The 71,745-nt window shown below is 41.5% G+C and overlaps 4 protein-coding genes across 4 annotated transcripts; 2 read left to right on the plus strand and 2 right to left on the minus strand.

The window, feature by feature from the left end:
- Positions 1–1,332: 1,332 nt before the first annotated feature.
- Positions 1,333–37,383, plus strand: LOC121487121 (pepsin B). The gene is made up of 11 exons (XM_041748563.1): positions 1,333–1,416; positions 5,600–5,815; positions 22,333–22,358; positions 27,754–27,910; positions 29,075–29,192; positions 29,694–29,812; positions 30,503–30,702; positions 32,070–32,192; positions 35,839–35,986; positions 36,891–36,989; positions 37,217–37,383. Exons 1-11 carry the CDS (start codon positions 1,333–1,335, stop codon positions 37,367–37,369), a joined length of 1,443 nt encoding a protein of 480 aa, XP_041604497.1. The 3' UTR covers positions 37,370–37,383.
- On the minus strand, positions 35,290–35,720 carry LOC121486379 (mitochondrial transcription rescue factor 1-like; the record flags this gene model as incomplete). The annotated part of the gene is given in 2 exon segments (XM_041747236.1): positions 35,290–35,319; positions 35,322–35,720. Coding segments are annotated over 2 exon segments (429 nt in total), but the record flags the coding sequence as incomplete, so codon positions are not given.
- A 9,440-nt stretch (positions 37,384–46,823) lies between the features above and the next one.
- On the plus strand, positions 46,824–47,330 carry LOC121488185 (60S ribosomal protein L21-like). Its single transcript, XM_041750549.1, has one exon. The coding sequence runs from the start codon at positions 46,848–46,850 to the stop codon at positions 47,328–47,330; it is 483 nt and encodes a 160-aa protein (XP_041606483.1). The 5' UTR covers positions 46,824–46,847.
- Positions 47,331–48,312: 982 nt separating this feature from the next.
- PIFO (primary cilia formation) lies at positions 48,313–57,438 on the minus strand. The gene is made up of 6 exons (XM_041748564.1): positions 57,315–57,438; positions 55,867–56,009; positions 55,151–55,249; positions 50,974–51,101; positions 49,377–49,494; positions 48,313–48,381 (listed from the first exon to the last, which is right to left on the minus strand). Exons 1-6 carry the CDS (start codon positions 57,436–57,438, stop codon positions 48,313–48,315), a joined length of 681 nt encoding a protein of 226 aa, XP_041604498.1.
- Positions 57,439–71,745: the final 14,307 nt, after the last annotated feature.

Below are 71,745 nucleotides of genomic sequence, written 5' to 3' on the forward strand. Positions count from 1 at the left end.
TGACAGAAGCATTTTGGACTAGTCTGACCCTTCTATACACTAGTCTTACTTCCTGCAACTAATAAATCAAGAATCTCCAAAAATCCTTACTGTTCCTTCCAAATGTCTTCTTTGTGTTCTGCTTATAGTAGTTTCTTCTAAATTGAAAGTTAGCAATAGCTCTTTGGGGGAATCTGTTAATTCACCAATGGGAAAGGACATGGAGCAAAGGTTTCTGAGTGAGGACGCACAGCACAGACATTAAGGACACAGTAGTACCTACATGAGGTACTCTCGTAGAGGTGACCAGTCCTCCCAGCACTGGCACTTCCAACACATTTTTCACTCCGTTCTTAGAAAAGAATGTGAAACAGAGTAGTCTCTAACTCAAGAATATTAAAGAAGAAAAAAGTAACCTTAGAGAATGTTTCAAACTGGCTCTCTGAGGAAACAGATCAGAAAATGGTAGTTTTTCTTGAAGGGAGTAGCACATTTTTAATGAATAGTTTCTGGTATTTTCACAGACCCCATTCCTCCCTGCTTAATACAGATGGTCTCAAGCTGTTCGCATATACAATTCACCCGCCTGGTCCTGAAAGTTTTTGAGTTTTGAAACCCAGTCTCATTTTACAGTATAAGAAGGAGAGGCACAGACCTGTTATCATACAGTTAGTGTTAAAATCAGATCCAAAACTGTGCATTAAACATTTTTTAATTCTGTTGTTATATAATAAACTCTGCTACATGTTAGCCATGGGGGCACACAATTACAAATGAGGCATGGCGTTGGCACACTAGGAATTTTCTAGCAAGTACAACATATTGCTTTTGAGCATGTTTCCTGTCTGAAGCAAGCCCAGTAGCTGACTCGCATTCCATAATAGGTTATGAACAATCATCTGCAGTGGTTTCTTCTAATGCAGTAATGCTGCCTTTATGGAGTTAAAAACTGGTATCGCTCTGGGGTTCAAACTTGTTTCAAGAAATGTAATTAGAAGGACATACCTGGAAAGAAAGATGCAAAGAATTCTCAACCCAGATGTGTGCGGGTGGTGGTGGTGGATGGAGGTATCCATTTTTCTACACTGTTGCATCATTCCCCTCCACCAACCCATAATGAAGTTGATCTTAAGGAGTTGGGTAATGCCTGCACTTTGACCATTCCTTTTTCTTTCCGTTGTGTTTCTTTTATGGGAGATATGGCCTTTTTTTGGTCAGAGAGAAGGGAGCTCAGTTCAGCCCCAATTCACCTGCATTCTCATCCCTGCCCTGTCAGCCACTGTTCCTGCCTCAGTATCACCTCTATTCATGCTCTGGTGGTTGGCCGCAACTATAGAGTGCAAAGATCTTGAGATGGAGATACGATTGCTAGAAACTCTCATGAGTAAGCTGAAATTCATCAGCAGGGACTGTCCTCATCCACTGGAGCAACATAAGGTATTGGTAAAGCCAAAGCTAGAAATTCTCCGCTCCTGGATTCTAGAAACTAGCAACCAAGAGCAGCTCTCCACAGCTTATGGTCTATTCCACCTTGTCTATCATTGTAGGATGGGGACAAGATTTATTAATACATGATTGTTTCCCACCTTCCCACTCTGTCCCCATCACACTAATAAAGATCTTGTCTGTCTGATTCCTGTTTCTTATGTTATATGTATACAGACTGAGGGACTGGAGAAGGAGAGAGAGAGAGAGAGAGAGAGAGAGAGAGAAAGAGAGAGGCCACTAGGTCAAAAAAGGTAAAAAGAAGGAGTAGTAAATGAGATTTTTAAAAAGCTGGAAGGGCACTTGATGGGGATGAGCACTGGGTGTTATTCTATATGTTGGCAAATTGAACACCAATAAAAAATAAATTTATAAAAAGCTGGAAGGCAACAGGGAAAAAAGAAGGAATAGAAATTATGGGTGGGGGAGATGAAAATAGAAACTTAGAATTTGGAATTTCTTGGGGGAGATGTTCCACACCAACATATCTGGGGGAGCATGTAGGAGGAAGATTTTGAGAAAAGTTGCATATACTTAAAAATTAGGATTTTTTAAAAAATCGAGAGATTGATTTAGAGGGCACGAGTAGAGGGAGGGATGAAGGGAGATGGAGAGAACTTCAGGCAGATTTTCCCCTGAGCACAGAGCCCATGAGGGGCTTATCCAAGACCCTGAGATCATGGCCTGAGCTAAAATTAAGAGTCAGATGGACACTCAACTGACTGAGCCACCCTAGACCCCACAGATTAGAGACTTTTTAATGTTCTGCAAGAGACAAAAAATATTGGAATTCCTTTTAAATTATTTTTGGCAGATATAATGTGGTTTTTAAATGTAATTCATGCAGAAAGTGGCCACATGGACCCTAGTTTATGTTTGGGTTATACTTGTAAAAGTATTCTAGAGCTTTTATTTCTTATGTCATCACTACTTATGAAATATCATTCATTTGCTCATAAAGTATTTGTTGAAATGTCTTTGTGTAAGTAAAATCTTCCCTGTGTCCTTGACATCGTTTTGCATCTCCTCTGCCTACCCTCTCAACAGCTAGGAGAGGTAACTACTGCTCCTTTCCTCCTCCCACAGCACTTTGTACCTCTGACATTGCACTACACAATGCACTGTATTTTACCCATTGCACATCTGTCTCCCCAACTCAATTATGATCTAGCGGAAAGAGACTTTATTATTCTAAGTCCCCAGATCTGACGTGTCTTCTGATAACAAGTGCTTAGCAATTATTTACCACCAAATTCATGATGATACAAGTGACACAAATGCTGTTACAGTGAATGGTGCCCGAGAGTGGCAGGAAAGAGGAAGGTATCACAAAGGAAAGCATGTTAGATTTCATCTTGAACTATATTCAGGAGGGACTCACTGAGTAGAAAAAGTTAGAAAAGGGATCTCATGCAGAAATCAGCATAAGAACAGCAAAGAGGCTGGAGAATTTGTGTAAACAGCGAGTGGCAGGATATCTCAACTGGCTGGACACAAGGTACCTGAGACGATAGCAGGAAATGAGGCATCCAAGGTGGGTTGTGGCCAGATGGGAAGGGTCTTGATAAATGTCTGGACTTGATTCTCCAGTCAAGGGGCCCCATAACGGGTTTTAGCAGAGGAGAGACCTACGATATTTGAGGTAGAGGGCTCTGCTGGCAGGGCTCCTCTGCTGTTGACCAGCGCTCCGCTGGGCTCCCCCAGAAACTCAACTCCAGATAGATGCATAGCCTTTGTTCCCTGTGGAGCATCTGCTCTAGAACTCTGGACATTTTCCTAGGCTCATAATCATAGCTGAAAGACCTAAATAGAAATGAAAGACCCCTGTGTATCTGACCCCTAAATCCAGAATTTAGAGCCAACCAACAGTAGGTGAGCTCTTGGCTTCCCCCTTTCTTAGCTTCACTCTGATTCTGCTCTTAGTATGCAAAATTCACCAGAAATCTCAAAATCTGCTCTTCACACCATCCTGGTAGAAGTTTTGATCAAGGCCTGCTTCTGTGTGCCATTCAAAGACATGTTCAGAAGAATATTATCTTGTTGAGAAGATTTGCTCTGTAATGAGTTCTCTGAACTTGGCTACAGCAGGTGAGGGCTCTGACAACAAAATAGGCTGTGTGGGGCAGGGCTCAGGAATGGACAAAAGTAGACCTGGAAGCAGGTCCTAGGCTGGTTTTCTGGTACTCTGCCTTCTGCAGCTGTTCCTTTTTCACAGAGATAATGAGGCCCATCTAGGCCCAGCCCTTATGTAGAGAGCCCTGGGCCCAGGCATTTGTGCTGAGCTGCAGCCATGATCGGGCATGCTGCTTTTAGCTGCTAAATCACACAGTCCCTAGCCCTTTTCCCTCTTTTCTATACCCATGGGGGTCCTCTCCAGCATGGAGCAGAGAGCAGGGATCCAGCCCCAGCTTCAAGAGGCTAAGGGCACTTGATGGGATGAGCACTGGGTGTTATACTATATGTTGGCAAATTGAATTTAAATTAAAGAGATGCAAAAAAAAAAAAAAAAAAAAAGAGGCTAAGGATTGGTTTGGAGTTTCCATGCCATTTCTCTCTTGTCCTGGCATGTACCCCATTAGGCTGCTACTTTTTCAGACTGTTGTGCTCTGCCTTTTCACATGCTATGATACTGGAATTCAAAGAGTGAGGTTCTCTGTGGGTTGCTAGAAAGTGCTAAAGGAACAAAATACAGGTTTTAAAGGCCCAGAGGTGTGTTCCAGGAATTCAGGCATTCCCTGAATATATCTACTCCAGTGCACTGCTTCTGTAGGTTCCACTCTGAGTTCCATTGCTTCTCTCTGCAGTATTTTAACTAATAAAAATGTTTTCACAACCCCGTGTTCCCTTTATCTCTTCCCTTTCTCATCACCCGTATCTTGCCCAATGTCAGCTGCTCTTGAGGAAGAACTAATGCTACTCTCTGTTCAGATCCACTACCTGACACCACACCATCCGGAACAGGCCTGAATAGCTGTGATTCACAAGCAGTGTGAGTTGCTGAGCAGCTGCCTTACAGGCAGCATTCTGAAGCCTCTGCAAGTAATGGTTGTTGCTCTCACTGGACATGTAGTAGATCATAGACAAAAATAGATGGACTGGAGCTTGACTTAAGGTAATTGGTGAGAGGTAAGTATGCAGTCATTTGGAGCCATAGTCACTACACCAGGTGTATGGGCCAATGGTTTAATTAAGAGACATTTATTTAGTTCTGAGTGTATGTCCCTTCAGTTACCTCACTACATCCTTGCAACAAATTTTGAAGTAGGTTTTACTCCTTCCATTTTCATCAGTAAGCAAATGGAAGTTGAAGACATGTGATAAAGTATCCAGCATCCTGCCCCTGGAATTGGAAGAACCACACTTCAGGTGTAATAATATCTTCCCCAGGCCCATACTCTTTCTAGTTCACCACTTACTAGGTGAGGGAGAATCCAGCACCAAGATCCCCTCCTCACCAGGGGTGGTTTAGGCGCAGGCTGTGCAGAGGAAAATCATTTGTGGGAATTCCTGGGAGCTGAATGGGCTAATGATAATGATAATTATCCAGCAGAGCCATGGGCTTACAGCTTCCCTGGGAAGCCCCCAGCTAAGTCATGGAATCATTGTTAGTATTTTTACAGGTCTGACTGTGTTGCTGCCGCTGTGGCTGAAATGTGTCATGAGGGTCTTTTTTTCTGATAAGGGTGTTTCCACCATCAGTTGACCTCAATATTTGAAAATCTGAGGAGTTTGCGTTGCCATCTTCCATCTCCCAAAGGACATTCAAAGTTATTCCAAAAAAAAAAAAAAAAAAAGAAGAAGAGAAAAAGAAAAAGAGAAAAGAAAGAAAGAAGGAAAGAAAGAAAAATGAGAAGGGGATGTGGAGAGAGAGAGAGAGAGAGAGAGAGAGAGAGAAACGGAGAGCGTCCTCTACTTCACTCTGCCATGGCCCTCACATCCTCATTCCTTTGAATAGGAGATGGGAGTGAGGTCTGCTGAGGATCAAAATGATCCTTGCCAGGGTGTAGGATTAAGGTAGCAATAGAATGGGCTAGTTTAGACAGGATTCATCATTAACTCTTCAGAAGTTAGAAATCTTCAGGGACTCCAGGGGCCACTTTTATCCTCTATTTATTTGTTCTCACTCCATTCCCAGGTCTTTGAGAAGAGGGTTTGGCTTATAGTCTTACCTCATCAAGCTGGCCCATCTTATGCCTTCCTCACATCTCTAGCCTTAAATCCAGAGCAAGAACTGGCATCCCCACAGTATTTCTGGGGGATCTTCCCCAAGAAGACCATGAAAGAGATCCAGGGCATGGAGATGCCAGGTTTCAAAGACTCCCGATTCCTCATCCCTGGTCTTCCCATCCAGGTGTAGCCATGAAGCTTGTGTGTTACTTTACCAGTTGGCCCCAGTACCACTCAGGTCCTGCCAAATACATGTCAGAGAATGTGGAACTCTGCCTGTATACGGATCTTATCTATGCCCTCACTGCTTGATCAAGCACAAGATCATGCCCTGTGAGTGGAATGGTGATGTTCTGTAGCCCAGTTCCAGGCCTTCAAACAGTGGTCAGTACTTTGTTCTCGCATATCTGAGAGAGTCATAGGCCAGACACTCTGGGTGAACTTGAAATCCAATTCAAAGGTAGTTTTGGGGACCATCTCCCCACCCAATATGGAAAGGGTAACTCTGGAGAAGAAGAAAGAAAATGTCAACTGTAAAATCAAAATGAGTTCCTTCTCTGCAGTAATTTTATCTTCTAGAAAAATTGGCTTCATTGGTCTAATCCTCTATTTCTTGTTCCCTACTTTTACTTCTAAACTGGAAGCCCCTGTCATAATCTGGTCTCTGTCCTTCTGAAACTTCTTAGCCAAGGGAAGTGAGCAAGAGAAAGTCAAGAATTGCCAGAGGGATTTAAAAGGAAAGTAGCTTTGGAAACTGAAATTCACCTCAGGGAACTTTCTAGAAGAATTACCTTCCTCCTGAGATCAGAATGGAAGAAGTCAACCCTATTTGGAAGATCCTATTTTCTGTTTTCAAATAGGTAGTGCAATGAACAATTTGAGGAGCCAGTGGGGGAGGTTTCAACCTACAGAGTCTCATGGGTGTCTTTGGGGAAATGTTCACCATTCCTTCCATGATAATGTCTCCAGTCATAAAGCAAAGTTCTCTACAAGATCCTACTTGCATATTGTGTAAGAGGAAGGCTTCCACTCAGTCTGGCCTCTGTCCTTCTTATCCAGAAAGAAAAAGGGTAGATCTTTGACCTGAAAACTTGTATAGGTGCTCTAATATGAACGGTTGGCATGAAGTTGATCCTTAGAGAGGCAGGAGGAGGATCCCAAGAGAAGAATTCTTCCAAGAGAAGAATTCCTGATCTTGGGAAGATGAGCTGAAACCAGTTTGAAGGTGAAGAAAAAGGTGATTGAAGGGGGCACGAAAGATCTGAGAGGTATATCTGCAGGAGATTTTCTAGGACAGGGAAAGAACTAGAATTGGGAAATGGGAAATTTATCTTAAAATAGGGACTAAGTGGAGTCCAGAGTTTTTATTCCTAGGATCATAGGTTGAGGAAAGGCTGAGAACTAGAGGTAGAGAACCAATATGAAGGGTTGCTCTATGGAAAGAATCTGTGACCTACACATGACCTATGCATAGTATATACTTGATATTTATTTGCAATGCTTCAGTTTATTTTAGTAACTATTTCTTGAGCATGTATTATGTGTTAAGTACTATGGCAGGCACTGAAAATATAAATCTGAGATATACAAGGATTAAGGAACTACAGAAAAGAAACTCTTAAGAATATAGTGTCTCCTCCCATTTCAATTAAAGCAAAGAATATGGATAGGGGGACATTGCCAGTTCAGGAAACTCATGAAGGATACTAGATATCATTGAGATACCTCAAGGATATTAAATATTTATTGAATTGCATAAGACACATTTTGAGACACTGAGAAAAATGAAAAGAAAAAGAAAAGATGAATAAGAGAGTCCCAGGAAGCTTCCTGTCTAGTGGAGAGACAAACATATACACACCCAACTGAATACTGTAATGGGTAAATGCCATGATAGAGCATGCATAATGTGATAAGAAATTGTGAGAAAATAATGGTAAATTCTGCCATTTTCTGGAAGGACATTGTAAGCGAAGGGACTTGCATGAACAAAGGTATAGAATGTGACAGTATAGTGTGTTTGGTCGAACTCTGAGGAATCAAGCAGCAGGAAAACTAGATCCTAAAAATAGGAAGAGAGAAAGAGGGAGGGAAGAATTAACGGACATTCTGCGAATGGAGAAATTGTCATTCATTTTTCCTTGCTGCTGATTTATGATGCTTTTCCTGAGGGGATTTGGGAGTTGAGGAGAGGAGAGTCACCTGGAATGTGACTGATGAATGTTGCAAGAAGACCCTAAAATAACAGGGTGGTTCATTTGCAAGCACTAAACACCAGTCTAGTTTTATTGCTCTCTAGGCTCTACTCCTGTAGATATGATATCAAACTATGGGGAGTAGAGGCTAGAGATGAAGGTAGAGTTAAGGACAGTGCTTTATGCGCTGCTCATAGTTCCTCTGATATTTCTTGGAGCTTGGAGAAAGAAGGAAGGGGAAAGGTGATGGCATCTGAGTGCCATCAAGGATCATGCCTTCCTCCTTTGATACATTTAGACCAGAGGAAGCAAAGGTAACACAAAGAAAGGCAAGATTGACCTGAGGCAGAAGGAGGGAGATTCTGAGTGTTTATACCCATTTTATTCATAAGGGAGGAGATGAAACCACAGCTGCCCAAGAAGAGGAACATTACTCCTTGTACTGCTGATAAGGGTAACAGAGATCTCAACCTTTTGCCATTGGAGGGTCATCGAGGGCATAGACTTTTAAGGAGGAGAAGGTAGAGCTAACCATAGTCAGTGGTAATAGTCCACTAACTTAGGTGTGTAAGGAGTGGGTAGCTTCACTCACTTAAAGCCTCACTCACCTTGGCAATTCTTCACTGGTAACCAAAAGGGGATCTGATGGTACCTATAGGCACACTTGCCTCTGAAATCCCAGCCTCAGGCCAAGTCTTCATGCTTATGGGAGGCAGCTGACCCCCCAACAGGAAAGAGTTCATTTTTGAAACTATGATAAATGTTCATTTCTATTCCATAGAAAGAAAGGGTCCCTGCGTGTTATTGATTACCTACAATGTGCTAGCTGTTTTACATAAGATACTCCATTTGATTCTTATAATAAGCCTAGAGACTGAATTAAATGAAGAATGCGTGTGGAATATATGTTCAACAAATGGCAGGTGCTGTTATTATGAAATATGTACTATAATTTCCATTTTCTAATGAGGAAAGTGATGCTAAGAGAGGTTGCTTTACTTTCTGAGGACACATAATTAGTAAGTGGCGTAGTAGGATTTGGCTTACAGGTTTTAATAATTCCAAAGCTTATGCTCTTTCAACCATACCTTATAGACACTCAGTTTCTAAGAATATTTGTCATTCCCAGAGTCCCTTATACAGGGTGGGCATGGTTTCCTCTTTTAGAAAACAATGTGGCTGTATATAGTGGAATTATATAAATATGTATGTGTACCCTTTAGCCTCCAATTCAAATTCCTGGGTGTTTATTGGAATGACAATATAATCGAAGTATTTATATGTAAAGGTGTTTCTTAAAGTCTTGCTTATAACTGCCAAATATTGAAACAATGAGGAAATAGTGTATTAAATTATAACCTATAAGCACAAAAAGATATTTTCAATCATTAAAAATAAGTACAAAAATTAAGCATTAATATGAGAAATCTTTATTTCCTATTTAAAGTGAAAATGAAAAAAAATCTAGGGTATAGATGGTTTTTGTACTGGGATAGTAGCCTTGTAAATGATGATGGGTGTGCAAAGACTGGAATTAACATGCCAAAATGATGAGTTGCTTTATGTTTGTGATTTTTTTGAAACTTTCTGATAATATTGCATCATGCTTCCGATAATTTTATAGTGTTTTAAAAGACTCACTGCTGCATTGATAAACTCTTACACCACAGGTGATAACTCTGAAAGCCAATGGGTTTGGTGGTGCTAGTGTTGGGCTCATGACTTGGATGGCTTCCTGGGAAACTTCTGCAGTAAGGGGTCATAACCTCTGACCTTTAAATTCAAATTTCTGCTGGTCCTGCAGACACCAGGTAATTGGAGAAACATATGTATACTTCAAACTATACTTTATTTTTTAAAAAGATTTACTTATTAGTTTATTCATGATAGGCAGAGAGAAAGAGAGAGAGAGAGAGAGACAGGCAGAGGGAGAAGCAGGCCCCGTGCCAGGAGCCTGACTTGGGACTTGGTCCTGGGACTCCAGGATTGCGCCCTGGGCCAAAGGCAGACTGCTAAGCCACCCAAGGATCCCTCAAACTATACTTTACATAGTTCAAGAAACTATAGTGTTGTGTCATGGATGCCCAAGGAACTGCTAAGCCACCCAAGGATCCCTCAAACTATACTTTACATAGTTCAAGAAACTATAGTGTTGTGTCATGGATGCCCAAGGAAGCAGAAGCACAAGACAGTATCTGGTCTGAGGATTTTAATTCATTTTTAGCAAAGAAAATTTTAAATTTTCTAAAAGGTGACATATAATTTACTTCTCAAACTGGAGTACTTACTTTTTAAATTTAAATTTTATTTGCCAACATATTATAACACCCAGTGCTCGTCCCATCAAGTGCCCTCCTCAGTGCCCATCATCCATTTACCCCATTCCCCCCACCAACCTCTCCTTCCACAACCCTATGCTTGTTTCCCAGTTAGGAGTTTCTCATGGTTTGTCTTACTCTCTAATTTTTCCCACTCAGTTTCCTTCCCTCCCTTATAATCCGTTTCACTATTTCTTATATTCCATGTATGAGTGAAACCATATGATGATTATCCTTCTCTGATTGACTTACTTCATTCAGCATAATAGCCTCCAGTTCCATCCATGTCAAAGCAAATGGTGGGTATTCATCCTTTCTAATGGATGAGTAATATACCACATCTTCTTTATCCATTCATCTGTCAAAGGACGTTGTGGCTCCTTCCAAGTTTGGCTATTGTGAACATTACTGCTATGAATATTGGTGTGCAGGTGTCCTAGCATTTCAGTACATCAGTATCTTTGGGGTATTTGTGCAATTGCTGGGCTGTAGGGTAGCTCTATTTTCAACTCTTTGAGGAACCTCCACACTGTTTTCCAGAGTGGCTGTACCAGTTTGCATCCCCACCAACAGTACAAGAGGGCTCCCCTTTCTCAACCTGGAGTACTTCTGAGTGGATAGTGTAACCTTGTACAGTTCACAGTAAATTGGAATGGACCGTCATCCTATGCCAGGACTCACAAAGCATTGCACCAAGCATGGGACGTAACGATTTAAATGATGTAACATGAGAGTCAACAACCTGAACATGAAGAAAATTGATGGCTTCTGATATTCAATAATTTCTCATTTGAAACTTGAGATGGGCTGTTAAGGCAAATTATTGAACAAAATCTTGGGAAACTGCATTTTCTAGAAACCTAGTAAATACAGTTTTCCATCTGACAATATGTTATACAAGATTACTGGCTTGCTGTGGTGAACTTGAGACTAACTCGTTTTGCCAATCAAGAAATAGCTATTGTCTAATTCTGCAAAGAAATGAAAAACTAATGTTTATGAGACTGGATATTTTTCCTGGTCTAGTGGGTGAAGTTAAACTAGTATTCTCTTCACTTCGAACAAAGCATCCCACAATAATCTTCAACTCTGCCCTAATCTTGGTGAATATGCCCCCCCTGCCCCATCTGGCTAGGTTTGAACTGATGAAGAAGAAAGGAATTTTCTAATCTCATGTGTAGATGTGTCTTCAAAGTTTTCATGGGCTGCCACTAGTGGTGTTCTATTGTTAAGTGTGTAGGCTGTGATGCTCCAGAGCCTCCTAAGTCCATACTTTTCAGCACATTCTGTGAAGGCAAAGCTGATGGGATTGGTGGGGACTGTAGGGATATACCCAGGTTTTCTGAGTGTACTAATGGCAACACTATGGCCAGAAGATGTCCAGATGGCCTTGTATTTGACCAAAGCCACTCATGCTGTAACAGGCCTTGAACAGAAGAATGAGGCTGAGGGGTGCCTGGCTGGCTCAGTTGGAAGAGTATGCGACTCTTGATCTTGGGGTACTGAGTTTGAACCCCATATTTGATGTAGTGATTGCTTAAATAAATAAAAACTTAAAAAAAAGAGGGGATGAAGCCTTTCTAGAGTTTATTTCAATTCAATAAATACGTGTAACATGATGTTGTTTTGCTAATCATTTCAATTATTCTCTTTCTTTTATCATTACCGTTTAGAAAGTCATTTTCATGTTGGATACTTTCATAATTTCATTTTCATGTTGGATACTTTTCATAATTTCATGTTGGATACTTTCATGGATGAAGAGAATTAAACAGACATGATCCCATTTGTTTTATAGATTTGCACCCTTAAAGAGAATGTGCTCATAGCTAGAAAATACATTTTATTTTATTTTTGTTAAGATTGTATTTATTTATTTGAGAGAGAGAGAGCATGAGCAGGGAGGAGGGGTAGAAGGAGAAGCATACTCCCACTTGCTAAACAGGAAGCCTTATGTGGGACTTGATCCCAGGACCTTGCGATCATGACATGAGCTGAAGGCAGACACTCAACTGACTGAGCCACTCAGGTGCCCTAGAAAATACATTTTAAACAAATATATTGACAACCCATTTACAATGAACTGAAGCCAAAAATAACTTTATTTTTATTTTACTCTATTTCTCAAACTGAACTCATTTGCTGCTGAATCAGTTCTCCTTCAAAACTTCTTAATGAACTCTTCTTCTCCCAGTCACTCATGACTGCTAGCTGATTGATTATATTCTCTACCTTTGCAGGAGGCCTTCCTGGACCCAACTTGACCATTTACAGAGATTAGGTAACTGACTTACTCTCAACCATTTTAATATTGGCTCTAGTCATTAACACTTTAATTTCCTCAATATTATTTCATAAATGCTTTCCTATGGCTTTTGCACACTCTCCAACTTCTCACTAGAGAACCAGGTAACAATAGAAAAATCTGTACATGTACAGAGGATGCAATGAACATTCTTTAAGTTACTTTATCCTCATATAAAGAGCCAGTATAGTGAGCTCCACTGCCTTCATCTCCAGGATTGTTGGAAACCCATTTCTCTTGCTACATCATGAATTCACATTAATTTGCCAGTCTTGAAAACTAGTTTCTGGAGTCTTTGTAAGATGAAAGATCTTTATTCTGAGTCTCCAAGAATAACTTTAAAAATTAACTCTTCCCATTATCTCACTAAATCCAGAGATCCTCTAGCCATGCATCTTAATAGTCATACTAGCTATTGGGCACTCTTTTTTTTTTGATTTTTATTCATTTATGATAGCCACACAGAGAGAGAGGCAGAGACACAGGCAGAGGGAGAAGCAGGCTCCCTGCACCGGGAGCCCGATGTGGGATTCGATCCCGGGTCTCCAGAATCACGCCCTGGGCCAAAGGCAGGCGCCAAACTGCTGCGCCACCCAGGGATCCCCACTCTTTTTTTTCTGTATGTAACTAACTGTACACAACTTTACATGTTAACACAGTTAATTTCCACAATAACCTTATACAAAAGGTATTACTATCTACATTTTATAAATGAAACTGAAGGTTGGAGAGATTAAGCCACTTGGCCAAGATCAAGTCTCTAGTACATGACAGAGAAGGTGTTCAAACAACTCTTTGATTTCATCTCTGCTACAAGGATTCACATTTTCTATTTAGGATTGGGCAGTACCCATGATTCCTGATTTCCAGGGTATTGCTTCTCTACTATTCTCATAAAGAACTTATTCCAGCTTTACCTAAATATGGAATGGTTGTGTTGTTTTCTTTCCACAGATTACCACTGTACACAGGTGATTCAAATCATAAGCAAACACTAGGAGGCGGGCAAGATGGTGGAGGAGTAGGATCCCCAAGTCACCTGTCCCCACCAACTTACCTAGATACCTTTCAAATCATCCTGAAAATCTAGGAATTCAGCCTGAGATTTAAAGAGAGAACAGCTGGAATGCTACAGTGAGAAGAGTTCGCACTTCTATCAAGTACAACTTGTTTTTAGCCACTCTGCACCAAGCAAAATGACTAGAAGGAAGAACTCACCACAAAAGAAAGAATCAGAAACAGTATACTCTCCCATAGTGTTAAGAATTTGGATTAAAATTCAATGTCAGAAAGCCAATTCAGAAGCACTATTATAAAGCTACTGGTGGCTCTAGAAAAAAGCATAAAGGATTCAACAGACTTCATGACTGCAGAATTTAGATCTAATCAGGCCAAAGTTAAAAATCAATTAAATGAGGGATCCCCGGGTGGCGCAGCGGTTTAGCGCCTGCCTTTTCGCGCCCAGGGCGCGATCCTGGAGACCCAGGATCGAATCCCACGTCGGGCTCCCGGTGCATGGAGCCTGCTTCTCCCTCTGGCTATGTCTCTGCCTCTCACTCTCTCTGTGTGACTATCATAAATAAATAAAAAAATAAAAAAAATCAATTAAATGAGATGCAATCCAAACTGGAGGTCCTAACAACGAGGGTTAACGAGGTAAAAGAATGAGTGAGCAACATAGAAGACAAGTTGATGGCAAGGAAGGATGATGAGGAAAAAGAAAAACAAAAGATCATGAGGAAAGATTAAGGGAAATAAATGACAGCCTCACAAAGAAAAATCTACATTTAATTGGGGTTCCCGAGGGCGCCAAAAGGGACAGAGGACCAGAAAGTGTATCTGAACAAATCATTGCTGAGAACTTCCCTAACTTGAGAAGGGAAACAGGCATTCACATCAGGATATAGAGAGATCCCACCTAAAATCAATAAAAACCCTTCAACACCCTGACATTTAATAGTGAAACTTGCAAATTCCAAAGATAAAGAGAAGATCCTTAAAGCAGCAAGAGACAAAAATCCCTAAACTTTATGGGGAGAAGTATTGGGTTAACAGCAGACCTCTCCACAGAGACCTGACAGGCCAGAAAGGGTTGGCAGGATATATTCAGGGTCCTAAATGAGAAGAACATGCAGCCAAGAATATTTTATCCAGCAAGACTCTCATTCACAATAGAAGGAGAGATAAATATAGGCAGGAACTGAAAGAATATGTGACCACCAAACCAGCTCTGCAAGAAATATTAAGGGGGACTCTGTAAAAGAAAGATGAAATCCAAGGAAACAATCCACAAAACAGGGACTGAATAGGTATTATGATGACACTAAATTCATATCTTTCAATAGTAACTCTGAGCATGAATAGGCTTAAAGATCCCATCAAAAGGCGCAGGGTTTCAGACTGGATAAAAAAGCAAGACCCATCTATTTGCTATCTACAAGAGACTCATTTTAGATGTAAGGACACCTGCAGCCTGAAAATAAAAGGTTGGAGAACCATTTACCATTCAAATGGTCCTCAAAAGAAAGCAGGGATAGCCATCTTCATATTAGATAAATTAAAGTTTATCCCAAAGACTGTAGGAAGAGATGAAGAGGGACACTATATCGTACTTAAAGGATCTATCCAACAAGAGGACCTAACAATCATGAATATTTATGCCCCAAATTCGGGAGCTGCCAAGTATATCAATCAATTAATAACCAAAGTTAAGACATACTTAGATAATAATACTCTTATACTTGGAGACTTGAACACGGCGCTTTCTACAACTGAAAGATATTTTAAGCACAAACTCTCCAAAGAAACAAGAGCTTTAAATGATACACTGGACCAGATGGATTTCACAGATATCTACAGAACTTTACATCCAAACGCAATTGAATACACATTCTTCTCAAGTGCACATGGAACTTTCTCCAGAATAGACCACATACTGGGTCACAAATCAGGTCTTAGCCTATACCAAAAGATTGGGATTGTCCCATGCATATTTTCAGACTATAATGCTTTGAAACTAGAACTCAATCACAAAGAAGAAATTTGGAAGAAATTCAAACACATGGAGGTTAAAGAGCATCCTGTTAAAAGATGAAAAGGTCAACCAGGAAATTAAGGAAGAATTAAAAAGATTCAAGGAAACTAATGAGAATGAAGATACAACTGTTCAAATCTTTGGGATACAGCAAAAGCAGTCCTGAGGGGGAAATACATCGCAATACAAGCATCCATCCAAAAACTGGAAAGAACTCAAATACAAAAGCTAATCTTGCACCTAAAGGAGCTAGAGAAGGAACAGCAAATAAAACCTTCACCCAGCACCAGAAGAGAGTTAATAAAGATTCGAGCAGAACTCAATGAAATAGAAACCAGAACAACTGTGGAACAGATCAACAAAACCAGGAGTTGGTTCTTTGAAAGAATTAATAAGATAGATAAACCATTAGTCAGCCTTATTAAAAACATAAGAGAAAAGACTCAAATCAATAAAAAAAGGACGAAAAAGGAGAGATCACCACCAATACAAAGGAAACACAAACGATTTTTAAAACTTATTATGAACAGCTATATACCAATAAATTAGGTAATCTAGAAGAAATGGACACATTTTTGTAAAACCACAAACTACCAAAACTGGAACAGGAAGAAATAGAAAACCTAAACAGGTGGATAATCAGGGAGAATATTGAAGCAGTCATCAAAAACCTCCCAAGACACAAAAGTCCAGGGCCAGATGGCTTCCCTGGGGAATTCTATCAAACGTTTATAGAAGAAACCATACCTATTCTACTAAAGCTGTTTGGAAAGATAGAAAGAGGTGGAATACTTCCAAACTCGTTCTATGTGGCCAGCATCACCTTAATTCCAAAACCAGACAAAGACCCCACCAAAAAGGAGAATTATAGACCGATATCCCTGATGAACACAGATGCAAAAATTCTCAACAAGATACTAGCCAATAGGATCCAACAGTACATTAAGAAGATTATTCACCATGACCAAGTGGGATTTATCCCCGGGATGCAAGGCTGGTTCAACACTCGTAAAGCAATCTTGTGATAGATCATGCCTATCACAAAAACAAGAACCATATGATCCTCTCATTAGATGCAGAGAAAGCATTTGACAAATACAGCATCCATTCCTGATCAAAACTCCTCAAAGTGTAGGTATAGAGCATCTTAAAAGCCATCTATGAAAAGCCCACAGCAAATATCATTCTCAATGGGGAAGCACTGGGAGCCCTTCCCCTAATATGAGGAACATGACAGGGATGTCCACTTTCACCACTGCTATTCAACATAGTACTAGAAGTCCTAGCCTCAGCAATCAGACAACAAAAGAATAAAAGGCATTCAGATTGGCAAAGAAGAAGTCAAACTCTCCCTCTTTGTAGATGACATGATACTGTACATAGAAACCCCAAAGACTCCACCCCAAGACTACTAGAAGTCATCCAGTAATTCAGCAGTGTGGCAAGATACAAAATCAATGCCCAGAAATCAGTGGCATTTCTATACACTAACTGAAGAAAGAAAGAAAGAAAGAAAGAAAGAAAGAAAGAAAGACTGAAGAAAGAGAAATTAAGGAGTCAACCCCATTTAGAATTGCACCCAAAAGCATAAGATACCTAGGATTAAACCTAACCAAAGAGGTAAAGGATCTGTACCCTAAAACTACAGAATACATCTGAAAGAAATTGAGGAAGACACAAAGAGATGGAAAATATTCCATGCTCATGGATTGGCAGAATTAATATTGTGTAAATGTCAGTGCTACCCAGGGCAATTTTCACATTTAATGCAATCCTTATCAAAATACCATGGACTTTTTCAGAGAGTTGGAACAAATCATCTTAAGATTTATGTGAAATCAGAAAAGACTCCAAATAGCAGGGGAATATTGAAAAAGAAAACCAGAGCCTGGGGCATCACAAAGCCACATTTTAGGTTGTACTACAAAGCTGTGGTCATCAAAACAGTGTGGTACTGGCACAAAAATAGACACATAGATCAATGGAACAGAATAGAGAATCCAGAAATGGGCCCTCCACTCTAAGGTCAACTAATATTCGACAAAGCAGAAAGACTATCCACTGCAAAAAAGACCATCTCTTCAATAAATGGTGCTGGGAAAATTGGACAGCCACATGCAGAAGAATGAAACTAGATCATTCTCTTAAACCACACACAAAGATAAACTCAAAATGGATGAAAGATCTAAATGTGAGACAAGAATCCATCAAAATCCTAGAGGATAACACGGGCAACACCCTTTTTGAACTTGGCCACAGCAACTTTTTGCAAGATACATCTATGAAGGCAAGGGAAACAAAAGCAAAAATGAATTATTGGGACTTCATCAAGATCAAAAGTTTCTGCACGGCAAAAGAAACAGTCAACAAAACTAAAAGACAACCTATGGAATGGGAGAAGATATTTGCAAATGACGTGTCAGATAAAGGGCTAGTATCCAAGATCTATAAAGAACTTATTAAACTCACCACCCTAGAAACAAACAATCCAATCATGAAATGGGCAAAAGACATGAACAGAAATTTCACAAAGGAAGACAGACATGGCTCACAAGCACATGAGAAAATGCTCCGTATCACTGGCCATCAGGGAAATACAAATCAGAACCACAATGAGATACCACCTCACACCAGTGAGAATGGTGAACATTAATAAGACAGGAAACAACAAATGTTGGAGAGGATACGGAGAAAGGGAACACTCTTGCACTGTTGGTGGGAATGTGAACTGGTGCAGCCACTCTGGAAAACTGTGTGGAGGTTCCTCAAAGAGTTAAAAATAGAGCTACCCTAGAACCCAGCAATTGCACTGCTGGGGATTTACCCCAAAGATACAGATGCAGTGAAACACCGGGACACCTGCACCCCAATGTTTATAGCAGCAATGTCCACAATAGCCAAACTGTGGAAGGAGCCTCGGTGTCCATCGAAAGATGAATGGATAAAGAAGATGTGGTTTATGTATACAATGGAATATTCCTCAGCCATTAGAAATGACGAATACCCACCATTTGCTTCAACCTGGATGGAACTGGAGGGTATTATGCTGAGTGAAATAAGTCAATCAGAGAAGGACAAACATTATATGGTCTCATTCATTTGGGGAATATAAAAAATAGTGAAAGGGAACAACGGAGAGATAATGAGTGGGAAATATCTGTGAGGGTGATGGAACATGAGAGACTCCTAACACTGGGAAACAAACAAGGGGTAGTGGAAGGGGAGGTCAGCGGGTGTTTGGGGTGACTGGGTGACAGGCGCTGAGGGGGGCACTTGATGGGATGAGCATTAGGTGTTATGGTATATATTGGCAAATTGAACTCGAATAAAAAAAAAGTGTCAGTCGCCCAATCGACTGTTCACTCAGTGGCTCTGATCTGTCTTTATTTTAAGATGTGACATTTGTTAATAGTATTTTTTGTATTAATTTTTACTTTTAAAAATTGTATTAAATGTTGTTTCTCTTGCAAATAAATAAATAAATAAAAGTTTTGCCAAAAGCCACCAGAACCGGACACCCCATCAACATTTAAGAAACAATTAAAAATTCTGGAACATAGGAAAAGCTTCCCAATTCATTTACATTTCACTCAAACCTGATAAAGAGTCAGCAAATATTTATTGACTATCTATTATATCCCTGGCAATCTGCTGGGTCCTGAGGATCAGGGAGGGGCAAATAAAATACTTAAATTTCTTCTTTGTGGCTCTCATAATCCCTCAGAAATAAATCATGTTCCTGGATGGGAAAATTCAACATTGTCAATTTTCACAGATCAATATCTTAATGTTCTAATTTAAAATCTCAAAGGGTATATGTGTGTTTATTTGATAAATTGATTATAAGTTTCATCAAGAAAAATACATCAATGAAAGCGATCAAGAAAATATTTCTTAAAAAAGGAAAAGTAATAAAGACATCTCCATGAGATATCAAAAATGTTATATAAAGGATTTTTGTATTAGTGAGAAATAATAGGAAGTTCAGAAATACTTTTGTATTTATGAAATTTATTTGATATTTTTCCTTTCAAGCTACTGGTTTTCCTTAAATGATGCACTATTTTGCTTTTTCCCATATATCAGTGGGTATGCATGATTCAGTACCTGTACAGTCAGAGTTTTGGGGTCTTCAGGTAGTGATGGAAGTAGGAGGTAGATGGTAAGCTGAATGTTTCACTCTCAGGAGATCAGAAAGATTTTCAGACCAATTTTCAGGATACTCTAAAATGGAAAGAAAAATAAAGGTTTTCTCTTGAGGGAATCAAACAGTGGCAAGTAGTAAGGTATGAGAATTTGGGGGATCCTGGAGATTAATTTTTATATAATTGTTGTAAAACTCTCTTAATTTTCCAGAGAGATCTTGAGCTGGGTTATTTGCCCTTCTGTATGCCAATGCATCTCTTTACCTATCAAAGGAGAATGAATGTTGGGGAATAATTCAGATAATGGAGGCTCTATAGATATGACGTGTAGGCAGGTGATTCCTAACCTGAGTTGTAAGTATGTACACAGTGGATGGTAAAGCATCTGGGTGGAGTCAAGTCAGCAAACTGAGGAAGTGAAGCCAATCAGGACCTCTACCAACAAGATGGGTCTGAGGCAGGAATCAGGTCCAGAAAAAGGAAAACAGTAAAACTGGATTTATTGAGCACTCTCCATGTGCCAGGCACTTGTCCCTGGAAAGCACTGGGTATGTTGACAAAATGTGGAAACTCTACTAAAAAAAGTTTAGTTGAGTGGGTCGGATGCTAGGGAGGCTGTAGGCAAGCAACCCAATTTGGGCTGTTGCCCCTGCTGAGTAATTCTATGGTACTCGGCAACATTTCGATTTCCCCCACTAGTCTCTGAGTTCCTGAAGAGTAGAGATGGTGTCTCAATTTTTGAATCCCAGTATTTAACATAATACCCTCACAGAGTGGGCATTCAAAAACTGCATGTCAGTGTGGACACCAGCTTCCAAAATGGCCTTCAGTGATTCTTGCCTGCTGGTTCTTTCCCATACTAAGACTAGTTTATCTAAGTACTAGAATACTGTGGATATATTGCTCCTCTTGGGATCATGCTCTTCCTTGGATCACTTACCCTGGGAGAAATAGCTGCCACTCTAGGAGCCCTAAAGAGAGGTCCACAGAGAGATACTGAGACCTCCTGCCAACAGCCAGCACCAGCTTGCCAGCCGTGTGAGTGAATCAACTTCAAAATGGCTCCTCTGGATTTAGTCAAGCCTTCAATGACTATTCCAGCCAATATCTTGACTGCAACCTGAAGTTCTTCTGACAGAATCCAATCCAGAACCACTCAGCCAAGCTGCTCCTGAATTACAGAAACCATATGAAATAATAAATATTTCTTATTGTTTTAATAGCTACGTTTTAGGATAAAACCAACTAACTTTTATCAAGCACCTACTCTGTGTCAAATTCTAGGGATCCAAAGATAAATTTGGCTCTGGGCATATGAGTCACCTTCTTCCAGAGAAGGCTGAAAGGAGGTGAGATGCACTGAGCCAAGTTCTTGGCTCAGCCTAAGGATCTGCTTTCAGGCCAAACTGGCAGCGGTCCCTACACCTGTGTCCACTCTTATCTGCCTGCCTGGCTTAATTCCAGTTCTAAGGGAGCACAGCTGTTGGCAGTGGCAAATATATGGCTCGGGGTCATCAAGGTGTGAAAAAAAACAAGCACTGACACCTGCATCAAGGTGAGGAAAAATAAGCCTTGACACCTGGGTAGCACTGACCACCCTCTTCACCAGCATACTTCGCCCTCTCCTGATCTGTTTTTCATAGAGAGTCAGACTCTACCAAAATTAGGTCACAGTGTTCCTTACACCTATTGCCACTACCCCTTCCAGAACGAGGAGAAGGGGGCATAGGTACAAGGTCCACATTTCTCTGGTAGTAATTGCCCTCTCCTTATCCTTGCTCTGGGATGTAATAAGAGAAGGCATTTGGCAGCTGCAACATCCTATGGCTGCTCTGTCTTTCCCCTCCAGAGCTGTGGCAATAAAAGCAGAAGGGGACACGGGAAGAAGTTGAGCAGGGCTAACTGTGCTCTTTCATGAACTGGATTCCTCCCAGGACCTTCGCTACTGGCCTTGAGTGTAGGGCCCAGTCCTGCAGAAGGAAAACTACATTCTTCAATTAATGCTCCGGTATCTCAACTCAGCTCCTCGTATGCTTTTTCTGGTGCTGGGCCCTGGGCTTGGTACCATGATTTCCAGCACAGTGCACTTCATTCTCTCTGTGGGCTTCCACATCCCTAAGGGAACTTGGCCTCAGTGCTGAGTTAATGCTTTCAATTATAAGCAGTTGTGTCAGATTAGCCAGGTCTTCTGCTGAAGGGGTTCTGCTGGCTTTCTCTCTCCAGTGGGGGGTTGGTGCTTGTTCTCATGAATCTGGGATGGGTGGAGATATGAACATGAAAGCCTTGAGGACCTGTGGTCATAAGATGGCAGCTATGCTGCTCCCACAGTGATAAAGAGGTCTTCCCTTCTACAGGGCTGTGACCAAGGTTGGTGTGGAGGCATAATGGGAAGATGCCGCTCTGGGTCTCCTACTCTTTTCACCCTTCTTCCTTCCCACAGGTGGGGAGGGGAGCTCCCTGGAAATGGGGTGGCAGGCATCTGTTTCCATGAGGCTACTACATGGAGTCTCTCCCACCACATGCCCTGGGCTCTGGGCAGAGGAACTGAAAGTCTAGCATTCAGACTGATATAATGGAGCCCTAGGAAAGGCCACCAATATATCCAAAGGCCTTGAGCCTTCAAAATTCTGGGTGGCAGGAGGTCCCAATATTGGAGTCTGTCTGATGACTTCCTGTTTTTGTATTTCTTTTTTTCTTTTTGCAGGTTTGGCTGTTCTGCTGCAAGGACATGTAAGTCAAGAAGAACACCACCTCCCTCTTCCTGAAACACACTCATTTTCCTCTCCTTTCTTCCAATTCTGCACTCTCTTCTTCCATAATGAAGTCAGGACTAGAACTGCAAGCCACCAGCCACTTTGCTGGATTCCAGAATGTCAAAGCTGAGAGACAACAGAGCTCATCAAATCCAAAATGCCTCACTTGATAGATGAGAAAACTAAAGCAAAGAGAGGGGAAATGACTTGTCCTTCATTACTCAGCATCAGGATTTATCCATATGTTCTGATGCCAACACCAGTGCAGTCTCAATTACTAGCAGCCTATACTGGTCTTTGTGTTGTCTTTTCAACCTCTCAAACTTCACCCACTTTGTGGTACCTAGGCATTGGGCTATGGGTGTGAGACAAGACTAAGGTCCAGACTGGGGGACTCAGAAGAGGAGAGTAAGGACAGCATGAGCTTTGGAGTGAGACTGTCTGGAAACAGTACATGCACAATAAAGATTTGGGGAAAGAATGGATGATTGAACTGGTATTAATCTTAATCTTTCAGTTTTGAGAAATTTTTCTGAGGCTCATCTAAAAATGAGGACAATATTTCTCTCATAGGACCATTGCAGGAATTAACATTTAAGCAAAACAATGTGTATAAATCCTCTAAACAAAGCACCAATCCCATCATATGCCTCTACAAAAGGTAGCTGTTTTACTGATAATGAACTTGAACAGCATGTGAAGTATTCATACAAGGAGTGCTATTATCCTGGTTACTTGCTTCTGTGATGACAAATTAATTTTATGTGTTGGTACTAATTGATTTTTAAAGCTTTCTGAGTCATAAAAGGTGCTCAGATTCTGTTGAAAAAAGTATCATGAATGTTTAATAAGTTTTCCCACAGGCATAGGAAAGGAGCATAGCAGTATCTACTGGGGACCAGGCTAACTTGAAGGTAGCCCTTCCCCCTTGCAGAGGTCATCAGCAAGCGAGACCAACCGTGGAGCTTTACACTACAGTGACAGATGCTTTCTCCTTACAGACCCAGCCTATAGGCCAGTGTCTTACTTTAACAATGGGCCCTAGTATCAACAGAACCAACCAAGTTCTTCCCCACAGATGCAAGCTCACATCTGTGCACATACCTAGTATGTGCCCTCACTGGCATAAATGACAAGACTGTTCCCTAGGAATGGAATAAGGTTAATGTCCTGTATCCTGAGTTCTGAGCCTGGAAAGAACAGCCTGCGGAATTGAATCCACAGTGAGTGGGAGAGGAGGAATAATAGAGAGCCCAAGTTCAGTCTGTAATTCATTCTCAAATATCGTAAGATTCTGGCAGACAAAACCCTTTGCAGATAGTTTCTTCCTGAAAAGGAGACATAGTGTCTGATACACATGGTAAACTATGGTGTAAACACTACATTAGCAGATGGGGGAGGAGTACTTGCCACGTGGGATTTTATTTTTATTTTTATTTTTTAAAAGATTTTATTTATTTATTCATGAGAGACACAGAGAGAGAGACAGAGACACAGGCAGGGGGAGAAGCAGGTTCCATGCAGGGAGTCTGATGTGGGACTCGATCCTCCTACCGGGATCACGCCCTGAGCCTAAGGCAGATGCTCAACCCAGGCGTCCCGCCATATGGAACTTTAAAGGTCATACTTAGGCGCTGCCCATTTTGAGTCAAGAATGAGGAGAGAATAGTTACTTTCCACAATGTCTGCATCCTGCAGGCTCACAAAAATCTCACTTGAATGTTCCCCTTTGTTTCTTTCTGCATCAAAGGAGATCTAGTTGATTTGCTGGCCATTGGTAGCTGGAACTTTGGCCCTTGGAAATAAGAATCTTTCCATGGCTAGGGCATGAGGGTGAAGGCAAGAGAAAGAGTCCTTCAGGCTGGGTGGAAAATAATGGTGCCAGAGGAGACCTGGAAATGGATATTGCAGAGGGGAAAGAAGCTGGTGTCTGGGAGAAACTGACATCTGCTGGTGGGAAGGGCTGGTGGCGGCAGCAGATGTAGAGAAATAGCAACAGAAAATGGAGAGTGGGCCGTCAAAACACTCAAAGGATCATAGAAAACAAGGAATAGGGGAGAAGGGGCTTGGTGATGGAGAAGCACCCAGGCAGATAAGAATGCAGAGCCCTAGGCTTGTCTTCTGGGAAACAATCAGAAAGGATTGGGGGTCTCACAGGCGTTTAGGCTTGGAGTTGGACAAAGGGGATTATAAGATTAGACCTGACTTGCATATAGAGTTGCCTGAGTCAGTGGTAAGTCACTATTTAATTATGAAAATGGTACATCCCACGATTGTTTTTAAAATTAGGTAGCACAAAGTAATTTGACATACAAAATAACTTACCCCTGTTTCTTCTTCTCTTCCCAGGTTCTCCAGAGATAACCATCCTGGAAGTGCAGTGTTAGAATGAATTGCAGTGACTGCTTTTCTTCTTGTTCTAACAGCTAAGTAAACTTTCTGGAAGTTACCTATCAGCTAGCAAGCTAATTCTCACCTATAGTATTTCATCCAAATTTTTCTGCCTAAAGTATCCACTCCACCAATATATCTTTTCCTTATCTTGCCCACAAATCACTTAAATAAAAAATCTGGATAGGTTAATCCCCCCAAACTCCAACATCTCCCCCTGCCCTTAAGATACCCAATTTGTGCTACTTTACTTTCATTAAAAACAAAAACAAAAACAACTTCCTAACTATAAAATACCCGAACTAGGAAAAATAGATAAGGAGTTTGTGATTTAGTTTACAAAGTGTTCATCATAGGCTTAGTATAATCAGGAACAAACCTAGTGTTTATGCATATGTTAATAGGCTATAAAGATGCTGACTGTGGCAGAGGAACTAAATATTCTAAGATATTAAAGCACCTCCAAGTAAAGGATTCATAATATATTTAATAGCACATTCCTTGGGGGTCAGAAGAGCTACATTAAATGTATTCACAGATTGAAAATTACATCTTAATTTTGTAAACAGTAAATATTTATTTATTTATTTATTTATTTTATTATTATTTTTTAATAATAAATTTATTTTTTATTGATGTTCAATTTGCCAACATATAGAATAACACCCAGTGCTCATCTCGTCAAGTGCATTTTTAAAGATTTTATTTATTTATTCATGAGAAACACACACACACACGCACAGAGGCAGAGACATAGGCAGAGACATAGGCAGAGGGAGGCAGTGGGACTCGATCCCAGAACCCCAGGATCATGCCCTGGGCTGAAGGCAGATGCTAAACCACTGAGCCACCTGGAAACAATAAATATAAAACAATGAACATCTTAGGATCAAAGGCAGATAGTATCTGTACCACAGCCCCAATAAAGAAAATGTACACATATCTTTGATCTTACAAATAGAAAAATACTATTCAATGGGTATTCTGAAGAAAAAAAGTTTAAGTTAAAAACACTTATATGTTGAGTAAATTAATATTTCTTAGTTCATCTTAACTCTAAAAATCCAACAGGAGTTATTACAAAGTGCATAATAAAAACTGATTTCAGACATGGTGTGGGAAGATTCCTGGGGTCTGCTGATGTTACTGTAGATCAACTCTTTGCCTAGATTAACCACCATCCACAGCTGTCAACCACAAAATGTTCTTCTGTTCTATTACTGACTTTCTTTGTGACCATGAATTTGATGGCATTGATTGAATATTCAATGCAATTTACTGTCTTGATTAAGGTGAGAATGGAGCACTCCTTCTGTGTCTTCTTGTAGAGAAGCTAATGTCTTTATGGATTTTCTATAGCAGTTGCATTTCCTGGGGATAGCCAAGGGTGCTGCCTTCAGTACACCGGTTAAGGTACTTGGGACTGCAAGCAACAGAAACACTCTCTGGCTAGCTTAAGCCAAAAAGGAATTTATTGGAAGGGTATAAGTATGTAAGAATTCAAAGAAGTTTTATTGAATTGAGAGAGTGGAACAACTTGTATCTTTCATCAGTAAGTATTTATTGAATACCTTCTGTAATCCATGTACTATGCATCACTTTGGAGATAGAGCAGTGAACAAGACAAACATGATTTCTGCTCTTGTGGGTCTTACAAGTGTAGTGGAGGATAGAAAACAAAAAAATTGATTAATAAATTTAATTTTTTTTGTATTTTTTTATTGGAGTTCGATTTGCCAACATAAGTATAACACCCAGTGCTCATCCCGTCAAGGGCCCCCCTTAGTACCCGTCACCCAGTCACTCCATCCCCCCACCTACCTCCCCATCCACTACCCCTTGTTCGTTCCCAGACCTAGGAGTCTCTCATGGTTTGTCACCCTCACTGATATTTCCTGCTTATTTTCTCTCCTTTTCCCTTTAATCCATTCACTATTTTTTATATTTCCTGTATGAGTGAAACAATATAATGTTTGTCCCAAAGATACAGATGCAGCGAAAATCTGAGACATCTGCACCCCAATGTTCACAGCAGCAATGTCCACAATAGCCAAACTGTGGAAGAAGCTTCAGTGTCCATCGAAAGATGAATGGATAAAGAAGATGTGTTCTATATATACAATAGAATAGTACTCAGCCATTAGAAACGACAAATATCCACCATTTGCTTCAATGTGAATGGAACTGGAGGGTATTATGCTGAGTGAAGTAAATCAGTTGGAGAGGGACAAATTTTAAAATTTTTTAAAAAGAAAAAGAAATAGAGTGGTCAGAAGAGTCTTCTCAGAGGAAATGACATTACCTTTAAGCTGTGAAGAATTAAATGGAGTCAGGCATACAAAGGACAGGAAGAAGAATTTTCAGTCATACAAAACAGGGAGGCAAGAGCTTGGTTTGCCTACACCTCTCAGAGGGTGTGGAAAGGTGTGTATAGGGATTCAGCTTTACAGTGATACTCAGCCCCAAGGCAGCACCAGAAGCTGGGGTAGAGCAAAGGCCTTCCCTGCAGATCTCATGGAAAAGCGGGCAGATTGTGTCTTGGTACATGAACCCCAAAACCACAGAGACCAAAGACTTAAAATGGATGATGATGATGATGAGTGTATGTAGGTGTGTGTGTGTGGTGTGTGTGTATGTTTTTAAAGGTACGTTGATGTTTTGTTGGCTAAGAAAGAGGCATACAGGGCTCATGTCTCAAGTTTATAGGAGGGACTTTGGATAAACAGAAATTTATTCCTTGGAAACAATATGCAAGCAGGAAACCCCAAATATACCTTGTAGTGGGTTTTCAGGCTAGGAATGCTGCTAGAAATGCTGGAGTGACTGCAGTGGTCAGAACTCACTAGAATCCAGGAGGATTTCTTATAAGAGGCTCTTCTAAGAGGACTAAGGAGGTTTGAAAACTCCAGATCAGGTCATTGAAGGGATTGCTATAATGGGGAAGGTGAAGCTCACTCCTTTTGTTTGGCTATTCTCCACAGAATTATCCTGAAGAAAGGCAAGTCTATCCGCCAGGTGATGGAAGAGCGGGGTGTCCTCGAGACATTCCTGAGGAACCACCCAAAGGTTGACCCAGCTGCCAAGTATCTTTTCAATAATGATGCTGTTGCTTATGAGCCCTTCACCAACTACCTGGATGTAAGTGAAGGGGGAGGTAATGTCCATAACCTTTGGCTAATAAGCACTCTTGATACCTATTTAGACCTCCCATTAGCTCTGATTTTGGTCTTTTTACTAAACCTATGTCTCACCTTCCTATGGAAAGTATCTGGATAATGAGTTGGTACCACCTGACACTATAGTATTTCCTTTCCTTCCTTCTTTCCTCTCATTACTGGCTCACTCTAAAGCTCTCTTTATATGGTTAAGAGATTCACAGTGACATATTCAAGTCAGTTGAGAGGGCCAGGAAGGAAGTCCCAGTGATGAGCTGCAGGGGAAAGAAGGAGAGCACGTGCAAAGCTGCCAGGCAAAATCTCCAGTGGTCCCAGCTGCTATATATCTTCCCTTTTGGAAACATACACCGGTACTCAGGGCAAGTATTTGAACATTTTTTAGCTGCAGTGTCTGCTCAGGGCATCTCATCATACTGGTGTCCTATAGGCTGTCTTTAGTGAGGTGTTACATGCGTGTCAGATCTAGAAGCCACCCTAGGGATTTCCTACTTGGACTTCCCCTTTCTTATAGATGTGGAGGAAGAGGCAGGTAAGTGATGTGGCTGGCCCAAATTCACTTAGAACTGAAACTGTGTCTCAGTGAAGTTATCTTTTTGCTTTCCATGCTACGTCTCATTCTAGGTTTCCTGGGGCCTTAGCTACTACATGACCAGAAGGAGAAGAATGGTGGGGAAATATCTAACACTGGAAGAGAAAGAGGGGTGTGTGTGTGTGTGTGTGTGTGTGTGTGTGAGAGAGAGAGAGAGAGAGAGAGAGAGAGAGAGAGAGAGAGAGATGGGGAGAATGGATGGACACTGGGAGTGAAGAAAAAAGTGATTGCTTCTCCAACTTTGCATGTTCTGGCACAGAATGATAAATCCATGGAGGTATTATGTGATACAATGTACAAAATCTTTTGAAGTGATATCATCTTGTCAGACTCAGCTAGTCACAGGCTTGTAATTAGGGACAAAAATTGAGAATATTGAATCTAGCTCCAGATAGGAAGGAGACATTGTGGAAGGAGAAGTTATTAACTCCCCCAAGGAAGTGATTTGGGCAAATGTTGCTTCTAATGAGTCAACCTCTCCCTATTCAAGACAAGACTTGACAGCTGAATGAGAGTGACAATCTTTTGTCTTTGCAGTCCTACTACTTTGGAGAGATCAGCATTGGGACACCACCACAAAATTTCCTGATCCTCTTTGATACGGGCTCCTCCAACCTGTGGGTGCCCTCCACCTACTGCCAGAGCCAGGCCTGCTGTGAGTATACCACCATCACCACCCACCCATAGATAGGAGAAGAGGGTGGGGCAAAGTTAGAATTGATCACAAACTCAGCATCAAAGTCCCAAGTTCCCGGTGCATACCCTTGATCTCATCCTCCTTAAATTCAGACCATCTGGAAATCTTGCCTTGGTCTAGATTTCACAAGTACTACAGTTCTGGAGAGAGACAGCAGAAATAGACCAAGGCTTCCATTCCTTTCTACATTGTTCCCTTTCCTCAGCTTTCTCCTATTGGCCCCAATTCCTGGCACTTTTGTGTTGAGAAATCCCTTAGGAAATGGAAGGAATTAGGGCAGCATCTGTTTCCCAAGGGGACAGTCTTTTCGGGGCCACAGATTGTCTCCAGCATAAATGATCTGAGGCTGAGGCCCAATCTCAGGCTTGGTCTGATGGTCTTAGGCCATCAAAGATAGATGTCCTCCAAGTTTTTTTGGAAAGTATATTGACATTAACATTCCATTCTAATCTTACACAGCCAATCACAACAGGTTCAACCCCAGCAGATCCTCCACCTTCCAAAGCAGCGAGCAAACCTATACACTGGCCTATGGTTTTGGCAGCCTGACTGTGCTCCTGGGATATGACACTGTGACTGTAAGTGCTGTTCTCATACTTCTGTGGGTCTGCTCTTTGGTTCCCCTTTTCTAGAGCCTTCATCTATCAGAGAGTCTCATGATTACTAAGTAGATACAAATTCCCAGAAGCTAATTGTGGGAAAGGATGCCAAAGGCCATCTAATTAAACCTTTCTCCCAAAACAAAAATTGCCACCTCTCCCCGAAGCAGTCCTGATCGCAGCAGACTCTTTACATTGTGCTTCCCTGTGACTGTGTTCTGTGGTCTTAACGTGCCCTCTGCAGCCACATGGAGTACATCTGCTTTCTCTTCCACATGATTTTACTCTAGGTATTTGAAGACTTTCCTTTCAGTATTTTCTTTTCTTTACATCAATCACCCACAGTTTCTATGTCATTTGTGCAGGTGGATTGTTCAATATAAAACCCGCCACTGTCCTTTCACTGTCCATGGAAGCGGAAACTAACTGCACAACACTTCCTCAATACTTGCACTCTTCTTTCCAAGACACACATGATTGAATGATGCTCTTGTTATTTCATCTTACATACCCTACCCCATGATTGTGCTAATTGTGAAAGAAGCCAAACTCCTCTCCCAAAAAAGGGTCCTCTCCCAATAGAGGGTCTTAATTCCATTCTCTGGGCACCTACGTCTGGGAAGGATTTGCCCCCCTGAATTGTCAGTCTTTTCTTTCTGATTGTCCCAGGTTCAGAACATTGTCATCCATAACCAGCTATTTGGCATGAGTGAGAATGAACCCAACTACCCATTTTACTATTCATATTTTGATGGTATCCTGGGAATGGCCTACTCCAACCTGGCAGTAGATAATGGCCCAACAGTCCTGCAGAACATGATGCAGCAGGGCCAGCTCACCCAGCCCATCTTCAGTTTCTATTTTTCTCGGTGAGTACCCTTGCCCTGGGTAGTTTTCAGCAAATGAGGTGCTGTGTGTGCCTTCAGGGCTGAGGTCTCAAAGTTTCCTGATACAATGAGTATAAGTTGCTCTATGAAATTCATGCATCTCTGAAATTTTATTATTTCATTTTGGAGGGAATTTTACTTTAAATACACTAGAAGTATTTTCAATTCAGGCCATAAGCCATAAGATGATTCTTTTCTTTAAAATGAACTATAGTGTCTCAGATTTTGATGAATAAATTTAAAGTTATTTCATTAGCTTTGTACAATTGTAGAGCTATAGAACAAGCCTGGTGATAACTTGCTAGGAAAGAGAACAACAATGAAATGATATTGCAATATATGTCTGACTTTCCAAAGTGTTCTCATAGTAATAACGTCAAATGACATCTCAAAAATTCTGTTGGATTCTTTTTGCCAGAAAAGAAATTCAGGCTCAAACATGTGATCTATGTCAAGGTCACCCACTAACTCAGTGGTAGATATGAAGCCATGACTCAAATGCAAATATCTTGGTCACAAATCCAGTACTCTTCCTACTCTACTAGCCTTGAGCTTTCATGGCCAACTTTACTCACTGAATCTTTTTCCTGAACAACAATCCTCAGGGTGCTTGGTCCAAAAGTCTTTCTTCAGTGAGTGGCAGGCCCAGGGTAGGGGAGAGAAGAGACCCAAATCCTTTTAATACTGTCTACTTATGAACTTTAAAAAAACATTTTGTTTATTTATTAGAGAGAGAGCATGAGCAGCAGGGGGGCAGAGGGAGAGGGAGAAGCAGACTCCTTATGGAGCAGGGAGCCTGATGCAGGGTTCAATTCCAGGATACCAGGTTTGTGACCTGAACCCCAAAGGCAGACATTTAACCAACTGAGCCAGCCAGGCACTGTGTCTAGTTACCAACATGAGCATGACAGGAGTATCCTCTTGGCTGCACACTAGATCTCATTCTCTCTCTCTCTCTCTCTCTCTCTCTCTCTCTCTCTCTCTCTGTCAGGCCCCATTCCAGGTGCTCCCTGAGGTATTTCTTCATGTTCTCACTCTGACCCCAGGAGAGTTTCTCTGGAATGCTTTGATAGTTTGTTTTCACAGGCCTAGTTTCCAATTCCATCTCCTCTTTTATGGGAATAGTTTGTGTTTCCAGTTCTCTGATACTCTGGGTGTTCCTCTGAGGAGCCTCTTCTCCCTTGTGCCTTGAGCCTGGTAGAGTCTGAGAGCAGGTCAGAGGATGATACCCCTTGTGCTGTGGTTCCTCTGTGTCTGAAAGACAGAGGGATAGTTAAAGCGGAGGGAGGACCTGCCTGAAACTATGTGAGTTATGGGAAGAACTTGTGCTCTTCTCCTTTTCTCCCCAGCCAACCAACCTATGAGTATGGTGGAGAGCTCATCCTGGGAGGTGTGGACACACAGTTTTATTCTGGTGAGATCGTCTGGGCTCCAGTCACTCGGGAAATGTACTGGCAGGTTGCCATCGATGAGTAAGTACAGAGGAAAATTCCTATGGATTGTGGATACCCCTAGGGTGTTCCTCCAGTGTGACAATATTTCCTGTTCTTGCATTGGCACAAACTTCGTAAAGAATCAGCAAATCCTCATGCTCATTATTCCAGGAGCTCAGTAGACTCTGGCATCTAGCTCTAGACTAAACTTTTTGACTTGTCATTGAGCCTTGTCATGCCAGCAGGTTGGTCATTCCTAGACTTCTGTGAACCCATGTCTTTGTTCCCTGAAGCTTCATTTTTTTTTTATAAATTAATTTTTATTGGTGTTCAATTTACCAATATACAGAAAAACACCCAGTGCTCATCCCGTCAAGTGTCCGCCTCAGTGCCTGTCACCCGGTCACCCCCACCCCCGCCCTCCTCCCCTTCCACCACCCCTAGTTCGTTTCCCAGAGTTAGGAGTCTTTATGTTCTGTCTCCCTGATATTTCCCACACATTTCTTTTCCCTTCCTTTATATTCCCTTTGACTATTATTTATATTCCCCAAATGAATGAGAACATACACTGTTTTTCCTTCTCTGATTGACTTACTTCACTCAGCATAATACCCTCCAGTTCCATCCACGTTGAAGCAAATGGTGGGTATTTGTCGTTTCTAAAGCTTCATTATCTCAAGTAGCACAATCTTTACCAAGTCCTTCATAAGTAAAAGTAACAGCTGTCATTGATGTTTTCTATGTGCCAGATACTGTGCTAAATATTTTATATATATTATTGTATGTGTATTTCACTGCAGCACTATAAGGTGGTCAGTAGTATATTTCATTGCACAGATAAAGAAATCAGGGCTCAGAGATTAAGTAACTTATCCAAAGTCATACATTTCACAAATTTCCAAATTTGAGCCCAGGGATATCTGATCCCATAGCTCAGGACTATGACTCAGTTACTTCTACACTCCAGGCCTTCAGGAAATCTCCATCACTGCCAATTAAAGATACACTTCTTTGGCCTATACTCAAAACCATATATAACAGCAGGGCACTTCCTACGGGTACAGCCTTCCCACCACTTCCTGATGTGCAGCACAGACTTCACCATGTCCTTGCACCTCGCCATGACTTTCCTGCTGCTTCTCTTTTGACTATATCACCTGAAGTGCCCCCCTCATGTCCTGGGTGCATCCTTCTGAGCCCAGATGAAGTCCTCTCTCCCTCGAAAAGGTCTCTTAGGGGCTCAATCTTTCAGTCCCATAGTATTACTGGCATGTATCCCAACTTGTATCTCCTCATTTCAGGGTAGCCACAGGGACACCAGCCCAATGTGCATGAATAGACAGGGAGATAAGCAGTTGAATATCTGGCAAGCAGTTTTCTGTGCCTCTAATAGAGGGGTCTTGTCACTTGGACCAATGGCACTCACCCTTTAAGCATCTCTTCTCTGAAAAATCCTTGTCTGACCAACTACTTCTCACACCCATAGTAGATCAAGTCCCCTCTTCTGTGGCCTCCTTATTTTTTTCATGGCACTCACCAGGACTACAATTAAGTACCATTTGTGTGTTTCTGTTAGGTTTGTGGTGTCTATCTTGTTCACCATTATATCCAAGTGCCTTGATTCACCAACAGTGCTCAAAATATAAATGGAGTGAAGAGGAAGGGTAGAGCTGCAGAAAAAGCTGAATGAGGAATCAGGAACTGAATCACATAGGACTAGATTATGGAGATCATCAGCTGCTGTCCTATCGTGTTGTGCCTCATGTACGGTGTTGTCTCATGTCATTAGAATGCAGTCTTTGAACACAGTGAATACAATTTACTCCTCTTTATATCATCATAATTCTTGTAAGAGTGGCTTGTACATAGTAGATGGCCAATGTGTATTTATTAAGTGATTACCAGTGCTAGTTACATTTGGCACTATGTTCTGGGCCTCATATAGGCAGAGTAAAGAGGATAAGACACAGTCCCTACCTCCCCAGTGCTTTCAGTCAGAGCTGGAGGGGTTACCAGAGAAAAACTGAGAATATTACTCTAATAGTCACAAAGACACAGAATTATTACATGGAATACAGTGTCAAGATATAGCCTGGTTTTTTGGAAGTGGTATATTTTCAGAGCTGTCGGGTTGGGACATTGGGGTGAATGTCAGACTTATTTATGGCAAAAGTGCCTGACCCTCTCTTTAAAAAAAAGATTGAAAGATGAATGGATAAAGAAGATGTGGTTTATGTATACAATGGAATATTACTCAGCCATTAGAAACTACAAATACCCACCATTTGCTTCAACGTGGATGGAACTGGAGGGTATTATGCTGAGTGAAGTAAGTCAATTGGAGAAGGACAAACATTATATGTTCTCATTCATTTGGGGAATATAAATAATAGTGAAAGGGAATAAAGGGGAAAGGAGAAAAAATAAGTGGGCAATATCAGAAAGGGAGACAGAACATGAAAGACTCCTAACTCTGGGAAACAAACTAGGGGTGGTGGAAGGAGAGGTGAGCGGGGGGTGGGGGTGACTGGGTGAAGGGCACTGAGGTGGGCACTTGACGGGATGAGCACTGGGTGTTATTCTATATGTTGGCAAATTGAACAGCAATAAAAAATAAATTTATAAAAAAATAAATAAAAATTAAAAAATAAAATAAAAATAAAGATTGAATAATTTCAAAGAGAGAGAGAGAGAGCAGGGTTAAGGGGCAGAGGGTGAAGAGAATCCCATGCAGACTCCACACTGAGCATGGAGCCTGATGCAAGGCTCAATTTCCTTTTTTTTTTTTTTTTTTGAAAGCACAAACAAGGCCAGTTTATTTTACACAGACTCCCGAGGTAGTTAATGTGGGAAACAGCAGGCTAGTCATTAAAACCCTCTCTGGGGTTAGTTCATTCATCACACATCTCATTCATGCTCACGAGGCCAAAACGAGGTCAAAATGAGCACAAATCAAGCCCTGGAGAAGAATCCAGGCCATGGGCAGTGTCTCCGAGCTATGGATCCCAATTTCCCTAAAATAGCTCAGCAGATTCCAGTGAAGGTAAGAGAACTTTATTTTGATTAAAATGTCCTCTTGAAGCTGGCCCTTTCTCCCATCACTAGAAAGCAGCCTTATCTGTAAAAAGCAATCCATTTATTTAGACATACTCTTTTTAGGCAACTTTTTAACTTTTTCCACCGGCGTAGGACCACTCTGTACTTTTCACTTTCCGTTTTCTCCTCCAACACTTTTTTCAGAAGAACTCTCATGACTGTCTCTGTTTCAGCTTCTTTATCCTCTCCAATTAGAAGATCCAATGTATCTCCCACTTTCACCGTTCTGCTTTTCTTCCATAATTTTTCCCCATTCAGCCTGAGTTCACCTTTGTAGAACGCATCTTCCACTTTGTTTCTTCCAACATCTAGGCCTGTCTTTAGGATAGCATCATACCGGAAAGAATGCACTACTTTTTCCAGGTCTTTATAGTCTTTGACCACACTGGGGTCATCCTCGAGCTCCTCTTCCTGCTCACTCATCTCACGATCACTCTCTTCATCAGAGTCCTCTTCCTCTTCGGCCAGGGCTCAATTTCCTCACCCTGAGGTCATGACCCAGACTAAAACCAGTCAGTCTCTTAACTGACTGTGTCACCCAGTTATCCCTAGAAACACCTGACTCTTTTTGTATTGGTGTTCCCCTCAGGTTTCTCATCGGTAACCAGGCCACTGGCTTGTGCTCTCAGGGCTGTCAAGGCATCGTGGATACAGGAACCTTCCCACTCACTGTTCCTCAGCAGTACTTGGACTCCTTTGTGAAGGCAACAGGAGCCCAGCAAGATCAAAGTGGCAATGTGAGTACCCAGAAGAAAGTTTCCTTGCACATCCAGGCAGCCTCAGCATAGGAGCCTGAGTGGAATGAGTTCATGAGAGACAGGAGGAAGAAGTGGTAGAGAACTGTCCCCTGGTCAGATATAACAGGTGGGGAACACCATGTTCTTTCAATCATGAACCCTCAATGCAAGAATGGGTATGGGGAGGGAATAATACCAACTCCATACCGTAAATATGGGCTGAATGGTTGTCAAGAGGGGTGACTATTCCTGGGCAGGCCTTACGAACACATCTCACCTTGATGTGGCCACAGTCATTTGACTATATGCAACAGAGCCAGGCATATTCCATTTGTCTATTCCACTTGGGATTTTTTTCTTGTCTAGGAGTTCTCCTTTGGCTTTTACTCTGAGCAGCCTCCTGTGCCTACCCCAGATCCCTTTATATACACTTCTGTAGTTTGCTCCTCCTGCATGCAAGAGTCTGGTATAGTCAGACTAAATCTTGGTTCCTCAGGGTGTGTGTGTGTGTGTGTGTGTGTGTGTGTGTGTGTGTAGTACATTGACAGGTGCACACAAGTGTGGGTATGAATTTTCAAAAGCACACTTCCACAGGGTGTGCCCATGCTTCTCTGTAAGTGGTACATTCTGGCAGTAGAATCCTGTGATCTGAAAAGAGTCTAACTCATTATGGCCATAAAAGTACGACCAAAATCTTGGAGCTGAGATGTGTCCAAGGAGGCCCAGGAAAGCGGAAGCACCTGGTCAGTGTTGTGCCTGTGAATTGGGCTTTGCCTTCCATGCTCTCAACCAACCTCTGCTGGAAGGTCAAGAAGCTGGCTTCACTGGGAAAGGGGAACTCAGGACCTTTGTCTGGGCCCTTAGTCCCCTGCCACTCTACAGTTCTGCTTATCTTCTCTCTCAGTTTGTGGTCAACTGCAACTCCATACAGAGCATGCCCACCATCACCTTTGTCATCAGCGGATCACCTTTACCTCTGCCTCCATCTACCTATGTTCTTAATGTATGTATGCACCCCAGGCTCCATGAATATGGGATTGGATGACCCAAAATTCCATTCTGTGTCCCAGCTCACATCTGGGCACCTATGGGAAGTCATCAGTGGCAGGGCTGAGGGTGAACAAGAGGCCAGAGACCCTATAGGTGTCATGGAATATAGGGTGGGAAGTTCCTGTGGGGAAAGGCCTTTCCATTTACCTGGTTATTTCCTCATGTTCTTTGTATTTTCAGAACAATGGCTACTGCACACTCGGGATTGAAGTCACTTACGTGCCCTCCCCCAATGGGCAGCCTCTGTGGATTCTGGGAGATGTCTTCCTCAGGGAATATTACACAGTCTATGATATGACTGCCAACAGAGTGGGTTTTGCCCTCTCTTCCTAGACTAGCAAAAGGTAGCTATCTCCATCCTCCCAACAGGACTCTGGGGTTGCCCTACTGTTTCTCTGGGCTGACAGCAGCATTTTGGACTATCTGACCCTTCTGTGCACTAGTCTTTTTTTCCTGCAACTAATAAATTAAGAATCTCCAAACATCCTTGCTGTTCCTTCCAAATGTCTTGTGTTCTGCTTATAGTAGTTTCTTCTAAATTGAAAGTTAGCAATAGCTCTTTGGGGGAATCTGTTAATTCACCAATGGGAAAGGACATGGAGCAAAGGTTTCTGAGTGAGGACGCACAGCACAGACATTAAGGACACAGTAGTACCTACATGAGGTACTCTCGTAGAGGTGACCAGTCCTCCCAGCACTGGCACTTCCAACACATTTTTCACTCCGTTCTTAGAAAAGAATGTGAAACAGAGTAGTCTCTAACTCAAGAATATTAAAGAAGAAAAAAGTAACCTTAGAGAATGTTTCAAACTGGCTCTCTGAGGAAACAGATCAGAAAATGGTAGTTTTTCTTGAAGGGAGTAGCACATTTTTAATGAATAGTTTCTGGTATTTTCACAGACCCCATTCCTCCCTGCTTAATACAGATGGTCTCAAGCTGTTCGCATATACAATTCACCCGCCTGGTCCTGAAAGTTTTTGAGTTTTGAAACCCAGTCTCATTTTACAGTATAAGAAGGAGAGGCACAGACCTGTTATCATACAGTTAGTGTTAAAATCAGATCCAAAACTGTGCATTAAACATTTTTTAATTCTGTTGTTATATAATAAACTCTGCTACATGTTAGCCATGGGGGCACACAATTACAAATGAGGCATGGCGTTGGCACACTAGGAATTTTCTAGCAAGTACAACATATTGCTTTTGAGCATGTTTCCTGTCTGAAGTAAGCCCAGTAGCTGACTCGCATTCCATAATAGGTTATGAACAATCATCTGCAGTGGTTTCTTCTAATGCAGTAATGCTGCCTTTATGGAGTTAAAAACTGGTATCGCTCTGGGGTTCAAACTTGTTTCAAGAAATGTAATTAGGAGGACATACCTGGAAAGAAAGATGCAAAGAATTCTCAACCCAGATGTGTGCGGGTGGTGGTGGTGGATGGAGGTATCCATTTTTCTACACTGTTGCATCATTCCCCTCCACCAACCCATAATGAAGTTGATCTTAAGGAGTTGGGTAATGCCTGCACTTTGACCATTCCTTTTTCTTTCCGTTGTGTTTCTTTTATGGGAGATATGGCCTTTTTTTGGTCAGAGAGAAGGGAGCTCAGTTCAGCCCCAATTCACCTGCATTCTCATCCCTGCCCTGTCAGCCACTGTTCCTGCCTCAGTATCACCTCTATTCATGCTCTGGTGGTTGGCCGCAACTATAGAGTGCAAAGATCTTGAGATGGAGATACGATTGCTAGAAACTCTCATGAGTAAGCTGAAATTCATCAGCAGGGACTGTCCTCATCCACTGGAGCAACATAAGGTATTGGTAAAGCCAAAGCTAGAAATTCTCCGCTCCTGGATTCTAGAAACTAGCAACCAAGAGCAGCTCTCCACAGCTTATGGTCTATTCCACCTTGTCTATCATTGTAGGATGGGGACAAGATTTATTAATACATGATTGTTTCCCACCTTCCCACTCTGTCCCCATCACACTAATAAAGATCTTGTCTGTCTGATTCCTGTTTCTTATGTTATATGTATACAGACTGAGGGACTGGAGAAGGAGAGAGAGAGAGAGAGAGAGAGAGAGAGAGAGAGAGAGAGAGAGAGAGAGAGAGAGAGAGAGAGAGAGAAAGAGAGAGGCCACTAGGTCAAAAAAGGTAAAAAGAAGGAGTAGTAAATGAGATTTTTAAAAAGCTGGAAGGGCACTTGATGGGGATGAGCACTGGGTGTTATTCTATATGTTGGCAAATTGAACACCAATAAAAAATAAATTTATAAAAAGCTGGAAGGCAACAGGGAAAAAAGAAGGAATAGAAATTATGGGTGGGGGAGATGAAAATAGAAACTTAGAATTTGGAATTTCTTGGGGGAGATGTTCCACACCAACATATCTGGGGGAGCATGTAGGAGGAAGATTTTGAGAAAAGTTGCATATACTTAAAAATTAGGATTTTTTAAAAAATCGAGAGATTGATTTAGAGGGCACGAGTAGAGGGAGGGATGAAGGGAGATGGAGAGAACTTCAGGCAGATTTTCCCCTGAGCACAGAGCCCACGAGGGGCTTATCCAAGACCCTGAGATCATGGCCTGAGCTAAAATTAAGAGTCAGATGGACACTCAACTGACTGAGCCACCCTAGACCCCACAGATTAGAGACTTTTTAATGTTCTGCAAGAGACAAAAAATATTGGAATTCCTTTTAAATTATTTTTGGCAGATATAATGTGGTTTTTAAATGTAATTCATGCAGAAAGTGGCCACATGGACCCTAGTTTATGTTTGGGTTATACTTGTAAAAGTATTCTAGAGCTTTTATTTCTTATGTCATCACTACTTATGAAATATCATTCATTTGCTCATAAAGTATTTGTTGAAATGTCTTTGTGTAAGTAAAATCTTCCCTGTGTCCTTGACATCGTTTTGCATCTCCTCTGCCTACCCTCTCAACAGCTAGGAGAGGTAACTACTGCTCCTTTCCTCCTCCCACAGCACTTTGTACCTCTGACATTGCACTACACAATGCACTGTATTTTACCCATTGCACATCTGTCTCCCCAACTCAATTATGATCTAGCGGAAAGAGACTTTATTATTCTAAGTCCCCAGATCTGACGTGTCTTCTGATAACAAGTGCTTAGCAATTATTTACCACCAAATTCATGATGATACAAGTGACACAAATGCTGTTACAGTGAATGGTGCCCGAGAGTGGCAGGAAAGAGGAAGGTATCACAAAGGAAAGCATGTTAGATTTCATCTTGAACTATATTCAGGAGGGACTCACTGAGTAGAAAAAGTTAGAAAAGGGATCTCATGCAGAAATCAGCATAAGAACAGCAAAGAGGCTGGAGAATTTGTGTAAACAGCGAGTGGCAGGATATCTCAACTGGCTGGACACAAGGCACCTGAGACGATAGCAGGAAATGAGGCATCCAAGGTGGGTTGTGGCCAGAAGGGAAGGGTCTTGATAAATGTCTGGACTTGATTCTCCAGTCAAGGGGCCCCATAACGGGTTTTAGCAGAGGAGAGACCTACGATATTTGAGGTAGAGGGCTCTGCTGGCAGGGCTCCTCTGCTGTTGACCAGCGCTCTGCTGGGCTCCCCCAGAAACTCAACTCCAGATAGATGCATAGCCTTTGTTCCCTGTGGAGCATCTGCTCTAGAACTCTGGACATTTTCCTAGGCTCATAATCATAGCTGAAAGACCTAAATAGAAATGAAAGACCCCTGTGTATCTGACCCAGATATAATATCAGAATTCAAAGAGTGAGGTTCTCTGTGGGTTGCTAGAAAGTGCGAAAAGAACAAAATACAACATTTCATAGACCTAGAGGTGTGTTCCAGCAATTCAGGCATCCCGCGAACACATCTAGACTTGGGCCCTGCTTCTGTAGCTTCTGGACCAGTACATGAGGTTATTTCAATTCCTGCTGTATCCCCAGGCCCTGCCATTGTGCCTGACACATGGTTGGAACTCAATTTATATGATAAGTGACAAGTTACATAGATGAGGGATTGGGAGATATGGATATTTTTTTAATGTTTTATTTGCGAGAGGAGAGGCAAGATGGCGGAAGAGTAGGGTCCAATCACCTGTCCCCACCAAATTACCTAGATAACCTTCAAATTATCCTGAAAAATCTATGAATTCGGCCTGAGATTTAAAGAGAGAACAGCTGGAATGCTACAGTGAGAAGAGTTCGCGCTTCTATCAAGGTAGGAAGATGGGGGGAAAAATAAATAAAGAAACAAAAGGCATCCAAGGGGGTGGGGCCCCGCGAGGAGCCGGGCTAAGGCCGGGGCGAGTGCCCCCAGGACAGGAGAGCTCCATCCCGGAGAAGCAGGAGCTGCACCAATCTTCCTGGGCGGAAAGGCCTCGCAGGGATTTGGAGCAGGACCCCAGCAGGGCGGGGATGCCCTCAGGCTCCCTGGGACAGTAACAGAGGAACTGCGCCCCGGGGAGAGTGTGCAAAGCTCCCTAAAGGGCTGCAGCGCGCATGGCTGGACCCGGGAGCAGCTTGAAGGGGCTTGGGCAGCGGCTCCACGGAGAGGGGGCTGCGCGGCCTGGGAGCAGCTCGGAGGGACTCGGGCAGAGGAAGAGGTTCCGTGCGGAGGGGGCTGCGCGGCTCTGGGAGCAGCTTGGTTGAGCTCGGGCGGCGGCTCCACGGAGGGGGCTGCACGGCCGGGAGCGCGAATCCAGCAGCACAGTCCGGGGAGCAATGGGTGCCGGGACACAGCCCAGATGCAGCCTCCCTCCAGGACAGGCAGAGGCCAGGAGGGCACAGGACTGCAAGGACGCTCCTGCCCCGAGCTGAGCAGATCAGGGCCCGCCCTGGAGCCTCCAGGCCCTGCCCACGGAGAGCTCCGTAGTTACTGCGGAAGATGAATCCAGGGCTGTAGAGCTGGCCGCCGCCACTGTCGTTGTTCCTCCTGGGGCCTCACGGGGTAAACAACCCCCACTGAGCCCTGCACCAGGCAGGAGGCAGAGCAGCTCCCCCAAGTGCTAACACCTGAATATCAGCACAACAGGCCCTTCCCCCAGATGACCAACTAGACGGACAAGTTCCAGGGGAAGTCAAGGGACGTAAAGTATACAGAATCAGAAGATACTCCCCCGTGGTTTTTTTTTTTGTTGTTGTTGTTCGCTTCCTCCACCCATTTTTTTCCTTTCTTTTTCTTTCTCTTTTTCTTCTTTTTGTCCCTTTTTTCTTCCCTTTTTCTTTTTCTCTTTCCTTTCCTTCTTTCTCTCCTCTTTTTTTCTCCTTTTCCCAATACAACTTGTTTTTGGCCACTCTGCACTGAGCAAAATGACTAGAAGGAAAACCTCACCTCAAAAGAAAGAATCAGAAACAGCCTCTCTCCCACAGAGTTACAAAATCTGGATTACAATTCAATGTCAGAAAGCCAATTCAGAAGCACTATTATACACCTACTGGTGGCTCTAGAAAAAAGCATAAAGGACTCAAGAGACTTCATGACTGCAGAATTTAGATCCAATCAGGCAGAAATAAAAAATCAATTGAATGAAATGCAATCCAAACTAGAAGTCCTAACGACGAGGGTTAACGAGATGGAAGAACGAGTGAGTGACATAGAAGACAAGTTGATGGCAAAAAGGGAAACTGAGGAAAAAAGAAAAAGAGACAAACAATTAAAAGACCATGAAGACAGATTAAGGGAAATAAAACGACAGCCTGAGGAAGAAAAACCTACGTTTAATTGGGGTTCCTGAGGGCGCCCAAAAGGGCCAGAGGGCCAGAATATGTATTTGAACAAATCCTAGCTGAAAACTTTCCTAATCTGGGAAGGGAAACAGGCATTCAGACCCAGGAAATAGAGAGATCCCCCCCTAAAATCAATAAAAACTGTTCAACACCCTGACATTTAATAGTTAAGTTTGCAAATTAAGTTTGCAAATCCTACCCACAGCAGAAGAGAGTTAATAAAGACTCGAGCAGAACTCAATGAAATCGAGACCAGAAGAACTGTGGAACAGATCAACAAAACCAGGAGTTGGTTCATTGAAAGAATTACTAAGATAGATAAACCATTAGCCAGCCTTATTAAAAAGAAGAGAGAGAAGACTCAAATTAATAAAATCATGAATGAGAAAGGAGAGATCACTACCAACACCAAGGAAATACAAATGATTTTATTTTATTTTATTTTTTTTAAAGATTTTATTTATTTATTCACTATAGTCACACAGAGAGAGAGAGAGAGAGGCAGAGACAGGCAGAGGGAGAAGCAGGCTCCATGCACCGGAAGCCCGACGTGGGATTCGATCCCGGGTCTCCAGGATCGCGCCCCGGGCCAAAGGCAGGCGCCAAACCGCTGCGCCACCCAGGGATCCCTACAAATGATTTTAAAAACATATTATGAACAGCTATACGCCAATAAATTAGGCAATATAGAAGACATGGATGCATTCCTGGAAAGCCACAAACTACCAAAACTGGAACAGGAAGAAACAGAAAACCTGAACAGGACAAAGAGCAGGGAGGAAATTGAAGCAGTCATTAAAAACCTCCCAAGACACAAGAGTCCAGGGCCAGATGGCTTCCCAGGGGAATTCTATCAAATGTTTTAAGAAGAAACCATACCTATTGTACTAAAGCTGTTTGGAAAGATATACAGAGATGGAGTACTTCCAAATTCATTCTTTGAGGCCAGCATCAATCACCTTAATTCCAAAACCAGACAAAGATCCCACCAAAAAGCAGAATTATAGACCAATATCCCTGATGAACATGGATGCAAAAATTCTCAACAAGATACTAGCCACTAGGATCCAATAGTACATTAAGAAAATTATTCACCATGACCAAGTAGGATTTATCCCCGGGACACAAGGCTGTTTCAACATTTGTAAAACAATCAATGTGATTCATCATATCAGCAAGAGAAAAACCAAGAACCATATGTTCCTCTCATTAGATGCAGAGAAAGCATTTGACAAAACACAGCATCCATTCCTGATCAAAACTCTGCAGAGTGTAGGGATAGAGGGAACTTTCCTCAACATCTTAAAAGCCATCTACGAAAATCCCACAGCAAATATCATTCTCAATGGGGAAGCACTGGGAGCCTTTCCCCTAAGATCAGGAACAAGACAGGGATGTCCACTCTCACCACTGCTATTCAACATAGTACTGGAAGTCCTCGCCTCAGCAATCAGACAACAAAAAGACATTAAAGGCATTCGAATTGGCAAAGAAGAAGTCAAACTCTCCCCCTTCACTGATGACATGATACTGTACATAGAAAACCCAAAAGCCTTCACCCCAAGATTGCTAGAACTCATACAACAATTTGGTAGCGTGGCAGGATACAAAATCAATGCCCAGAAATCAGTGGCATTTCTGTACACTAACAATGAGACTGAAGAAAGAGAAATTAAGGAGTCAATCCCATTTACAATTGCACCCAAAAGCATGAGATACCTAGGAATAAACCTAAACAAAGAGGTAAAGGATCTATACCCTAAAAACTATAGAACACTTCTGAAAGAAATTGAGGAAGACACAAAGAGATGGAAAAATATTCCATGCTCATGGATTGGCAGAATTAATATTGTGAAAATGTCAATGTTACCCAGGGCAATTTACACGTTTAATGCAATCCCTATCAAAATACCATGGACTTTCTTCAGAGAGTTAGAACAAATTATTTTAAGATTTGTGTGGAGTCAGAAAAGACCCTGAATAGCCAGGGGAATTTTAAAAAAGAAAACCATAGCTGGGGGCATCACAATGCCAGATTTCAGGTTGTACAACAAAGCTGTGGTCATCAAGACAGTGTGGTACTGGCACAAAAACAGACACATAGAGCAATGGAACAGAATAGAGAATCCAGAAGTGGACCCTGAACTTTGTGGTCAACTAATATTCGATAAAGGAGGAAAGACTATCCACTGGAAGAAAGACAGTCCCTTCAATAAATGATGCTGGGAAAATTGGACATCCACATGCAGAAGAATGAAACTAGACCACTCTCTTTCACCATACACAAAGATAAACTCAAAATGGATGAAAGATCTAAATGTGAGACAAGATTCCATCAAAACCCTAGAGGAGAACACAGGCAACACCCTTTTTGAACTCAGCCACAGTAACTTCTTGCAATATACATCCACCAAGGCAAAAGAAACAAAAGCAAAAATGAACTATTGGGACTTCATCAAGATAAGAAGCTTTTGCACAGCAAAGGATACAGTCAACAAATGTAAAAGACAACCTACAGAATGGGAGAAGATATTTTCAAATGACGTATCAGATAAAGGGCTAGTTTCCAAGATCTATAAAGAACTTCTTAAACTCAACACCAAAGAAACAAACAATCCAATCATGAAATAGGCAAAAGACATCAACAGAAATCTGACAGAGGGAGACATAGACGTGGCCAACATGCACATGAGAAAATGCTCTGCATCACTTGCCATCAGGGAAATACAAATCAAAACCACAATGAGATACCACCTCACACCAGTGAGAATGGGGAAAATTAACAAGGCAGGAAACCACAAATGTTGGAGAGGATGTGGAGAAAAGGGAACCCCCTTGCACTGTTGGTGGGAATGTGAACTGGTGCAGCCACTCTGGAAAACTGTGTGGAGGTTCCTCAAAGAGTTAAAAATAGACCTGCCCTATGACCCAGCAATTGCACTGTTGGGGATTTACCCCAAAGACTCAGATGCAATGAAACGCTGGGACACCTGCGCCCCAATGTTTATAGCAGCAATGTCCACAATAGCCAAACTGTGGAAGGAGCCTCGGTGTCCATCGAAAGATAAATGGATAAAGAAGATGTGGTTTATGTATACAATGGAATATTACTCAGCCATTAGAAACGACAAATACCCACCATTTGCTTCAATGTGGATGGAACTGGAGGGTATTATGCTGAGTGAAGTAAGTCAATTGGCGAAGGACAAACATTATATGTTCTCATTCATTTGTGGAATATAAATAATAGTGAAAGGGAATATAAGGGAAGGGAGAAGAAATGTGTGGGAAATATCAGAAAGGGAGACAGAACATAAAGACTCCTAACTCTGGGAAATGAACTAGGGGTGGTGGAAGGGGAGGAGGGCGGGGCTGGGGGTGAATGGGTGATGGGCACTGAGGGGGGCACTTGACGGATGAGCACCGGGTGTTATTCTGTATGTTGGTAAATTGAACACCAATAAAAATTATATTTATTTAAAAAAAGGTTTATATAACATGATTCTTTATAATATTGAAACATGTTTTAACTCAATATTATTTTTCTGAGATTTATTAATCTATAGCTCTGGTGCAAACTCTATTATAGGTTCAGATGGGGAATATGTTAATTTTTGTGGATAGATGATGCTTTGCAACTTTTTATCCTGCAGTTGTAATACAAAAGCATATGTAATAGTGTGCCTGTGTTCTGATAAGACTTTATTTATGAAAATAGGTGGCAGAGTGCAGAATAGCTGACCCCATAGTTAATATAAAAATTATAACACTACAGATATCTTGAGTTCCCTAAAAGTTACTTTAGGTTATAACCCATCTCTAACTCCATCCTTATCATATTCCTTTCCTTAAGAAATTTTGCTAACACCAGCTTAGCAATGAAATTGGCAGATCTGCTAAATTTTGATTTGTGGAAAGCCTATTGGATGCTAGTTTTCACCTTTTATTCTTAAGGGTTGAGGTCAGTAAACTACTGTCTTTAAGCCCCTCTAGCCACCTACTTTTAAATGTGGCCAGGCTCTTTCTTACCATGTCTTTTCTGCCTAGAAAATTTCAACTCGGGAACCGCCATCTTCCAGTAATTTGCCAAAATGACCAACACAAAGGGAAAGAGGAGAGGTACCCGCTATATGTTCTCTAGGCCTTTTAGAAAACATGGAGTTGTTCCTTTGGCCACATACATGAGAATCTATAAGAAAGGTGATATTGTGGACATCAAGGGAATGGGCACTGTTCAAAAAGGAATGCCCCACAAATATTACCATGGTAAAACTGGAAGAGTCTACAATGTTACTCAGCATGCTGTTGGTATTGTTGTAAACAAACAACTTAAGGGCAAGATTCTTGCCAAGAGAATTAATGTCCGCATTGAGCATATTAAACACTCAAAGAGCCGAGGTAGCTTCCTGAAGCGTGTGAAGGAAAATGATCAGAAAAAGAAGGAAGCCAAAGAGAAAGGTACTTGGGTCCAACTGAAGTGGCAGCCTGCCCCACCCAGAGAAACACACTTTGTGAGAACCAATGGAAAGGAGCCTGAACTGCTGGAACCCATTCCCTATGAATTCATGGCATGATAACTGTAAAGAAAATAAAAGACCTTAGGATTGTAAAAAAAAAATTAAAAAAAAAATTCAACTCATATGTCATGGTTTCCCTCAAATGCCACTTCCTCCAGGCTGCCTTTCTAGATATTCCCCAGCTGAAGGAAATGCTTCTCCTGTATTTTCATACTTAGTTCATGTCTCTACTGACACTTAACTCAAAGTTGTAATTATTTGTTTGCATGGCTGTCTTTTCCCATTAAATTTTTTATTTCCTAGAAAAAAAATAAAAAAAATTTTTTATTTGAGAGAGAGCATGAGCAAAGGGAGTGGTAGAAGGAGAGAGAGAAGCAGGCTCCCTGCTGAGCAGGGAACCTGATGGGGCTCAATCCCAGGACTCTGCTACCACAACTTGAGCCAAAAACAGATGCTTAACTAACAGAGCCATTCAGGTTCCCTGGAATTGGGGAATTTTGATTCAGTGAGGTTAATATCAGTCTGGGAAAGGCAAAAAAAATCCGTATCTGCCCACTCCATGCCAAGAACTCAGAAATCTGGAAGAGTTTCTAAAATATAAATGTTTTACTCTGCCTGTACGTATCATCTGTGTGTAGGAAGCCCAAGTATAAGCCAAAGAGGCCATCCAATACTTGCTACTTAGAGGCCAATAGCCCCTGTCCCAGGGCTAGTGGTAGATGACATAAAACTGGAACCTGGGAACTTAGCATGAGGACAAAGACCCATGAGCATCTAAGTAAAATGGAGCCACCCCACTGAACGCTGGGCAGGAACCCTCCAGGCCCATGTATGTACGTAAATGACAAACCAGCACATGGACACAGAATGCTCGGAAGTAGTCTTTCTGTTCTCACACAGAAAGTAGTTATGAGCCCCTTCCCCTCCCTGGGACCCATGCTGGCAGACAAGAGAGTACAGCAGTGCAGGCGGAAGACCAGCTCTGTCCTCAGTCCCGGAGCTGTGGTCAGGAGGAGTGGGTGAAGGTAGTCACAGCTCCTCAACTGTAAAACAGGCTTAGGTAGGCCACACGGTTCCGGTGCTTTCTGAAGTCCTTGTCAGTGGACAGCTGCATGGAAGGAACTTTGTCTAGGTCAATATTCCAGTGAGAAGCCTCTGCCTCTGTCTTCCTGGCTGTGCAAAATGAACTGCACATCACCACTGTTGTGGCCCAGCTGAAGCCCACCCCATTGGAGCCTAGTCTTAGGATTCTGTCAACAGCTACTCTGTCATCTTACTCTGCTGTCCCGCTAGGAATTGTTTTCTACTTGGTAAATCTCCAAGTTAGTTGGCAAACTACTCAAAAACAAAGAGTATATATGTTTGATTCCTGAATGTTACGCATATGTCTAACATGATAACATTGCTACTCTAGGCATTTCACAAATAGTTGTAGAATGAATCCAAGCTTCCTCTTAAAATATGGCACCTCTGGAATTATGATAGCTCACATGGATTGAGCATTCATTATGTTATAGGTACTATGTTAAGTGCTTTTCTACATTAGCTCGATCTTTACAATGTTATCAGATTGACTCTATTATTATAATACTCATTTTAAAGTAAGGAAAACTGGGTCTTAGAAAAGTTGCCTGAGATCACACAGCCAGTAATATGGGAGCTAGTATTTGAACCCAGGCAATCTGTCCCCTGAATCCATGTTCTTCTGAGAATGTTCTACAGCCCCATGATGATCTAATACTCTAGTAGTGTATGGAAAGAGCACTGGCTTAGGAATCACAAGATCTAGATTCCAGTTATCAATGTGCACTTGCCACTTAATCCATCAGAGCCTGATTTTCTTTCTCTATCATCAAGGTATAATTCTCCTGCTCCTACACTTGAGGATTAGGTAATAAAATGTGACTTTTTCTGTTGTATCCACCTTTTAAAAATTTAACAAAACTGTCAGAGAGAGATACCCATATGCATATTCGCACAAAACTGCATATCCTGTCAGGGGAACAAGGACTTTCTGAAGCTCATTCAGACACTCCTGGATAAAAACCCCTGACACATATGAAAGTACCAGATAGAGAGTTCTACACAATTCCAGTCTTATACCTCAGCTTTTAGGGTTCTTTTCTGTAAGCATGGAACTTGAGCCCAGTCTGGAGATCCAAATTTCATTGGCCAGGTGATTTTGGGGGGTGGTTTCATCTCTGGGTTATATGTGCCAGGGCTAGAAATGAAAATACAAAGCATCCCGTGCAATGACTTAGTAGCCATATATGAATTCCATCTATATCTGCACTTGGTCTAATTCCTTGAGAAACAGGCAACATCTTAATCATCTTTTTAATGTGGGGCAAGTGTGGAGGTCCCTTGCCTGTTAATGTATTTCTGATTAGGTGTGAGTGTTAAATATATCTAATCTTGACATCCCAGTTAGGATTAAAATCGACTCTAGTTTGAAAAACATTTTGGCAGCTCAGTAGCCTTGGCTGAGGATCCCAGGAGTGGTGGGTAAGGAAATAGCCTACCAAAGTCATGAACAAGTACTGCTGTGCTTTGAAACTGGGGATAAAAGTGTAATGATAATTCAATCAGCAATATCAGCAATTGCAGGACAAGAAGGCAAAACCAGTTACATTTTGATTGACATGGCATTTATAATTGCCTTTGTTCATAACACTTGGTCTTTGGGGTAGACTCTTTGCTGTGTTGAAAATCGTACTTGGGAAAAAAAAAAAAGAAATCATACTTAGAATGAACATAGGGGCCAATGTTCAACACTTCCACTTCCTTACTTCGACCTTGAGAAAGTTACGCTCAGCCACTGATCGTTGGATTTCTCATGAGCAAACCAAAGACCTTGACCCTTTGCCTCTCAGCTCCACACATGCTGAATGGCTTCCTGAAATACTTGGTCTATAGGGACCATGTGCTCAGCCTCTCTCTTCTCTTTTCAGTTCCTCCTTGCTCACCACACTCTAGCCACACCAGCCTCCTCCTTATTCTTCCCACCAGTTCCTCCCCAGCTTACAGCTTTTGCACTTGCAGCTCCTCCTGCCTGGGAAGCCCTGGCCCAGATCTTCACAGGGCTGGCTCAGTCTTGTCATTCAGACTTCAGATCCAGTGTCATTTCCCCTAAGGAACTTTCTGGACATCCTTGCCAAAGTAGCACCACCCATCCCATCACCACCACCCTGTTTACCATCTTCACAGATAGCACATCACCGGGTCACCACCCTGCCTGGTGTGCCTGTGACAGTCCTAGCTCATGGCTACTGTCTTGGTATAATTAGTAAGCTTACTCTCAGACGTGTCATTGCCTGACTGCTTAATTATATGGTAACCATCCTTATCACCATTGGGTTTTTTGTTGTTGTTGTTGTTGTTGTTTGTTTGTTTTAGTGTATTTGCTTCTCATCTGTCTGGACTCAAGAGTGTAGGTTCCAAGGAATGAGGAGCCTTGTGTGATGGGTTTATGCAAAATCTCTGGATCCCTTGAAAGTGCCTGACACTTATAACTGTTGATTGAATGAACCACTATGATTTAGAGTTCTATAATGCCAGAGGTCTGGAAGGTCAGAGGTTGGTGCTTTAAAGATGGGTGGGTGGTTTCCTATTCAGCTGCCATGGTTTCGATGGAACCCCTCCTTTGTACATTCTTTCCTATTGCTGTTTGGTGAAGTGCTCCAGAAGAGAGGAGACATACCCAGGATAAGAAGAGTCCTTTGATGTCCTAAATCGAGGCAACAAGGCATTAAATGGTGCAAAGTTTTGTTTGTGTATTTGCTCCTGAGGATTTGCAACCTGGTACATGCCTGGGTAAAGCATCATGTCCTGTTTCCCAGAAAAAAATAACATGTTAGAGGGTGAAAAAAAATATATATATATATTAAATACTACTAAAATAAGCATTTTTAATGAAAGTCTATAACGTGCATCAAAACAAAGTCACTACTGATGCCAAATAAAAAACTTTAAGAGAATGTTTACCACATGATTCAATTTTTTAAGCTTCATATATATATAAACTTTTATATATATAAAATCAGTATAATAAATACAAAGCTAATCTATTAGAGTGCTAACAGTACTGTTCATAGAAAGAAACTTAACAGTACTAAAATATTAATATATAAGACACTATTTTTGGTCTTTTTGGAAAAAAAGAACTAAGTTGTTTTATTCTTTTTTTAACATGGCTCCAGGCACAAAAATAGAATATGAGATAACTGCAACATTCTTAGTGTTTACCTTGTAATTCTTTAAATGTCACCAGTCACAATGGCAATGAACTCCTCTTCATTTATTTCTGTATTTTATTTTTTTATTTTATTTTTTTTTCAATTTTTATTACTTTATATTTTTTATTTGGGGGGATTTATTTATTTATTTATTTATAAACTGTAGAATGCATTATGTTTTTCTCCATAATTTTAGTAGTTAATGTTTCTTTTCTTATTGGAGTTCAATTTGTCAACATATATCATACCACTGGTGCTCATCCCATCAAGTGCCCCCTTCAGTGCCCGTCACCCACTTACCCCCACCCCCTGCCCTCCTCCCCTTCCACCATCCCTAGTTCATTTCCCAGAGTTAGGAGTCGTTATGTTCTGTCTCCCTTTCTGATATTTCCCACACATTTCTTCTCCCTTCCCTTATATTCCCTTTCACTATTATTTATATTCCACAAATGAATGAGAACATACACTGTCCTTCTCTGATTGTCTTACTTCACTCAGCATAATACCCTCCAGTTGCATCCATGTTGAAGCAAATGGTGGGTATTTGTCGTTTCTAATGGCTGAGTAATATTCCATTGTATACATAAACCACATCTTCTTTATCCATTCATCTTTCGATGAACACCGAGGCTCCTTCCACAGGTTGGCTATTGTGGACATTGCTGCTAGAAACATCGGTGTGCAGGTGTCCTGGCGTTTCATTGCATCTGAATCTTTGGGGTAAATCCCCAACAGTGCAATTGCTGGGTCGTAGGGCAGGTCTATTTTTAACTCTTTGAGGAACCTCCACACAGTTTTCCAGAGTGGCTGCACCAGTTCACATTCCCACCAACAGTGCAGGAGGGTTCCTTTTTCTCTGCATCCTCTCCAACATTTGTGGTTTCCTGCCTTGTTAATTTTCCCCATTCTCACTGGTGTGAGGTGGTATCTCATTGTGGTTTTGATTTGTATTTCCCTGATGGCAAGTGATGCAGAGCATTTTCTCATGTGCATGTTGGCCATGTCTATGTCTTCCTCTGTGAGATTTCTCTTCATGTCTTTTGCCCATTTCATGATTGGATTGTTTGTTTCTTTGGTGTTGAGTTTAAGAAGTTCTTTATAGATCTTGGAAACTAGCCCTTTATCTGATACGTCATTTGAAAATATCTTCTCCCATTCTGTAGGTTGTCTTTTACATCTGTTGACTGTATCCTTTGCTGTGCAAAAGCTTCTTATCTTGATGAAGTCCCAATAGTTCATTTTTGCTTTTGTTTCTTTTGCCTTGGTGGATGTATATTGCAAGAAGTTACTGTGGCTGAGTTCAAAAAGGGTGTTGCCTGTGTTCTCCTCTAGGGTTTTGATGGAATCTTGTCTCACATTTAGATCTTTCATCCATTTTGAGTTTATCTTTGTGTATGGTGAAAGAGAGTGGTCTAGTTTCATTCTTCTGCATGTGGATGTCCAATTTTCCCAGCATCATTTATTGAAGGGACTGTCTTTCTTCCAGTGGATAGTCTTTCCTCCTTTATCGAATATTAGTTGACCATAAAGTTCAGGGTCCACTTCTGGGTTCTCTATTCTGTTCCATTGCTCTATGTGTCTGTTTTTGTGCCAGTACCACACTGTCTTGATGACCACAGCTTTGTAGTACAACCTGAAATCTGGCATTGTGATGCCCCCAGCTATGGTTTTCTTTTTTAAAATTCCCCTGGCTATTCAGGGTCTTTTCTGACTCCACACAAATCTTAAAATAATTTGTTCTAACTCTCTGAAGAAAGTCCATGGTATTTTGATAGGGATTGCATTAAACGTGTAAATTGCCCTGGGTAACATTGACATTTTCACAATATTAATTCTGCCAATCCATGAGCATGGAATATTTTTCCATCTCTTTGTGTCTTCCTCAATTTCTTTCAGAAGTGTTCTATAGTTTTTAGGGTACAGATCCTTTACCTCTTTGGTTAGGTTTATTCCTAGGTATCTCATGCTTTTGGGTGCAATTGTAAATGGGATTGACTCCTTAATTTCTCTTTCTTCAGTCTCATTGTTAGTGTACAGAAATGCCACTGATTTCTGGGCATTGATTTTGTATCCTGCCACGCTACCAAATTGCTGTATGAGTTCTAGCAATCTTGGGGTGAAGGCTTTTGGGTTTTCTATGTACAGTATCATGTCATCAGTGAAGGGGGAGAGTTTGACTTCTTCTTTGCCAATTTAATGCCTTTTATTCTTTTGTTGTCTGATTGCTGAGGCTAGGACTTCTAGTACTATGCTGAATAGCAGTGGTGAGAGTGGACATCCCTGTCGTGTTCCTCATCTTAGGGGAAGGGCTCCCAGTGTTTCCCCATTGAGAATGATATTTGCTGTGGGCTTTTTATAGATGGCTTTTAAGATGCTGAGGAATGTTCCCTCTATCCCTACACTCTGAAGAGTTTTGATCCAGCTCTTTTAGGTGCTGGGCCCACAGTGTGTGGTGCACTCTCCCCGGGGTGCAGTTCTTCTGTTATTTAACCCAGGAACCTGGGGGCTCCACTCCTCCCCCTGGGATCCTGCCTGAGCTCCCTGGGAGCGCCTTTCCAACCAGGAAGATTATTAAAGTTCCTGCATCTCTGGGCCTGGGTTTTCCTGTCCTGGGGGCTCTCTCCCCGGCCTTAGCCCGGCTTCTCGCAGGGCCCCTCCCCCACTGGATGCTTTTTAATTTTTTCTTCTTCCTTTGTTAGAAGTGTGAACTCTTCTCACTGTAGCATTTCAGCTGTTCTCTCTTTAAATCTTAGGCCGAATTCATAGGTTTTGGGGATGATTTGAAAGTTATCTAGGTAAGTTGTTGGGGACAGGTGACTTGGGGACCCTACTACTCCACCATCTTGCCCCACCCCTGCAATGAACTCCTCTTGATTTATTTTCAATCACCATCTTTAACAAATTCTTCTATCATAGCCCGAAGTTTTTATAATATATAATATAATATAATATAATATAATATAATATAATATAATATAATAATATAATATAGGCCAATTCATCCTCTTTCAGTTCATGTATCAGCTATAGTTTCACTACCCAGGCTATAGATACAGGGAGAAAATCAAGATAAGTATGGGTTTGGCTAGCCAAAGATACATATGCTGAGGTTGCAGAAAGAGATCTATGGGAGGTAAAGGCACAAGGTGACTTTGGATCTGCTGCCCCTACCATTCCACTCAGAATTGTTTTTTTAGAGCCTGTATCCCTCTCTTTGCGTGCAAGAGTCAGAAAAATGCCCAACAATGGATTAGGATCCAATACAGAAGACTTTTAGACTTGAAATCCAATCACACAAAAGGAGTTCAAAAGTAGGAATTTGCTTTTTAAGTGGCAAGATAATAGGATGCATGTAAATAAACTTTGATACTTAATGTCAGCTGTGTCAGCCCTGAAGCAGGGTCTTGGTACCATTTATTTCCAGAATTGTTTTCCACTCTCCAGGGATTCTCACACACATTTGAGATGCTAACACCTAAGCTTCTCAGATAGACTTCTTTGTAGCTTTTGTCTAAATATTTTCCTTGAGTTTCAGGGCACATTTTATGGTAACCTCCTGCTCTCCCAACTTCATTCCCTGATGCAAATACATGCAGCAACATGGATCCCAGTAAAATCTAAGCACATTCAGCCATTTCTAACCTTGTTGATTGTCTTAAACCTCTCAGCTGTTCTGGCACCAAAAGTATATCCTTTTTTACTGGTCGGGATCTTAGAGAGGTTATATGCCAATCCATACACCTTCAGGTAGTATATAAAGAAAAAGAAAGAAAACATGTAGAGAATATTACAGTCATCAAAACAGAGTGGACTCAAAATGTTCTTATCTGAATGTCCTTTGCAAAAGTTGCTTTTTCTATCTTAACTCCTCTGAGTGACGACCATAGAAACAATGATATAAGCAAGGCAGGCATACCAGTCTGCAAAGAAATGTGGCTGGCCAGGTAGAGTAAATGACCTTCCTGTGTATTCCAGTGTATTCAGTCCTGTAAGCCCCTGAGCTGAATTTGCCCTAATCCCACCCTCAGTCTGATTACATTATTTCATAAACTGACCTAGCATCACAGCCACATTCCAAATTTGGACTAATGGGAGGCATTGATTCAGAGACTTTTGAAGGTGGGAATGCAGTGGGGACTGTATGAAGAAAGGGTTGCGTTTGGTGGATGTTGAAAGTGGAGCAAAAGGGTCCCTTAATTTCTGACATTGGACCTGACAGCTGGCTGCAGAGGACCAGGGCACCTTCTCATGTTGCCACCCCAAAGATTACAAATCCTGTGAGTTTTTCTTCCATGGAACCTGGGTATCCTCGCATAGTCAGGGGACCGAAACCCACCCAAGAGAAGGTGAATACTCACATCTTCTGCTATGTAACATCCAGGGCCTCTGTGGGGCGCTCCTCGAAGAGGGAGAAACTTGTTCCCCAACAAGCTTGGGGGGTGGTGATGAGGAAAGAGCTTCCTCGGTTGACTTGTTCCAAAGGGGTAGTTAACCAGTGACTCTGAAGATCAAGAAAGAGCAGAAACTCCACTTGAGGAAGGCCCCTGTCTGAGTGAGCGCTCTGGGGCTCCTGGGCTGCGGGGAGGCCCAGATCGCTGGGGCCCCGATCGAGAACAAACACCTAACGGAACCCGGTGGAGGGGACGGCTTGCATCCCACCCCCGTAGCCTCCCCACTCCTCCTCCTGCCACCCTCGATGCCTTATCACAGCCCCGCGCACCCATCGCGCCTTGCAGGGCAGCGCTTGGGTACCACGATGCTAAGGGAACGCAGGGCGCCGACACGCCCCCGAGCGGCTCCACGCGCCTGCGCCCTGCGGAGCGGGCCCCGCCCTCCTGGGTCCTGGCCGAGAGCCCGGCGAACTCTGCGGGGGCGGGGGGGGGGGGCGCGCAGACGGAGGGTTTGCTGGCCTCGCGGCCACAGCGCCTGCACGGGTGAGGGACTGAGCACAAGGGCTTTGGAAGTCGGGCCACCGGGATGCGGGGCTGAAGAGGGAGGGACGCTGGATTTAGAATACCCCGAAATCCGGACTGCCAGGGTCAGGGACCTGGAAAATGATGGCGAGTGGGATGGGCTTCCAGGACCACGCCTACAGCCGGGGAATGTGGACTAAATGGAGCATAGCCTAGACAGTTCCCTACTAGGCCCCTCTTAGACCCATTTTTCTGCCCCCTTCTACCTCTAACTGTAGCATGCACGAGGCTTTAAAAGGGTTGGGAGCCTTGGGTGCAGCAGTGGGACTGCAGAGGAATCACAGAAGTGCTTAATAGTTGTAAAACCTTGGCCATCTCTTAAATGTTTAAGTCTCAGTTTCATCTCCAAATTGGGAATAATAATTCCTCTTTATTGGGTAATGGCAGGATTAAGAGAACAGGATGAAAGCAATCAAGCCCTGGTACTTGGCAGGTGACAATGGAAAGAGGTTATTATGAAGATGGTATCCAGCCCCATTATAAGCACTCCTAACCTAAAAAGAAACGTCGCGGTGTTTATTGGCTTCTTTGCCTTTACCCTGCATATTTTCTTACCTTTTTAAAAACTTAAACTCAATTTGCCAACATACAGTATAACACCCCGTGCTCATCCCATCAAATGTCCTGCATATTAACACCAACCTGTTCTGTCCTGAATTTTTGGATAGCTTTCGGAGTTATCAGATGTGGGAAGCAGTAGACATACAGTGTGACTGGTCCATGCTACTCTTTGGCCTCTGAGGATGACCCTGAGATCCACACACACCCTGGCATAGAACTATCTGCAGGATGATTTCATACATTTAATGTAGGGCTTCCAAGAAAGGTGATACCGGCTACAACAAGATATTTTGCAAACTTGAGGAAGCATTTTGCTTGTGAAAAATTCCTGAGGGGATGCTCCTGGTCATGGGGCCAAGAAGGCTGGACACCCTGCAGTGTGTTGCCCCAACACATGGTGCATTGTCACATGTCTTGCATAACATTCAGATGTCCTGCTGGACTTTATAGAAATAATTGGTTGTACCTGACTTACATATAACATTGATAAAAATTTTTACAAGAAATAATGCATGAAACCCAGTAATATAGGACAAGGTTGTGTGAGAAACAAAGCTTATAAATGAAATAAAGACACACTCTCAAAATTATTGAATAATTTGCTTTAAGCCTTCTCTCTCCTCAAAACATAATTGCAGTAAAACTGATGCTAAATAAAATATAAAAATATTGGTATTGATTTGATAATTTTAACTTTCATTAATATTTCAGGTAATATTAATATTTTTAGGTACCCACAGGTGTGTTTTGAAATTACTGTTTACTAGTGACATGAAAAATGTTTTGCAAAGTACTTTGATATTACAGCATCCAATTGCTCATTGGTAGACTGGATTGCTTCAGACTAATCTTCCAGCTGAGAAGAGGTAGAAAAGCTGGGCAAAATAAATTATGTATGTTTGGAGACATCAGAGATATACTATGAAAGAATATACAGGGCCAAGATTGCAGACAGAGGGGAAAGCCTAAAATGGTGAGCCACAGTTGGTGCTGCTGTTCTCTTTGGACATCTATTAATCAATAAGTGGCCGAGAAGCAGAGGATTTAAGTGGAACTTTGGACATGTATGTTTCTGAAAGCTAAGGATCAAAAATTAGGCTGGCCATGGAGGATGGGAGACTGGAAAGCACCTGGGCTTTTTTAGCTGGGACCCTAAAGGGATAAACTCTAGGAATAAGAGTAAATAAAAAATAGACCAGCTCTCCAAAAACCCTGAAATCCACGTTTGTATTTACATAGTCTCCAACAGCATTAAAGTAATCTGCTTCTACCTTTACTGCATACCAGAGGGAAAAAAGTAAATTATCTCTGAGGATAATATCATCCAAAGCATTAATTAATTTTACAATTTTTCATGCAAAATGTTTGGCATTCAATATAAAACAGCAACTCATATTTTTTTTTAAAAAAGGGTAGAAATAAACCTAAAGGAAATCCAGAGATTGAAATTTTCAAACATGGACTTTAAAGTAACTGTACTTGGCTGAGATTTTGGAGGAAGCCTTCAGACTGCAGGGTAAACACGCAAAGCAAGAGAAAGTAAGGACCATCAAGCAAATTTTTGGCTTCTGAGGTAAGAGGCTAAAAGAAAAAAGTGATTAGACCCTAAAGACAGGGTCAGTAAATATCCTACTGTACTCAAGAAAGATAATTTTTCCCCATCAGTCTTCCTGTTCATGTTACTAATGTAACACACAACTGTGTCCACCTATATCCTGATTGATGCAAATTTATCAACTTTTCATTAAAGCCAATCCAAACATGATATAGTCAAAGATGAACTGTTTATATGCTATATGTATCTCCTGTATAACCAATTATGTAATGGTAAACCTGAGAAGTTAAGGTAGAAGTTCAGGCAGCTCTAAGGATTATCAAGGATTCAATGTTTGAATGATAATCACACACAAAGGAACCTATGCAGGTGATTGTCTAGGACCAAAGAATGTTTAGACAAAGTTTTATCATGGGGCCACTTCTGATGAAGACTTTAAGTAAAGAATTTTGCAGTTCCCATCATGTAGATTTCTAACCATAGTTATAACATCAAGGATGCCTGATGTTTATGGAGACTGTTTTAGCTTTATCAGACAGTTTATCAGCTTTCCTCATCTGTCTGTGTATGAGGCCATTGTACGGATTATTATTCTGGGCGCTCCTGGGTGGCTCATTCGGTTAAGCATCTGCCTTTGGCTCAGGTCATGATCCCAGGGTGCTGGAATGGAGCCCCACATCGGGCTGTCTGTTGGGTAGGGAGTTTGTTCCTCCTCCTTTACCTCCCCTCCCTACCCTCCACTTGTGCTCTCTCTCTCTCATGCTCTCTCTCTCTCTCAAATAAATGAATAAAATCTTTTAAAAAATAAAAAGAATTCTTATTCTGGTAAACCACCTGCTCTTCTGCAGTGATCTAGTTGAACTGGCTAAATAGATTTGATTTTTGGTATAATGTTTTCTTTTTTATAATTTTTAAAATATTTTTATTTATTCATGAGAGACACAGAGAGAGAGAGAGAGGAGAAAGAGAGAGAGAGAGAGAGAGGCAGAGACACAGGCAGAGGGAGAAGCAGGCTTCAAGCAGGGAGCCCGACTTGGGACTCGATCCCAGGACCCCAGAATCAGACCCTGGGCTGAAAGTGGTGCTAAACCACTCAGCCACCCGGGCTACCTCTGGTATAGTGTTTTTTAAAATTAATTAATTAATTAATTAATTAATTAATTTTGGTATAGTGTTTTAAATACATTTTTGTCTCATTTAAAAATTTATTGAATTAAATAAGAAATCAATTTAGCAGAGGGGATAAAGCTGGTAATTCAAGAAATGATAAGTTGGAGAATTTTAGAAGCAATAAAAAGGAGTCAAATAAAAATTGCACAAATAGAAAGCATCGTCTTATACTATATGTTGGCAAATCAAACTCCAATAAAAAATACAAAAAACTAAAATAAAAAAGAGGGGGGCAGTTGTAAGGGATATATAATATTCCCTATATTCCTTTGTACTATTCAACAAATGCTCCTTTAAGAATGTTACATAAACACAAAGATTAGTTCATGCAATTCCCAAAAATTATGTGCAAAATATTCTCTATGTCAAATCCTATTTTTAAAGTTTTCAAATAGGGATCCCTGGGTGGCACAGCAGTTTGGCGCCTGCCTTTGGCCCAGGGCGCGATCCTGGAGAACTGGGATCGAATCCCACATCAGGCTCCTGGTGCATGGAGCCTGCTTCTCCCTCTGCCTGTGTCTCTGCCTCTCTCTCTCTCTCTCTCTCTCTGCGTGTGTGTGACTATCATAAATAAATAAAAATTAAAAAAAATAAAGTTTTCAAATAGAGCCCATTTTGTAAGGCCAATTCATGTTCTCTAATTCATATTTATTGTGAGACTAGATTTTTGAACATTTTCTTAAAACAAAACGATCCCAGTGAGGCTTGCAGGAGGGAAAAAAGAAAAAGAAAGAAAGCACCATCTCTGAAAGAACTCAAGACATGAGTATAACAGCATATTATAAAAGCTGAAAAAAAATGAAAGAATTGAGAATTGAATCAGAAGAAAATATTTAGACTTGAAACTTGGAGATGCAAAAGGACAGGAAAAGCAGGGAAAAATGACAGTTGAGAAGCAACGAAAAGTTGCACTTAGATGCAGAACTTTTTATTTATTTTTTTAAAGCTGATTTATTTATTTATTTTTTAATAAATTAATTTTTTATTGGTGTTCAATTTACCAACATACAGAATAACACCCAGTGCTCATCCCGTCAAGTGTCCCCCTCAGTGACCGTTACCCATTCTCCCCCAACCCCCGCCCTCCTCCCCTTCCACCGCCCCTAGTTCCTTTCCCAGAGTTAGGAGTCTTTATGTTCTGTCTCCCTTTCTGATATTTCCCACACATTTCTTCTCCCTTCCCTTATATTCCCTTTCATTATTATTTATATTCCCCAAATGAATGAGAACATACACTGTCCTTCTCCGATTGACTTACTTCACTCAGCAAAATACCCTCCAGTTGCATCCACGTTGAAGCAAATGGTGGGTATTTGTCGTTTCTAATGGCTGAGTAATATTCCATTGTATACATAAACCACATCTTCTTTATCCATTCATCTTGCGATGGACACCGAGGCTCCTTCCACAGTTTGGCTATTGTGGACATTGCTGCTAGAAACATCGGGGTGCAGGTGTCCCAGCGTTTCATTGCATCTGAATCTTTGGCGTAAATCCTGAACAGTGCAATTGCTGGGTCATAGGGCAGGTCTATTTGTAACTCTTTGAGGAACCTCCACACAGTTTTCCAGAGTGGCTGCACCAGTTCACATTCCCACCAACAGTGTAAGAGGGTTTCCTTTTCTCCGCATCCTCTCCAACATTTGTGGTTTCCTGCCTTGTTAATTTTCCCCATTCTCACTGGTGTGAGGTGGTATCTCATTGTGGTTTTGATTTGTATTTCCCTGATGGCAAGTGATGCAGAGCATTTTCTCATGTGAATGTTGGCCATGTCTATGTCTTCCTCTGTGAGATTTCTCTTCATGTCTTTTGCCCATTTCATGATTGGATTGTTTGTTTCTTTAGTATTGAGTTTAAGAAGTTCTTTAAAGATTTTGGAAACTAGCCCTTTGTCTGATAGGTCATTTGCAAATATCTTCTCCCATTCTGTAGGTTGTCTTTTACATCTGTTGACTGTATCCTTTGCTGTGCAAAAGCTTCTCATCTTGATGAAGTCCCAATAGTTCATTTTTGCTTTTGTTTCTTTTGCCTTGGTGGATGTATATTGCAAGAAGTTACTGTGGCTGAGTTCAAAAAGGGTGTTGTCTGTGTTCTCCTCTAGGATTTTGATGGAATCTTGTCTCACATTTAGATCTTTCATCCATTTTGAGTTTATCTTTGTGTCTGGTGCAAGAGAGGGGTCTAGTTTCATTCTTCTGCGTGTAGGTGTCCAATTTTCCCAGCACCATTTATTGAAGAGACTTTCTTCCAATGGATAGTCTTTCCTCCTTTATCGAATATTAGTTGACCATAAAGTTCAGGGTCCACTTCTGGGTTCTCTATTCTGTTCCATTGCTCTATGTGTCTGTTTTTGTGCCAGTACCACACTGTCTTGATGACCACAGCTTTGTAGTACAACCTGAAATCTGGCATTGTGATGCCCCCAGCTATGGTTTTCTTTTTTAAAATTCCCCTGGCTATTTGGGGTCCTTTCTGACTCCACACAAATCTTAAAATAATTTGTTCTAACTCTCTGAAGAAAGTCCATGGTATTTTGATAGGGATTGCATTAAACGTGTAAATTGCCCTGGGTAACATTGACATTTTCACAATATTAATTCTGCCAATCCATGAGCATGATATATTTTTCCATCTATTTGTGTCTTCCTCAATTTCTTTCAGATGTGTTCTATAGTTCTGAGGGTATAGATCCTTTACCTCTTTGGTTATTCCTAGGTATCTCATCCTTTTGGGTGCAATTGTAAATGGATTTTATTCCTTAATTTCTTTTTCTTCAGTCTCATTGTTAGTGTATAGAAATGCCATTGATTTCTGGGCATTGATTTTGTATCCTGCCACGCTACCAAATTGCTGTATGAGTTCTAGCAATCTTGGGGTGGAGGCTTTTGGGTTTTCTATGTAGAGTATCATGTCATCGGCAAAGAGGGAGAGTTTGACTTCTTCTTTGCCAATTCGAATGCCTTTAATGTCTTTTTGTTGTCTGATTGCTGAGGCGAGGACTTCCAGTACTATGTTGAATAGCAGTGGTGAGAGTGGACATCCCTGTCTTGTTCCTGATCTTTGGGGAAAAGCTCCCAGTGCTTCCCCATTGAGAATGATATTTGCTGTGCGCTTTTCATACATGGCTTTTAAGATGTTGAGGAAAGTTCCCTCTATCCCTACACTCTGCAGAGTTTTGATCAGGAATGGATGCTGTATTTTGTCAAATGCTTTCTCTGCATGTAATGAGAGGATCATATGGTTCTTGGTTTTTCTCTTGCTGATATGATGAATCACATTGATTGTTTTACAAGTGTTGAACCAGCCTTGTGTCCCGGGGATAAATCCTACTTGGTCATAGTGAAAACTTTTCTTAATGTACTATTGGATCCTAGTGCCTAGTATCTTGTTGAGAATTTTTGCATCCATGTTCATCAGGGATATTGGTCTGCAATTCTCCTTTGTGGTGGGGTCTTGTCTGGTTCTGGAATTAAGGTGATGCTGGCCTCATAGAACGAATTTGGAAGTACTCCATCTCTGTATATCTTTCCAAACAGCTTTAGTAGAATAGGTATGGTTCCTCTTAAAACGTTTGATAGAATTCCCCTGGGAAGCCATCTGGCCCTGGACTCTTGTGTCTTGGGAGGTTTTTGATGACTGCTTCAATTTCCTCCCTGGTTATTGGCCTGTTAAGGTTTTCTATTGCTTCCTGTTCCAGTTTTGGTAGTTTGTGGCTTTCCAGGAATGCGTCCATTTCTTCTAGATTGCCTAATTTATTGGCGTATAGCTGTTCATAATATGTTTTTAAGATCGTTTGTATTTCCTTGGTGTTGGTAGTGATCTCTCCTTTCTCATTCATGATTTTATTAATTTGAGTCTTCTCTCTCTTCCTTTTAATAAGGTTGGCTAATCGTTTATCTATCTTATTAGTTCTTTCAATGAACCAACTCCTGGTTCTGTTGATCTGTTCCACAGTTCTTTTGGTCTCGATTTCATTGAGTTCTGCTCGAATTTTAATTAACTCTCTTCTTCTGCTGGGGGTGGGGTCCATTTGCTGCTTTTTCTCTAGCTCCTTTATGTGTAAGGGGAGCTTTTGTATTTGAGTTCTTTCCAGTTTTTGAATGGATGCTTGTATTGCGATGTATTTCCCCCTCAGGACTGCTTTTGCTGCATCCCAAAGATTTTGAATGGTTGTATCTTCATTCTCATTAGTTTCCATGAATCTTTTTAATTCTTCCTTAATTTCCTGGTTGACCTTTTCATCTTTTAGCAGGATGGTCCTTAACCTCCACGTGTTTGTGGTCCTTCCAAACTTCTTGTTGTGATTAAGTTCTAATTTCAAGGCATTATGGTATGAGAATATACACGGGACTATCCCGATCTTTTGGTATCGGTTCAGACCTGATTTGTGACCCAGTATGTGGTCTATTCTGGAGAAAGTTCCATGTGCACTTGAGAAGAATGTGTATTCAGTTGAGTTTGGATGTAAAGTTCTGTAGATATCTGTGAAATCCATCTGGTCCAGTGTATCATTTAAAGCTCTCGTTTCTTTGGCGATGTTTTGCTTAGAAGACCTATTGAGGGTAGAAAGAGCTAGATTGAAGTCACCAAGTATAAGTGTATTATTATCAAAGTATTTCTTCAGTTTGGTTATTAATTGGTTTAAATATTTGGCAGCTCCCACATTTGGGGCATATATATTGAGGATTGTTAAGTCCTCTTGTTGGATAGATCCTTTGAGTATGAGATAGTGTCCCTCTTCATCTCTCACTATAGTCTTCGGGGTAAATTTTAATTTATCTGACATGAGGATGGCTACCCCTGCTTTCTTTTGAGGACCATTTGAATGGTAAATGGTTCTCCAACATTTTATTTTCAGGCTGTAGGTGTCCTTTTGTCTATAATGAGTCTCTTGTAGACAGCAAATAGATGGGTCCTGCTTTTTTATCCAGTCTGAAACCCTGCGCCTTTTGATGGGGTCACTAAGCCCATTCACGTTCAGAGTTACTAATGAAAGATATGAGTTTAGTGTCACCATGATATCTATTCAGTCCTTGTTTTTGTGGATTGTTCCACTGAACTTCTTCTTAAAGGGGAATTTTAAGAGTCCCCCTTAAAATTTTGCAGAGCTGGTTTGGAGGTCACATATTCTTTCAGTTCCTGCCTGTCTTGGAAGCTCTTTATCTCTCCTTCCATTCTGAATGAGAGCCTTGCTGGATAAAGTATTCTTGGTTGCATGTTCTTCTCATTTAGGACCCTGAATATATCCTGCCAGCCCTTTCTGGCCTACCAGGTCTGTGGAGAAGTCTGCTGTTACCCTAATATTCCTCTCCATAAAAGTCAGGGATTTCTTGTCTCTTGCTGTTTTAAGGATCTTCTCTTTATCTTTGGAATTTGCAAGCTTCACTATTAAATGTCGAGGTATTGAATGGTTTTTATTGATTTTAGGGGGGGATCTCTCTATTTCCTGGATGTGAATGCCTGTTTCCCTTCCCAGATTAGGAAAGTTCAGCTAGGATTTGTTCAAATACATATTCTGGCCCTCTGTCCCTTTCGGCGCCCTCAGGAACCCCAATTTAAATGTAGGTTTTTCTTCCTCAGGCTGTCGTTTATTTCCCTTAATCTGTCTTCATGGTCTTTTGTTTGTCTCTTTTTCCCTCAGTTTCCCTCTTTGCCATAGACTTGTCTTCTATGTCACTCACTCATTCTTTCACCTTGTTAACCCTCGTCGTTAGGACTTCTAGTTTGGATTGCATCTCATTCATTGATTTTTGATTTCTGCCTGATTCGATCTAAATTCTGCAGTCATGAAGTCTCTTGAGTCCTTTATGCTTTTTTCTAGGGCCACCAGTAGCTGTATAATAGTGCTTCTGAATTGGCTTTCTGACATTGAATTGTAATCCAGATTTTGTAACTCTGTGGGAGAGAGGACTGTTTCTGATTCTTTCTTTTGAAGTGAGGTTTTCCTTCTAGTCATTTTGCTCAGTGCAGAGTGGCCAAAAACAAGTTGTATTGGGAAAAGGAGAAAAAGAGAGGAGAGAAAGAAGGAAAGAAAAGAGAAAAAGAAAAAAGGAAGAAAAAAAAGAAGAAAAAGAAAGAAAGGGGGGAAAAAGGGTGGGGGAAGCAATCAGAAATGAAAAAGAAAAAAAAAAAAACCACGGAGGAGCATCTTCTGTTTCTGTATACTTTAAGTGCCTTGACTTCCCCTGGAAGTGGTCCGTCTAGCTCGTCTTCTGGGAGAGGGGCCTGTTGTGCTGATTTTCAGGTGTTAGCACTTGGGGGAGTTGCTCTGCCCCCTGCCTGGTGCAGGGCTCAGTGGGGGTTGTTTACCCCGTGAGGCCCCAGGAGGAACAACCCCAGTGGCGGTGGCAGCTCTGGAAACCTGGATTCAGCTCCAGCAGGAACTCCGGAGCTCCTGGTCTGCAGGGCCTGGAGGCTCCGGGGCGTGGCCGCTGATCTGCTCCGCTCCCGGCAGTAGTGTCCTTGCTGTCCTGTGCCTCCCGGCCTCTGCCTGTCCCGGGGGGAGGTCGGATCTTGGGCTGTGTCCCTGCGCCCTGTGCTCCAGGGCCTGCACTGTTGGATTCGCGCTCCAGGCCGCGCAGCCCCCTTCGCGGAGCCCCCGCCCGAGCCCCTCCGAGCTGCTCCTGGAGCCACGCAGCCCCCTCCTCAGAGCTGCCTCCCGAGCCCCTCCAAGCTGCTCTGGGTCTGCCGTGGGCACTTCAGCCCTTCAGGGAGCTCGGGGCACTCTCCTGTGCTCACAGCAGGTGTCTGTTAGTGTCCCAAGGAGCCTGAGGGCATCCCCGCCCTCCTGGGTCCTGCTCTAACTCCCTGCGGGCGCCTTTCCGCCCGGGAAGGTTGGTGCAGCTCCTGCTCCTCCGGGACGGGGCTCTCCTGTTCCGGGGACACTCGCCCCGGCCTTAGCCCGTCTCCTCGCGGGGCCCCTCCCCCTTGGGTGCCTTTTGTTTCTTTATTTCTTTTTCCCGGTCTTCCTACCTTGATAGAAGCACAGACTCTTCTCACTGTAGCGTTTCAGCTGTTCTCTGTTTAAATCTCAGGCCGAATTCGTAGATTTTCAGGATGATTTGAAGGTTATCTAGGTAATTTGGTGGGGACAGGTGATTTGGGGACCCTACTCTTACACCATCTTCTGCTGATCTTTTTTATTTTTATTATTTTTTATTTTTATCTTCTGCTGATCTTTTTAAAGTACAGAACAGTAAATGTGTTTTCCTAATAAGATTTAATTTTTTCTAGCTATCTTATGGTAAGAATACATTGTATAATGCATATAACATACAAACTACATGTTAATCAGCTCTCTGTTTTTTGTAGGGCTTCTGATCAACAGTAGGCTATTAGTTAAGTTTTGAGGGAATAAAAGTTATAGATGAATTTTTGATTACATCGGGGTGAGCACTCTTCATCTCATGTGTTTGAAGGTCAGCTGGATGTATATATATATGGAGAGAGAGAGAGAGAGAGGGAGGGAGGGAGGAAAGAAAAAAGAGGGAGGAAAGGGTTACTAACATCTAATAATTGAAGAATTTGGGGCAAATAGGTAAGATAATTCCTTGTACTATCTTTGCAACTTTTCTTTAGGTTTGAAAATGCTTGAAAATAATAGTTAAAAACTAGATACCATTACAAAAGTGAGAAAGTAAGCCAAGATACCGAGGAAGACATAAGCACAAAAGCATCAAGACCTAGAGTGTCCATCAAATGTACAAGCCACTACCCATATTTAAAATTGAAATTTGTGAAGTGTAAAATACACATCAAAATTTAAAGACTTAGAATGAAAAACGTACAAAATACCAAATTAATAAATTTTATATTGGTTACATGCTGAAATAATATTTTGGATTTATCAGGTTAAATAAAACGTAGTGAATTTTTTAATTGGAGTTCAATTTGCTACCATATAGCATATGTTGCATATAGCATATAGCAACACCCAGTGCTCATCCCATCAAGTGTCCCCCACCAGTGCCTGTCACCCAGTCACCCCCACCCCCCGCCCACCTCCCTTTCCACCACCCCTTTTTCGTTTCCCAGAGTTAGGAGTCTCTCATGTTTTGTCTCCCTCTCTGATATTTCCCACACACTTTCCCCCCTTTACCCTTTATTCCCTTTCACTATTTTTTATATTCCCTAAATGAATGAGACCATATAATGATTGTCCTTCTCCGATTGACTTATTTCACTCAACATAATACCCTCCAGTTGCATCCACGTTGAAGCAAATGGTGGGTATTTGTCGTTTCTAATGGCTGAGTGATATTCCATTGTATACATAAACCACATCTTTATCCATTCATCTTTTGATGGACACCGAGGCTCCTTCCACAGTTTGGCTGTTGTGGACATTGCTGCTATAAACATCAGGGTGTAAGTGTCCCGGTGTTTCCCTGAATCTGTATCTTTGGGGTAAATCCCCAGTAGTGCAATTGCTGGGTCGTAGGGCAGGTCTATTTGTAACTCTTTGAGGAACCTCCACACAGTTTTCCAGAGTGCCTGCACCAGTTCACATTCCCACCAACAGTGCAAGGGGGTTCCCTTTTCTCCACATCCTCTCCAACATTTGTTGTTTCCTGTCGTGTTAATGTTCCCCTTTCTCACTGGTGTGAGGTGCTATCTCATTGTGGTTTTGATTTGTATTTCCCTGATGGCAAGTGATGCAGAGCATTTCTCATGTGCTTGTTGGCCATGTCTATGTCTTCCTCTAGAAATTCCTGTTCATTTCTTTTGCCCATTTCATGATTGGATTGTTTGTTTCTTTGGTGTTGAGTTTAAGAAGTTCTTTATAGATCTTGGAAACTAGCCCTTTATTTGATACGTCATTTGCAAATATTTTCTCCCATTCTGTAGGTTGTCTTTTAGTTTTGTTGACCATTTCTTTTGCTGTGCAAAAGCTTTTTATCTTGATGAAGTCCCAATAGTTCATTTTTGCTTTTGTTTATCTTGCCTTGGTGGATGTATATTGCAAGAAGTTACTGTGGCTGAGTTCAAAAAGGGTGTTGCCTGTGTTCTCCTCTAGGATTTTGATGGAATCTTGTCTCACATTTAGATCTTTCATCCATTTTGAGTTTATCTTTGTGTATGTTGCAAGAGAGTGGTCTAGTTTCATTCTTCTGCACGTGGATGTCCAATTTTCCCAGCACCATTTATTGAAGAGACTGTCTTTTTCCCAGTGGATAGTCTTTCCTGCTTTATTGAATATTAGTTGACCATAAAGTTCAGGGTCCACTTCTGGGTTCTCTATTCTGTTCCATTGCTCTATGTGTCTGTTTTTGTGCCAGTACCACACTGTCTTGATGACCACAGCTTTGTTGTACAACCTGAAATCTGGCATTGTGATGCCCCCAGCTATGGTTTCCTTTTTTAAGATTCCTCTGGCTATTCGGGGTCTTTTCTGATTCCACATAGTAGTAAAATTAACTTCACATGTTTCTTTTTATTCTTTTTAATTTTTTCTTTCTTTTACTTTTTTAATGTGGGTACTAGGAATTTAAACTTAACACATTGCTTACATTATATTGCCATTGAATAGTGCTGATCTAGGATATGTAAAACAACTATTACAGAGCAGTAAGAAAAAAACAACTTAATAAAAAAAATAGATAAAATACTTGAATGGGAACTCAGACAAAAGAATATCCAAATAACCAGTGAACATATAAAAAGTGTTCAGTACTTCAGTAGTCAGTTCAAACTTCAGTAGTCATAAAGGAGTTAGAAATTTAAACCATAATGAGCTACCCACAAAATGGCTAAAATTGTAAAAAACAGATAACACTTGGTGCTGCTAAGAAGCAAAACAGCTGAATATACTTTTAGTGTGAATGCGGATTGATATTAACCTTGGAAAATTGTTTGGCTGTATCTACCAAAGATGAAAGGACATCCCTATGACCTAATACTTCCTGCTCCTTGGTTCTTACTTAGCTAGGAATGCATACAACTGTGCACCAAAAGGCATGTATAAGAACATTAAAAACAACCTGATCCATAACAGTCCCAAACTGGAACAAATGCCCATTAATGGTAGAATGGAAAAATAAATTTTCCTTATTGCAAAAATAAAATTTTCCTTATTGCAAAAATAAGTTTGCAATACTCAGATGAAGGAATACTACATAACAATGAATAGGAACAAAAAAACAAAAAACAAAAAACAAAACAATGAATAGGAACAAAACCCTGTGCATGTAACAATATAGCTTAATCTCACAGTTTTTTAAATTGTTTTTTAAAAGATTTTATTCATTTATTCATAATAGACACTCACAGAGACACACACACACACACACACACACACACACAGAGACACGGGCAGGGGGAGAAGCAGGCTCCATGCAGGGAGCCTGATGTGGGGCTCAATCCCAGAACCCTGGGATCACACCCTGAGCCGAAGGCAGACACTCAACTGCTGAGCAACCCAGGCATCCCAATCTCACAGTTTTGAATGAAATAATTTAGACACAAACATTTACATACTGTATGAGTATATTTACATAAATCCAAAAATAGGCAAAACTAATTTGTGTTAGAAGATAGGATGTCTGTACCTTTTAAGGAGGGTGAAAGCAATAAAAGAGAGGGGACATGAGAGGGCTTTTGGAGAGATAATGGTGATCCCTTTCTTGGACTGGGTACTGCTTATGCGGAGTTCACTTTGCATATTTTATTAATCTGTTCAGTTATGATTTGGACCTTTTTTGGTATATATGATAGACCCATAAAATAGTTTATTTTTAACAATCTGGAAATCCTAGAGGAAGCACATTAACATTATTTACTTCTTTTCAAAAATAATATAGTCATACTTCTTTTCATTTTTCATTGGTTTGTAATTTGTTGAGTATTATCCCTCCTTTATTTTTTTAAGATTTTATTTATTTATTTATTCACGAGAGACAGAGAGACAGAGGCACAGGCAGAGAGAGAAGCAGGCTCCATGCAGGAAGCCTGACATGGAACTCGATCCCGGGTCTCAAGGATCATGCTGTGGGCCAAACGCAGGCGCCACGCTGCTGAGCCACCCAGACTGCCCCTATCCCTACTTTAAATAAAGCTGTTCACCTCTTTCTGTTATAAGGAAGCAGTAAGTCTGGAGTGGTAGTAATTTTCTTAATACTAGCTTTTTTCTGGTGTCCACTTATCTACCTTTTTGTTTTTCTAAACTGCTTGTATGAGATGACATTTAATCTTCCTTCTTAATTACAGGCTTATTCATTATTTATTATATGGTGCAAGAGTCTGACTACTTCATAAAGTAGTCACATCTGAGCATTTATATATTGAAAAACATTATTTTTCTTCTTTACAATTGTGACATATTATTCATGGTAGGTTATGTTTCAATGAATTTAATTTTAGGATAATAAAAGGAGTATTAAAAATAATTTGTTACTCAAAGTTACTTGGGTCTGAAGAGGATTGAGAACTCCTATCTAGAGAATAGAGGTTCTGCAGGAGAATGGATGTGTCTTCAGAAGGTCGAAGGAGAGGAACATAGACTTTCTTAATCCCACTTTCCAGACTTTATTAAGTGCCAGCTTCTCTCATCTGGTGGTAGAGGAATGAACACAGGCTTTGAAGATTCTCAACTGGTTTCCAAAAGGTGCTGGTATGTCCTTTACTAGCAACATGACTTTGTGGAAGCTACTTAGGCTTGACATATCTCTAAAATGGCACTAATTATTTCTTGCCTCCTTAGGGCTACCATGGGAATTTAAGAAATGCAAGACAAATCTTACACAGCAAATGACTAGCCTAAAATTGGCATTTAACTTTTGATAAAGCACTTTTGATCTACCACGTCTGTGTCCAGAGCCACAGCTAACTCCCAGAGTTCCTTTATGGGAATAAATAAATAAATATATATATAAGCTGCCCTTTCATCTGAATGGGTGCCACCTCTTATCAAGGCTCAGGACTTGGTGAGAAGAGCACTGCCCCAGCCCTGCCTGGATCAGGGCTTTTATGGAATCCTGTGC

This window comes from Vulpes lagopus, chromosome 3, assembly GCF_018345385.1.
Source record: "Vulpes lagopus strain Blue_001 chromosome 3, ASM1834538v1, whole genome shotgun sequence".
In the NCBI taxonomy this organism is placed as follows: Eukaryota; Metazoa; Chordata; class Mammalia; order Carnivora; family Canidae; genus Vulpes; species Vulpes lagopus.

Coding starts and splice junctions, on each gene's coding strand:
- LOC121487121 (XM_041748563.1), top strand. CDS start 1,333: ATGGAGATACGATTGCTAGAAACTCTCATGAGTAAGCTGAAATTCATC. Junction 1,417..5,599: donor ATCCACTGGAGCAACATAAG/GTATTGGTAAAG, acceptor CTCCATTCCCAG/GTCTTTGAGAAGAGGGTTTG. Junction 29,813..30,502: donor TGGGATATGACACTGTGACT/GTAAGTGCTGTT, acceptor TGATTGTCCCAG/GTTCAGAACATTGTCATCCA.
- LOC121488185 (XM_041750549.1), top strand. CDS start 46,848: ATGACCAACACAAAGGGAAAGAGGAGAGGTACCCGCTATATGTTCTCT.
- PIFO (XM_041748564.1), bottom strand. CDS start 57,438: ATGTGTTGGGGCAACACACTGCAGGGTGTCCAGCCTTCTTGGCCCCAT. Junction 56,010..57,314: donor AAAATATCTTGTTGTAGCCG/GTATCACCTTTC, acceptor CTTGATCTTCAG/AGTCACTGGTTAACTACCCC. Junction 51,102..55,150: donor GGTTTAAGACAATCAACAAG/GTTAGAAATGGC, acceptor TCTGGGAAACAG/GACATGATGCTTTACCCAGG.